Source organism: Zootoca vivipara, chromosome 4 (assembly GCF_965207765.1).
Source record: "Zootoca vivipara chromosome 4, rZooViv2.hap1.1, whole genome shotgun sequence".
NCBI classification, from domain to species: domain Eukaryota; kingdom Metazoa; phylum Chordata; class Lepidosauria; order Squamata; family Lacertidae; genus Zootoca; species Zootoca vivipara.
The window spans coordinates 93,202,241-93,274,329 of NC_142587.1; positions in this window are offsets into that span (position 1 = coordinate 93,202,241).

Sequence of the window (72,089 nt, forward strand, 5' to 3'; positions counted from 1 at the left end):
TCAGCTGTTAACTTAATTCGGAAGTACCTTCCAGGCCTGCTGGCGAAGAAGCCAATGTCATTGCAGGGGCTTTCAAGAAAGCGAGTGAGGTTTCCTTTGAGCAACAGATTATAGCCACATTAAGCAACAATTACTATAATGGAAATTATTGAAGCAGCAAGGTAGTAGGCAAGTGTTGTACTTCTGGACAGCTGGTGTGTTTCTATGGAGAGGGACTGGTGGAAAGAGTGCTGAGGCTGGATTTCACCCCTCCATGCCACGAAGATAGCAACTAATCCTATATAATAAAGTCCATGTGTCTCTGCGTCCAGTCCCTGTGTCCCTAGGTTTGCGCTACTGCGCATGTACTCCACGGACACAGGGATTGGACGCAGAGACTGGACACACACACACACACACACTCTCCCCACCCCCACCCCTCTGCCTCCCGTTCCCTGCGGCTGCCAACCGCCGCTCTCGGCCGGACAGTGCCTCACTGCGCTTGCGCTAAAGCGTGAGGAGGAGGCTGCTTTCTTTTCCTCCCCCCCCTACGCTCCCCCCCCGGCGACCAGCAGCAAGCGGCCATCGTGCACACACACACACACGCTCCCCCCGCCTACCATTTCCCTCGCGGTGCAATCGTGAGGCGGAGTGTCTGACTGACTTTGGTTGGCTACGGCGGCGGCCACGTAGTGCTGCGGCGGCCGCCACCGCCGAAAGTGGGACCAAACGACAGGGAGAGCGTCGGTGGGAGCAGCTGCTGGAGCGGCGGGGTCTAGGCCTGGTCCTGAGGCGGCGGACAAGGAGGGGGCTCGAGCCCAGGGGGAGGGCAGGAAGGAAAGAGGGTCCTGGCCGCCCCTACCTTCCCCCCTCCCCTGCCTAGGCATGGACCGCGGCAGCGGAGGAGGAGGGAGGAGGCGGAGCAGCGACGGAGGAGCAGCGACGGAGGCAGCCCAGGAGAGTCCCGGCGCGTGTGGGTGGAGAAAAGCAGGGAGGGGGAGAGAGAGAGCGGGAATGGGTGGGGGGAATCGCATGTTCTAGCACCCGTTAATTCAACGGGCTTCAAGATACTAGTTGTAATATAAGAGCCAGGGGGGGGGGAAGCTTGCCTGACTTCAGTCAAGCATCTCTTGTGATATCCAGAAAGTATTGAGGTAGCTCTGCATTTAAGGTGGGGGGAAAATCTATTTTGAAAAGGTGGGGGGGTTAGTTGTATGGATGTGTGGATTCTCTCTGGTTTACTCTGTGGATTTTTCACCATTCTGATTTACTGTGCCCCCCCCCGCCCCCCAAAGAACCCACCACCACCGCTTCTGAATCAACCACTTCCTGCCAAAAGGAAAAAAAGTTATTTACTTTTCACTACACTTGAGAGATTCTGTGTCAGATTATTGTACCTTGGAAAAAGCAACATTACACAATTAACTCTTGGGTCCTTTTCTTATGTACTTTGACGTGTGTGCGTTGCATTTGTATACTGCTTGAGGAAAATCATCATGCATTCTCCCTTATGCAAGATTTAAAATCCTCTGTGAAATTTAATTAGCTCCAACAATGGTTAGAACCGTTTGCAAACGCTAAATAATAGAGCTTAGTCAACATTTTTTCAATAGCTGCAAATAAACTACTCAAGAAATCCCAGTTTATTAGGGGGTGTTGTCTGGACTAAAGAAAATGGTGTGTTAAGTGAATTTTAGCGGTGCACATACTTGCTACTATTAAAAAATGACACAATGTTCTGATCCTCAGCATACCCAGAGGTAAGTCCTGGTAGCACACACAGTCCCAAGGGCAGCACTAGAGAGTATTCAGGCATTCCAGATGACCAAATACCAGTTGAGGTCCAATGCAATGAGCAAGGTCCAAAGTCAATCCGTATGGTCAGCTTCCCATCCCACCTCTGCGGAAGATAACACTTGGGGTCACAAGCCAGTAGCATTCCCAAAGCAGCCAAGCTGCAGTCCATCAACAGAGAAAGTTGAGCAGATACAGAGTCCCTGCCTTGCTTCCCTTTTATCATAGAATCTTAGAGTTGGAATGAACCCAAGGGTCATCTAGTCCAATCCCCTGCAATGCAAGAATCTCATCAAAAGGATCCATGACAGATGGCCACCCAACCTTCGCTTAAAAATCTCCAAGGGAGGAGAGTCCACCAGTGTGGTGTAGTGGTTAAGAGCGGTGGACTCGTAATCTGGTGAACCGGGTTCGCTTCCCCGCTCCTCCACATGCAGCTGCTGAGTGACCTTGGGCTAGTCACACTTCTCTGTGTGTCACCTCACAGAGTGTTTGTTGTGGGGGGAGGAAGGGAAAGGAGATTGTTAGCCGCTCTGAGACTCCTTAGGGTAGTGATAAAGTGGGATATCAGGTCCAAACTCTTCTTCTTCTACCTCTCGTGGGAGACTGTTCCCCTGTTGAACAGCTCTTACTGTCAGAAAGTTTTTTTTGAAAGTAACTTGAAGCCCAATCTCGATTGGGATTGAAACCCAATCTTGATTGATGCACCAGAGTTTGCTCCAGCTGAGCAGCTGTGCCTCTCCACTTGACAAAGCAAGTGGTCCTCATCAGCCCTGAGCTTAATCCAGCTGAGTGATCACAGCATCCTCCCAGACCTAAAGAGTTCCATGATCTCCAACCTGGTCCACTAATGAGCTGGGCTATGTTCCATTGCCTGCCTCAGTCTCCTGGAGTGCACTTCCTGCTGTTGCCGATGCTTCAGATCCCACCATGTCCATAGAGGTGGGGGCACCTCTGGTTCTTGTGATGTGTCTTTCCGCCCTGGCTCTTGTGAACTGACCTCTACCCCCTCGGCACCCTCCGATGCCCCATGAGTACCTCCTAAGTCCGCAGCCTCCTCTTCCCCATCTTCAGCTTGTCCAGGTGTGTACCAATCCCTTTGCAGGGATCCTTCTCCCCTTCTTTGCATAGCTGCCAAGTTTTCCCTTTTCTCGCGAGGAAGCCTATTCAGCATAAGGGGAAATCCCTGTAAAAAAGGGATAACTTGGCAGCTATGCTTCTTTGGTGTCTTCCCAACTCATGACACACATCGCTAGAACTATGCATTGGAAATAGATTTTTTAAAATTTTATTTTACTGAACTTACATATTATAAATTAAATCGGCAATGACAGCTACCAAATAAGTTTATTAAATGCTTGTTTACCAGTCACTGAAATGCAAAGTTTCAAGGTAATGTCTGTCCTTATCCTTTCTTCCTATATACATTAAAATGTAAGCTGTCGTCACACTCTGCAATTCACACCAACTGCAGTGTGAGGAATAGCATGCAGATCCAGGCGAACTGTATAATGGAGTGTGTGTGTGTGGGGGGGTGACCGCCACACAGCAGTTTAGCAATCTGCTCTGTTAAGCACCCCATCTCCTTTAAAAGGAGTTGGGTCAAGAGGAGATGGACTTTGGGTGAGTTGTGTGGATAGAGGGTATAAGAGGTGTACTGGGAGGCAGGTTGGTCAGCTGCTGGGGAAGGGCAAAGGGTAAGCAGTTTAACAGGTCATGGATTGTTTATTAGCCAATGGCCTAGGAGAAGAGAAATGGCCTTGAAACTGACCCAGCAGGTGCACAATGGTATGGCAAGACTCCTTATGGGGTCCTCGCCGCGGGATCACATTAGTCCAGTACTATACCAGCTGCCCTGGCTCCCGGTGGAGTACAGGGTCAGGTTTAAGGCTTTTCCCATGGCACATTGGGTAGCATGCTCATTGATCTAGGTGCATGTGTGATCACGCCCTAAAAAGCAGAATTTAGCTCCGTCTCTGCCATATTAGCTGTCACACGACTATATCCCGGCATTTGCTGAGTGCAAGCATTGTAACTCTTGGTGGCAGCCAATGCTTCATAAATCTAGGTAAGATTATTAAATTTAGACTGCCAATTAGCACTTCAGAGAATTCTGCAGGCTTTGCATGTGGATTGGATAATCATAGAAGCTTGTTTTTAATTAGCTGCAAGCCTTTACTGTTTATAGTGCATTACATCAAGGTCATTTCCACTTCGGTGTCTTGTGAAACATAAATCAGGTGTCCGTTGTTGTTGTTTCTAAAAGGAGAGAAGTTACAGCAGGGATTGCCAACTGACAGTCCACCTACGGGCAGAACTGAGCTCAGGAAAGACCCCCCAAATCACCCGAACAAGGGTATTATTGCTCTCACCATGGTGGCAATAATGGCAAAACCTTTAAGACCCCAGCTAAGAGATATAGTTAACTCTGGGTGGGAATAAAAGTGAAAGTAAGCAATATCAGGAAAGGGTCAACCACAGAAGGGTGTTCCCTTTCTTATGACCTGTCTATCCATTGATTGGGTATCAGTTGGCCCGCTGGCCAATCCAGCTGCCAACCAGGGGTCAATACAATTGAGGTCACTTTAAAATATCCCCTTGGCTTCTTTACTCATTAATTAAAAGGACACTTTCTGCTGAATGATACCACTAGACTTCGTTGCACAATGGTTCATTAAAGGCCAGATTTTATTACATATTACATGCTTTCTGCTTTTCACACAAACTTATTACAGCACTCCGAGAAGGTGATCTTTTAAAGCACATTAGACTAATGTTCCTGAAACTCCAGCTAATGTAAGTTTTATTGAATTGCGGTGACTTTTTTAAAAAATACATATTAAAAAGATCGCCTAATGATGTGCTTGTGCTCTGACAATGGTTTTGGTGAAAGGAAAACAAAATGAATGGCTTATTGGAAGGCATGCAAACCTGAGATGCATCTATAGATACTGAGATTGATTAAAATTTCCACAAGTAAAAATAAAAGAGATATATTTGGGACAAATATTGCTGCCCTTATTATTAAATGAAGGATTAATACGAGACAGCTTATAAGGGTATGGAATAGATCTGTTTATCTATGGCTGGTAGTATATGTGTTGTATCTAACTAAGCCATTCTCAGAGTAGACTTGATTTCAGTGGGTCTGTTCTGAGTTGGATTCAAGCTTACATCTTTATCTGTTCATCTGTCATCTGTCTGTCTGTCTATCTGTCTATCATCTATCTAAAAATAATTAATTGTACTTACATTGATATCTGAACTCACCTCCAAGCAGCTCAAGACGGTCAATGTAAGCCCACCCTCCCCATTTTATCCTCAAACCAACCCTGTGAAGTAGGTTAGACTGAGGAATGGGTATTGTCCAAAAGTCAGTTCTACAAATATAGTCCAGCAAGACTTTCCTGTGCTCATGCACCGAGGTCCAGCGCTGAGGGCCTTCTGGCGGTTCTCTCACTGTGAGAGGTGAGGTTACAGGGAACCAGGCAGAGGGCCTTCCCAGTATGTTTCCGAAGCACAATTCAAAGTGTTGGTGCTCACCTTGAAAGCCCTAAATGGCCTCGGCCCAGTAGATCTGAAGGAGTGACTCCACCCCCATCGTTCAGCACAGACACTGAGGTTCAGCTCTGAGGGCCTTCTGGCAGTTTCCTCCCCGCGGGAAACGAGGTTACAGAGAACCAGGCAGAGGGCCTTCTCGGTGGTGGCACCCGCCCTGTGGAACACTCTCCCATCAGATGTCAAGGAAATAAACAACTATCCGACTTTTAGAAGACATCTGAAGGCAGCCCTGTTTAGGGCAGTTTTTAATGTTTGAAGTTTTTTTCTGTTTTTAATGTTCTGTTTTAAGCTGCCCAGAGTAGCTGGGGAAACCCGCTCAGATGGGAAGGGTAGAAATAATAAATAAAATAATAAATAATTATTATTATTATTCACAATCTGGCATAATGATGGGAATTTTGCTAAAATGAAGAAATAGCCAATCATACGCATGGGTATTCGCTTGCCTCTCACCCAAGTGTCTCTATAGAAACATGTTAGCTTCCCCCGCAACAAGGACTACTTCAAAAAGCCATTTGCTAACCTGTTGCTTAAAATGCCGTTACAATGAAAAATACGCTGAACAAGTCCAGGTCGTGCCATTTCGTCATTTGATGAATGAAAGCGGAAGATCTTACAACATGGTTTTCCTTTTGTTTTGTATTAAGCTTGCCCTATCAATCAATGTGGCAGAGGAGGTCCACAGCTCAGTAGGAGAGAGCATGCTTTGTAACACTGAAGTACTCAGGTTTAATCTTCAGCGTCACCAGTTGAGGATATTGAGTAGCAGAGCTCTGAGTGAGCTTGGAGAGTTGCTATCAGTAGACTTGCTAATATGTGTAAGACTGAATCATATAAGTGTTGGAGATGCAATGAGACTGAGGGTACGTTCTATCATATGTGCTGGACCTGTAAAAGGGTAAAAGAGTATTGGGAAATAATTCATAATGAACTGAAAAAATTGTTTAAAAGTACTTTTCCATAAATCAACAACCAGGATTCTTTTTGTTGGGGATAATTCAGGTGGAAATTCCCAGGTGTCAAAAAAGGTTATTTATGTAGGCCACTACTGCGGCCTCTGTTTTGTTAGCCCAAAAATGGAAAACGAGCGAGGTCCCAACCAAAGAAGAATGGCAACTTAAACTGATGGAATATGCACAGCTTGCGGACGTAACACACAGAGTAAGAGAACAAGAAAAGCATATGTTTAAAGAAGATGAGAAAATGTTTATTGAATATATGGAGGAAAATTGTGATTATTTGAAAACGTGGGCAGCATTAAGATAAATTCAACAGTGTAAGTAAGTTTTGATGGATGTAATAATGGAATACTGAATGGTTTAGTTTATATAAAATATGCAGGGATTTCTGTTTTGCAAATGAACCATGGAAAGAGAAGAAGGGGGGTCATTGATATTTTAAGGTTATTTGAATGAATTTTCAAAAATGTAAAACAGGAAATTTAATAAAAAATTATAGGGGGGGGGAACCCCAAAGAGATAACAGTGGGTTAAATGGTCCTGGTGTCTCACACCAGTACAAAGCAGTTAAAGTGGTGGTCCTTTCGGCTTGCTGGAATCCGGACAATAATATTTCATAGAATCATAGAATCGTACAGTTGGAAGAGACCACAAGGGCCATCCAGTCCAACCCCCTGCCAAGCAGGAAACACCATCAAAGCATTCCTGACAGATGGCTGTCAAGCCTCTGCTTAAAGACCTCCAAAGAAGGAGACTCCACCACACTCCTTGGCAGCAAATTCCACTGTCGAACAGCTCTTACTGTCAGGAAGTTCTTCCTAATGTTTAGGTGGAATCTTCTTTCTTGTAGTTTAAAGCCATTGCTCCGTGTCTGCTTCTCTGAAGCAGCAGAAAACAACCTTTCTCCCTCCTCTATATGACATCCTTTTATATATTTGAACATGGCTATCATATCACCCCTTAACCTTCTCTTCTCCAGGCTAAACATGCCCAGCTCCCTAAGCCGTTCTTCATAAGGCATTGTTTCCAGGCCTTTGATCATTTTGGTTGCCCTCCTCTGGACACACTCCAGCTTGTCAGTATCCTTCTTGAACTGTGGTGCCCAGAACTGGACACAGTACTCCAGGTGAGGTCTGACCAGAGCAGAATACAGTGGTACTATTACTTCCCTTGATCTAGATGCTATACTCCTCTTGATGCAGCCCAGAATTGCATTGGTTTTTTTAGCTGCTGTATCACACTGTTGACTCATGTCAAGTTTGTGGTCTACCAAGACTCCTAGATCCTTTTCACGTGTACTGCTCTCAAGCCAGGTGTCACCCAACCTGTATTTGTGCCTTTCATTTTATTTTTTATTTTTTACCCAAGTGTAGTACTTTACATTTCTCCCTGTTAAAATTCATCTTGTTTACTTTGGCCCAGTTGTCTAATCTGTTAAGGTCATTTTGAAGTGTGATCCTGTTCTCTGGGGTATTAGCCACCCCTCCCAATTTGGTGTCATCTGCAAACTTGCTCAGGATGCCCTCAAGCCCATCATCCAAGTCATTGATGAAGATGTTGAATAAGTCTCTCCCCATATTTGTTTTATTGTTGTGTTTCTGCGTTTCTTAAATCTGTTTTCATTCATTATTTTATTTCTTCCATTAATATGCCACCTTTTTCTTCCAGTGTACATGGGTCTCACCTTCCCTAGCTAATCCACAGACCATCCCTGCGAGGTAGGCTAGGCTGAGAGACAGCGACTGCCCCAAGGTCACACAGTAAGCTTCATGACGAGCGAGGATCACCCACTGAAATGTTAAAGCCCTAAGTCCACCACCGGGAGAGTCTCCTGACATCTCTCAGCCCCTTTGACAAACTGCAGTCTCCAACATGCTTTGGGGGAAGCCAGGAGAGTTTAAAGGGGTATCATAACATTTTCATTGTATGCTGTGAATGTGGCCATAGACCTGGATAAAGGGCCTGCTTAGGTTTCACAATGGGAACAGCATCACATCCCCTTGGAGTCAGTTGGAGTCACTCTGCTGAGCAACAGCGCTTTAAATCTCCATTTCAGTGCAGTGAGAGACAATCTTTCACTGCCCTTCTGTGGGGGGAAAACAATAGCATACAATCCTGTCAGGTTTAGCAGTGTTTGCAAATGAATAATGCGGATCAGAATATTGCCTGCTATTATGTGCTCATAAAGTAGCTGGAAGTGGGCTTTCTCGCCCCCAGTTAAAGGTATTTAAGCCTTTTTAAGCAGCGGATAGGGTTGCCGTGTGGAGTGGTATTAAGGCGAAACACAGCTGGGATTAAATTCCACATAGTGCCAAATTCTTCTCTGCTTGCTCTTTAATATACCCATAATGGTCTTCTTGAATCTGCTTAAACCACATCTATAAAATACTTCATATTCTCTCTCCTTTGGTACTGTATGTTCAGAAATAGTAGGCTTTAAAAGAAGCTTATTTTTCTTTTGCATTTGCAAGGAACAGACACTGTGGCCTAGCCTCACGGGGAAATATTGCAAAGACGATTGGTACGGTAATGCAGATTGGAGCAATTGGGACCTATCCTGGCCCCTGGCACACTAAATATTGAAGGTTGCAGGCAGCAATGGTTCTGAATACCAGCTCTACCTATATTTGTAAAGACTGTGTACTATGTGGGCAACTATTTAAACAATGTTGCCCTTGCAGTTCGGAAAAGCCAGGCTTTTCTGGTAGAATAGCCACCCTGCTGAGGCTTAGCATGGGCATTTGGTTGGGCAGAGTGGCAACATCTGAAAAGTTTCATTGACTCACTGCTGCAGTTTAACATAGTAAAAACACATTCAGCTTCTGAATAACTTCACCTAGGGCATATGACCGCTGGGGGTCATATGAAATCAGGTGTGGGGCAGGTAACATCACACCTGTCAAGGAAATAACCAGGAGCCACAGAACACATTTCCAAGGGTTCCCTTTGAACACTTCCATTCAGCATCCTTTATTTTTGGTACCCAATGCCAGCTCTGCTAAGATTGGTTCTGCTAGGGAGCGCCATACTAGAAAGCAGGACTTTAAACTGCTAACTGCAAACCCAGCTTTTGGCTGGAATCTTCGTAGTCCTGGTTTAAATTAAAGTCAAGGCTGCAAATGAAGAAAGGATGAATTAGGACAGGCACCCCCAAACTTCGGCCCTCCAGATGTTTTGGACTACAATTCCCATCATCCCTGACCACTGGTCCTGTTAGCTAGGGATCATGGGAGTTGTAGCCCAAAACATCTGGAGGGCTGCAGTTTGGGGAGACCTGAATTAGGAGCATGCTGAGAACGTTCTCACTGGAGGAGGGGAGGGATGTGCCCCATGTTGTCAAGACAACCAAGTGATACTCTGTCTTCTGTACCATTGGGGCAGGCAATTAAAAAATCCAGTGGTAGCCAACATGGTCCCCTCCTGATGTTGTTGGCTTCCTACTCTCATCCGCCCTAGACAGCATGGCCAAGGGCAGGCATCCCCAAACTGCAACCCTCCAGATGTTTTGGCCTACAACTCCCATGGTCCCTAGCTAACGGGACCAGTGGTCGGGGAAGATGGGAATTGTAGTCCAAAACATCTGGAGGGCCGAAGTTTGGGGATGCCGGGCCAAGGGTCAAGGTATGATTTCAATGTAAGAAAACAGCACCACCAGGAGGCCTTAGCAAAGCAGAGGGATCAGTTTCTACACCATTTGGTTGTGCCTTCATATGAGTATTTGGATGCGTGCATCGAAATGTGCACACATCCGGCACTCCTCCCCACCCCCCATTGCAGTTATTTCTTTGCTTCCACGCAGTCTTCCTGAAAAGGGAGTGCTGTTCCTTTTGAGCCCACAGGGATCCATTTCATCTCTGCGTGTGAAACAAGTTCAACGCCCTTTGAAGACCTCCCCCTGGAAGAAGAAGAAGAAAATCACCAAAAATGAGGGCTACTTGTCAAAGCGTGGAAACATATTTGCAAATCTCAGCTCCTGATTTTGGATCATCTGTAGATTAAATCAAACTGCTAATTTCTCTTGGCCAGTAAGGTCACTTGGCCAGTCACAGTTCCCCCATTGCTTGCCCATTGAATAATCTCCCTTCCTTATGTCTTCTCTTTCTGCAGACTTCAGTGAATGGGATGCGAATGGACATTTCCATGACAGCCTGGTAAGTCACACATGGTTAGATGTTGGTTTATTCTCGCTGGATTGCTTTTTGACAAATTACGTGAAAACATCTCTAATTTGGACTGAATGGCTTGCTTTGCATATTGTCTTCTACTGAACACTCGGATTTTGGTAAAGGAGACGTATGTCTTGGTGGGATTTTGGAAAGCTCCGATTTCCTCTAAAGAAGGCCTGAGCAAATTGTCACTGACCAAACTGGGTTTAGCCCACCAGTTGTGTGTGGAGTTGTGTGTGGTGGTCCTATTCTGTTTTTTGAGTCTCAGGCAGTGGCTGCAGCAAGAGATTTCTCAAGAACCCAAGGGATGTTGTAGATTAGGGCTGGGGAACATTTGGCTCTCCACAGTGGCGTAGCTAGCTGCTCGGGTTCTCGATGTGGCTCAATTGTCCTGCAGCCAGGGGCGGGGCGAGCTGCCCATGGGGGCGGGGCGAGCTGCGTGGAGCCGCTCTGCTGCCTCTCCCCCAGCTGTAGGGTGGCTGAGGGAGAGGCTGTGGGCAGATGCAAGCCCCACGCTGCCGTTTCAGGTAGCGTGGAGCCTGCAGGCGCCCAAGCCACCACATCACTCCCAGGATAGACGCGTTGCTCTGGCACGCTGCAGGCCCCGCTGTAAGTGCCGTCCCCCGCAGTGTGGCGCCCAGTGCCAGCCGCGTTTCGTTACGTTTGTTGACTGAACTAAAAAGATCCATGAGCCCATTTTTTTTAAAAAAAAACCTCATACAGTGGTACCTCGACTTACGAAGACGATCCGTTCCACAGCCGTCTTCATAAGTCGACGTTTTCGGATGTCGAAGTGCAATTTTGTGCTTATGTGAATGTGCCGGGCGCGCGGGGCGAAAAGACTTCCAGGGTTGTCGACTTCAGAAGTCGAAACCTTCAAAAGCCGAAGCATTCGGATGTCGCAGTATGACTGTATTTTTGTCACCCTCCCCATTGATGACATCCGGGGCGGTCTGCACCCCCCTTCCTCCACCACTGGCTCTCCATATGTTACTGAACTACAACTCCCATCATCCTTGATCACTGGCCAATGATGACAGAGATTTGTGGATCCCAACTCCATCTGGAGGGCCACAGGTTCCCCACAACTGTTGTTGCTGGTGTTCAGCTTGATGTGTCTAGGTCTGCTCTAAAGATGTTCCATGATTATGTTGTATAGCTATCTCAAATGCCTTTGACTACTTGGTGAAGCTTATTCTTACTGTAAGGTACAATCTCATCACAGTACATCCAGAAGCCATTTGTGTATTAAACATGCACCACAGTTCAAGTGGCCCATCAGATACGCAATACACGATGGGTCAGTTGTGAAGAAGCGGTGTGCAGCTGAGCAATGGGGTTATGCGATCCCCACTAGAGCAGGGCATGTTTACAGGCTCCCTTGGTGTTGAGAGTGGCGACGTCATACTACGTACCTAATGGACGCCAGTTGGGCTTCCATATTTTTTCAAAGCAGCAAAGGGATTTTGAGGATGAGGACACTTGTAGGAAGTTTGCACTGGGCCCAGAGAAATGATGCTTGTGTACAGAGTCTTTAGATCAGTGGTGAGAAACCTCTGGCCTGCCAATAATTATTGGACTCCAGGTCCCATCAGCCCCAGCCGCTCTGTTAAATGATCAGAGATGATGGGAGTTGTAGTAGCATCTGAATGGTCACATGTTCTCTATCCCTGCTTTAGATATGAAGAATTTCCTGTCCTGTTTTAACAGTCATCCCTGGGGCAACTTTGGTGATGGTTATGCTACTGAGATTTTTATGCAGAATTTTTTTGAGGGATAATTCTTGATCCTTTGGTTGTCAGGTGGATGTAGTAATAGTTTTAATTGCAATTATTTGTGGAGTACATAAAACACACACTAGGTGCTGCATAAAATACATTAAAAACAGACTCTGTCCAAATGGGATTATATAATAATGATTTAATGTGATTATAATGATGGAATAAACATAAGTAATGGTACTTTTGTTTCTTCATGGATCAAAACTGCTTTGGAACAAGATATACACTGTGGGTGCCCCCCCCCCCCCCGGGAGGTTTTGATAATGATGGGAACTAATCAGGCTAACATTTTACTGTTGGACAGAGGGATGGGGATTTAAACCTTGAAAATACGTGATCTCCTGCAATGAAAAACTGTTCCCTGTTCTTTGTGGCTGTGAATCCCAGTTATAGGATTAAAGCAGCAAAATATTTAGAAGTGCTAAATCTTTATAAATATAGGCATGCTTTAACATTAGCTGGGTCCGGTGTTTTACTGTACTGCTACAAGGAAGATTTCACAGTACTGTATTCCTTTTGCTCCCTGTTTGCTTATATTCTGGTGGACCTGCAGAAGATGGGTCTGTCAAATTCAGTTTTTATTTTATTATCCGCCTTAAAAAAATTAGATTGAAATGTTTGATGGATTTAAGGAAATACCTGAATCTGTTAAATGGGAATTTAACAGGTGTCAGACTGAGACTTTTGGGGGAATAAAGTTACAAATGCAGTAAGAATAAGTTTGGATTTATTTAATAATGCTATTTTTCATTGCATGTCTGCTCATCTGTGGCCATAATAAAAAGCACAGAATTTCATCCACTAGATAGTGAACAAGGTATTACCAAAAAACCAGAGGAGGTGAAGCTTTTTTTAAAAAAGCCAACTTCTCAGCTAGCTAAAATAAGTGAAGTAGTGATGTGTGAAACCCTCCTGTCTCAGTTCAGAATAGCCTAGGGAATGAATTAATGAATTTATTATTTCAGTCACAGACCAGTTCCAGCCCACATACCATATAAAGGGAGTCATAAAACACGATAGGGATGCATTTGAATTTGCAATAAGGTATAACAGGGACAATACAGATATAGCAACAGTTAATATATATATATATATAAATTAAAACTTAGTCACGAACATATAACCTAAAATTATCATTTAAGGCCTTAATCATTATGATAGCACAGCTTGTTCCCTACGTTTTATGGCAATCACACAGAATTTTTGGCTACCCTTAACGTGATCTCAGGGTCCTTGTCCTCTACCAGGGATTTTAGACATTGAAGTTTGGATTCATTTGGAGATTTTTGCATAGCAGGGGTAATAAATACTGAGCGTATATCCCTGTAGAAAAAAAAAACACGGCAATGTGACAAGGCATGAGAGACAGTTTCTACCTTCCGCGTATGGTTTACCCTCGAATCTGCCCTGCAATAAGGCAGCTGACAGCACGTTGAATCTAGCGAGGGTAAATGACCGTCTGTATTTAGGTATTTGTAATTTTGACAAATAATTTGCTGGGGTAAATCCTTTCCCATTATCTTTTATTGCTTGGTGTTTATTCATCTCGCTCACGTGGCATTGCAGCCCTGGGGGAATTATTCCAAGGTCATCAACTCTTTGTTTTGTCACTTTTCTCTGACTTTCCTAAACTTGCAAAATGTGAAAGGTGGGGAGCAAAAAAACTTCAGCTGTGTGGGCTCAAAGGAGCCCAGATTTATCTCTTTCCAGTTTTTAGCTACTGACATTTGAAAGCTTCTGGGCATGCTCACACCCTGCATTCTCCAAGGAGATGATGGGAATTGTAGTTTTGCTATTGATGCAGAGTAGGTTTTGCGTTGACAGACAGGATTTTAGTCTGAGTCTTCTACTTACTATCAACAGGCATCCTTGAATGCAGCAGAAACAATAGGAATGCTCCTATTTCTGTCCCATCACTGCAAGCTTCCTCCTCCTTGAGTATTTGCATCAGTAGTCTCAGCCAACTGGGAACCCCATGGTGAATGTGATAATGTCACAACTTTAGATAGCCAATCGCCATACCTGCCAAGTTGCTGTCCGAGAAATAAGGGACCGGGCTGGAAGTAGCAGACCGGAAGTGGTGCTGCCGCCATTTTGGAACTGGGCGGAGCATTCTCAGAAGTGACTTTTGATGCTGCTTTGCCCAGTTCCAAAATGGCCACCGCACCAGAAGTTGCACTGCAGCCATTTTTGAACTGGGCAGAGCAGCATCAAAAGTCGCTTCTGAGCATGCTCTGCCCAGTTCCAAAATGGCTGCCGTGCCAGAATAAACCGTGGAAAAACAAAAAAAATCCATTTTTTCAGCTAAGAACAGCTGGGAAAACAGGGATTTCCCAGAGAATACGGGAGACTTGGCAGCTATACCAATCGCCTTGGTCTGGATGATAAGATCACTGGCAACAAATGTAGTTCCAAGCAAGGACGACGGGCCCTGGATACTTCCACCTCCTTTTAAATAACCAGTGAAAAATTAGAGGAAGGAATGGTGCTTTTCGCTGCTGTCGAACATGTTTACAAAAAGGTCTTGCTTTCATCTCAGTTCAAGTTAGAATGTACTAATTTCCTTTGTTAATTGGTTGTACTCATACTGACTGACAAATCTGATCTGAGCTATCAACGCCTGCTACCTCCCTCTCGTTCCTGTACCTGAATAACTGGGTCAGCCACAACATGTAAATAATTAAGAATCCAATCATTACACTGTTGGAAGGAACTGCTGGTGTGTGCTTTGTGCTTCACAAACAAAGCTGGTGGTTGTGTGTATAAAACAATGAAAACCCGAAGTATAAAAGATCCAAATGAGATGAGTTGCTGCTCTCAATATGAACAGCATCTGGAAAACAACAACAACGCAGTTTCATTGTAGCTATTCCTAGTTATCCACAAGTCTTGCATTTTCCAAAAGAGCTGGTCCTACTATGAGTAAGTATGGTGGGGTGGGGTGGGGATTACAATATTAAATGCAGCAGTATACCTCTTGCTAATACACCCTGGGAGAAGTCTCTAGTGGCAGATAGGTGGTTGGATCCTTGGATGGCAGAAGAGTTCTGGGAGTGCTAATTAAGAAGAAGGAGATTGTGGAGAAGGTGGCATATAATGGAGCTTTGCAAACTGAGTGGTTCCTTTCTCTATAGCCTGTGTTGACTTGCATACAGTGGTGTGCAATGCCATGCCCTTCAACACAACGTGGTCCAAATTCAGAACACCATCTTCCAGGTCTGCAATCTGTGTGAGATCACGGACCTGGAAAAAAACACTGCTTCTGGGCATGGCACCCATAAATGCATTTTTGGGGTGCTGCACCAGCTTGCAAACCCAGAATAGGTGTGTTTGGGGACACGGCACCCAAAGATGCACATTTTGGAGCACCATGTGAGACCATGAAACAAAAAGCCACCTTTTTTGGGGTGTGTGTCGAGATCTCAGTTTGAAATCACGAGAAAGCAAGGCACCCAAAATGTACTGTCCGTAGTCTCGCAGGGGGGCGGGGGGAATTGGATGTCCCTGTTTTCCCAGAACAGTTGACGGGCATGCCATGTCTTGGGCAACGTTGCTCACCTGGCTTTGCAACATGGAGGTCACTACTGGTGAAAGGGAGAGAGGAAGAATGGTGAAGCGTTGCCAATGCACTGTTCCTGCCATCGCACCCACACCATACTGGCCTTCTCGCCACCTGCCCCTTACCATATTCAATCACCAGAAGTGACCTCTGCATTGGGCAGCCAGGTGAAAAATGCTAGCTATCACTGTCTGCACAGGACAGAATTAGACTCAGTTTTTAGCACCAGGTGACTGAGGTGACTGCAGCAGCCAATTCAGTAACCTTCAAAAGTTCAGTCTGCTGAGTGGTGTGGCCTAGAAAGAATATCAAAGGCCAGATCGTGGGGACTGGTGACCCCAGCTGACCCTTGGGCCAATGGTTCCCCAGTTCTGTGTAACAAAGCATTCCTGGAGCATAGGAAGTATATTATATTGTAAATACAGTGGTACCTTGGTTTAGTACAGGCATCCCCAAACTGCGGCCCTCCAGATGTTTTGGCCTACAACTCCCATAATCCCTAGCTAGCAGGACCAGTGGTCGGGGAAGATAGGAATTGCAGTCCAAAACATCTGGAGGGCCCAAGTTTGGGGATGCCTGGTTAAGTTGTTGAAGAAATCAGCTTCCAAATGCTGTTCCGGTTTGCTCCTTCAGCCAATCACATGCCGCGCCTTGGTTTTCGAACAGTTTCTGGAGTCAAGCAGACTGCCGGAACGGATTACATTCGAGAACCAAGGTACCACTGTATAGTGAAGCTTCCCTGTAGCTGAATGTTGGAAGATTCAGGGCAGAGAAAAGAAAGTGCTTCTTCACACAGCACACAGGTAAACTATGGAACTCACTTCTGCAGGAGGCAGTGATTACCAACTTGGATGGCTTTAAAAGAGGATTAGACAAATTCGTGGAATTGATGTCTACTATTGATGGCTCTGCCTCCACATTTTGAAGCAGCGATGCTTCTGAATACCAGTTGCTGGAAACCGCAGGAGGGGAGGAAGGTATTTTGCTCGAATCCCACTTGCTGATTTCCCCCAGGAATCTGGATGGCCACTGTGAGAACAGGATGCAGAACTAGATAAGCCTTTGGCCTGATCCAGCAGGATCTCCTTCTGTTCTTAGTCTCTATGCCCACATGCTATTTATTTTGCCGCACCTCAGACCTGCCGCAGCCCGTAGCTACGCAGTCACTTTGATTGCATTAAGTTATGTGGTGTGTTAATGAAACGCAGGTCCAAATGAACTTCATTTTGTTTTGTTGCCAGGTATTTAAAACTGTGAGTTGTTTTGCTAGGTTGCAGGGAACACAGCACTTCCACCCCTCCCCCTGTCTTTTTCGCAAAAGGGATTGACAAACGAAGGCAAAACCTGCTGCAGTTGATTGAAAATAGCAGCACTAAATTGTGGGATAGTATGTTTAAAAAGCAGGATCGCGCCACAGACAAAATGTCTGAACTAGAGTTGCAAAAATCGAGGACCGGGAACGGATGAGGATGCTTGCTTGCTGTTGATGAAGGGCTTTCTACAACATGAACAAGTGACAAGTAAATCGAATGGAAGATGGAAGATGCCGTCAGGGACTCTGGGTTTTGAATCAAGAAATATGGGGCTCGAGGCTGAGACTTATCTCACTAACTTATGGTAGTTCATGGTTGTTGCAAAATTCACCAGCCCACCATTAGGTGGAAGATGGGCAGCGGGGGGTGGGATGGGGGTAGGGGGGGACAGGGAGGCATTTCAGAAATTGCAGGCATGGTGATATATATTGTTTTTGGAAGGGAGACTTTTCTTAAACTGTTTTGGCCAGCACTCCTCTACTACCGTAGAGGAGCTGGCATTGCCCCCACTCCCCACAAAATCCCCTAGGTACAGCAATGTTCTAAGTCAGGAGTGGGCAGCCATTGGACTTCTAGGATGTTCCTTGTTTTTCTCTTAAAACTCCAAGGTCCATCAAGCAGAGAGCCTAGTGCAAAAGAATTATTAACTGCAGGGATATGTTTTGAATTCGCAGCCCTTCCAAATGAAAAAGTCACTTCTAGGTATGCCTTCCCCCAGCTTTCTTCATTTTAGTAGGACGTGTATTTGTGGATGTATGGAGGACAGTCCTTTTGTTGTTGCTGTTGTTAAAGAATTGGGAGCCAGAAATCCTTCGTAACTACCAGTAGGGAGCCACAACTGAAAATGCCCTTTTTTCTTGTCACAACACTCCAAAACTCCCTCAGATGAGGAGACCTCAGATGAAGAATATTAGAGATTATTTGATATTTTTTATTTTTGTTGTTGTTGTTTAGTCATGTCCGACTCTTTGTGACCCCATGGACCAGAGCATGCCAGGCACTCCTGTCTTGCACTGCCTCCCGCAGTTTGGTCAAACTCATGTTGGTAGCTTCGAGAACACTGTCCAACCATCTCGTCCTCTGTCGTCCCCTTCTCCTAGTGCCTTCAATCTTTCCCAACATCAGGGTCTTTTCCAGGGAGTCTTCTCTTCTCATGAGGTGGCCAAAGTATTGGAGCCTCAGCTTCAGGATATGTCCTTCCAGTGAGCACTGAGGACTGATTTCCTTCAGAATGGATAGGTTTGATCTTCTTGCAGTCCATGGGACTCTCAAGAGTCTCCTCTTTATTTTATCACCTCAGTTATCGTAGACCACTAGCTTTCTCTCTTGTGCCATGTTCACCACGTATGGTGGACGTTTCATATATATAAATATGTTCTCATGCCTATCAGCCTGCAGGAGGTTCCACAAGCCTTGCTGTGAATGCCTGGCCCTGCTACTGTAAACCTCCTAGACCCCTTCCCTGAAATCCCAAAAGGTGCCCCTGCTTTTTATCCTGAACTTCAGAATATTTAAAACTACAGATTAAAATGAATAAAACACATTTTTTTAATTCAAAAGAGGGACAAATGTAAGGTTCTGCACTTAGGCAGGGATAATCAGGTACACAAACATAGGGTGCAGGACACCTGGCTTCATATCAGTACATGTGAAAGGGATCTATGAGTCCACAGTGTGATGCAGCAACAAAAAAAGCTAACAGAGTTCTAGGTTGTGTCAGTGGAAGTCTAGTGCCCAGATCAAGGGAAGTAATAGTTCCACTCTATTCTGTCTTGGCCAGACCACACCTGGAATACTGTGTCAGTTCTGGGCGCCGTAATTTAAGAAGGATGTTGACAAGCTGGAAGGTGTGCAAAGGAGGGCGACCAAGATGATCAAGGGTCTGGAAACTCAGCCTTATGAGGAATGGTTGAAGGAACTGGATATGTTCAGCCTGGAACAGAGGAGACTGAGAGATGATATATCCAAGCAGTATGCATTTATGCAGTATGCATTTTCCAAGTGACATCGGAAGATACGAGGACACATTGGTTGGGGAATGTGTAATACTGCCCAGGTGGAGTGGAGAATATGTATAATAACTGAGCATAATGTAGGGTTGCCATATTTCAAAAAGTGAAATCCAGACAAAAAGTTGTTGAGCCTTTTTGAAGTTGTTGAGCTATTTTAAACAAATTCACCAAAAACGAAACTCGTCTATATGCCCAGAGTTTTCCCAGACATTTTTACTGATTTCATGATATTCCACATGGATGCCATTTCCGATGGACGAATCCCAGCAATGTCCAGGAAATCCTGGGTGTATGGCAGCCCTAGCACAATGTATTTATGCTGCAAAGGTGTGCATACTCCTAAACATCATTTGAAGAAAATGCAGAATGGAAAAAAACCAAAGTTATTTTCCAAAATATATTCAGTGTTTCATCCCTTGGCTCCAGGTGTGCAAACTTCTAAATATGTATCACCAAGGCAATTTTATCCTTCACCCGCCAAGAAGACCCACCTTCTGAAACCAACAACTGCAAATATGATTAATCTCTCTTCTCTCTGAGTCATTTATTATAGATGGCTCATATCGGTCCTTCATAGGCTGGTATCCCAAAGAGGGGTGTGTGATAAAGTGAAGGGCTATACAAATTGGATTTTTGCTTGGCTGATGACCATCCCTATTACCCACCTGAAATTGCTTGAGTCCTGCAACTTGTAATGGGCTGAGAAACAATTGCAATATCTGGGAGGTAGAGGTGGGGTTGGCTGGTGAATGGGTGGGGGGGGGGAGAGAGCATGCAACCTGTATTTGCAAAATTATTTCTATAATGTTAGAAAATTTTGATTTCCAGCAGGTTCTGGGCTGTTCCAGAGGCTGCAAAGGATCTTTCTGCCATGACCATGTTGTTGTTTAGTCGTTTACTCATGTCCGATTCTTTGTGACCCCATGGACCAGAGCACACCAGGCACTCCTGTCTTGCACCGCCTCCCGCAGTTTGGTCAAACTCATGTTCGTAGCTTCAATAACACTGTCCAACCATCTCGTCCTCTGTTGTCTCCTTCTCCTTGTGCCCTCCATCTTTCCCAACATCAGGGTCTTTTCCAGGGAGTCTTCTCTTCTCATGAGGTGGCCAAAGTATTGGAGCCTCAGCTTCACGATCTGTCCTTCCAGTGAGCACTCAGGGCTGATTTCCTTCAGAATGGATAGGTTTGATCTTCTTGTAGTCCATGGGACTCTCGAGAGTCTCCTCCAGCACCATAATTCAAAAGCATCAATTCATAGATGAGAGCATTTATAGGTTGCTCCTATAAGTGCAGTGGTCCAGTCTGAAATCAGAACATAAATAGAGCTCTATTGGATCAGGCTAATAGCCCATCTAGTCCAGCATCCTGTTCTCATGATTGCCAACCAGATGCCCATGGAAAGCTTGCAAACAGAACCAGCATTCTCCACACTTATGATTTCTCACCACCTGTTTTTCAGGCACCTCCTGCAACTTCCATTTGAGTAGCTTCTGCTGAAGCAGGGGAATAATAGAATCATAGGCTGTAGAGTTGGAAGGGACCCTGAGGACCATCTCGTCCAACCCCCCTTGCAATGCAGGAACATGCAGCTGTCCCATATGGGGATCAAACCTGCAACCTTGGTGTTTATCAACACCACACTCTAACCAACTGAGCTATCCAGGTGATAGGGGAGTGGAGCCTTTTTCAATCTGTGGACCAAATTCCCTCCAGTGGTGGCATGCAGTGCTGGGTTTACGTATAACCTAAAAAAGCTATAGCTTAGGGCCCCACTCTCTGCCCCCCCCCCAAAAAAAAAAATCAAAGGAAAAAAACCTGGATGTACATTTCCAAAATATAAGACAAAAAACAAATAAAATAAAACCTACATACAGCGACAGTGTTTTGTGTTGTGCAGGCTCCTATGATGTAAGTCATAGCTATGATGTAAGTCATGCTAGCCTGCTCCCTAAAATATCACTGGTTTGCTCAGTTCTATATATAGGGCACCTACATTCTGCATGGATGGTTTAAGGGGGAAGGCTTATAGGGAACAACCCTATCTGGGAAGGTCGTCCTCTTCCACCGAGCGCACAGCTTCGGGAGGGACGCACATGGAGCGGTGAGGGAGGAAGGGGACACCCGCCTAGCCAGCCAGATCAGCCGAATCAACCCTGGCGATCAATGGGGTGACAGATGTCGCAGCCAGATCGCCTTCACATCCGCAGCCAGATCGCCCTCATGAGAGGGCCATGAGACTGAGGGCCGTCAGCTGAAGGACAATAGCGCCTCCTTTGTGAACATATAATTAAGATCTCATCTGTTTCATTTTAATTGTGTTATGCTGAATCCCAAGACAGCACATTTTATTGTTATATATAGCATTTTTCTTTTTTCTTTCCTTTTTACCAGGTTAGGTAATATGAATCCTTTGTTGCAATGGCCAGTAGGCCACACAAATAAATAAAGTTTTACTTACTTACCCCCCCCCCCCAATCAGGTCAAGTTCCTCCCCAAGCAGTAAGTCAAGCACAGGATCAGATTACAAGAGCCAGGAAACAGAAAGGGAGAGCCAAGACTCTGGCAGCATCAGACAGCCCTTGCTCCAAGGGAAGGGAGAAAGGGAAGGGGAAGAAGGGGCCGACAGTCAGTCGGTCGGAAGGCCATCCCCCCCCCCCACGCCAGAATTGAGGCGAACGGCTCCCCGTCGGAGAAAGGGGAGGCGCTTCACAGTTCCCAGGCTGTTACGTTGGGCGCGAAACAGAAAGCCAGCATTGCGAGATTCTGACTCAGACTGAGGCAGACATGTTTTGGGACGCTTTACACTGTAAATAATATGCACCAATAAAAACATCTGAAAGACAAGCAGATGTGGAGGGTCGTTACTCAAGAGTAGCCACAACATGGCAACATGTGCAAATGGCTTTAGATACCTATTAGGTCCATAAATTACCACGTAGCATATATTCAACACAAAAAACAGTAACAATTTGTTGTTGACAAAGGACAGCTGGACATATAAAGGGCCCCATTACCTTCAGTAGCTTAGGGCCTCATCAAACCTAAATCCGGCCCTGGTGGCATGATGCTGGTGGGCATGATCAGAGGCAAAAGCGGATGGAACAACAGATGCAACTTGTATCTTTATACAGTAGGCAATCCAGCGATGCAAAATCCAGAGACTCCTTCCCGTACACACACACCTCTCCATCCTCTATCCATGCAAGCAAGATACAGTGGTAGCTCGCAAGACGAAATTAATTCGTTGCACGAGTCGTTTCGTGTTGCGATAATTTCGTCTTGCGAAGCGCGGTGTCCCATTGGAATGCATTGAAATTTAATTAATGTGTTCCTATGGGCAAAAAAGGACCGTCCCTCGCTTCCTCTTCCCCCAGCTCGCCCTCCAGCCTTGCGTCCGGCGCGCTCGCTTCCCCTTCCCCCAGCTTGCCCTCCAGCCTCGCGTCCGGGCGTGCTCGCTTCCCCTTCCCCCAGCTCGCCCTCCAGCCTCCAATCCGGTGCTGACTCACCCACTGAGCCCAGGAGCAGCCACAGCAGTCACACGGCCACTCCAAAAAGTTTTAAGGCTCTGCCGAGCGCCTCCGCCTCTCGGCCCAAGCCTGGCCCAGACCCAGGCGGCTGTGCGGGCGGGGAGGGGGAAGCATGAGGAGGGCCAGGGAGAGGCTCCCTCCCTCCTTCCCCAGCAGCCGGACCCTCACGCCCAACCAGACAGCCAGCCTGCCTGCCCTCTATGCTACTTTGTCTTGCGAAGCACGGCCATAGAACAATTCGTCCTGTGAGTCTCCCAAAAATTTGCAAGACAGTTTCGTCTCCCGAGTTTTCCGTTGGACGAGGCATTCGTCTTGAGAGGTACCACTGTACATCATTACAGTTCAGGCAGCAGTGGTGGACTTGGGGCTTTAAAATTTCAGCCGTGCCCTGTGCAACGCCAAAATTTGGTGTCCTCCGCCTCCCACCTTCCATTTCTTATCACTGTTGCAGTGTCCCCTAACTGAACCACGCGTGCTCCCCTAAGTCCACCTCTGCAGCCAGACAAAATCATACAAGGAGGTTGAGGGACCCAGTCAGTGAGGGTTGTGGCCTGAGGGGCGGTAGTGTGGCCTGAGGGGGCTCTTGAGGGCCACATTCAAGCTGGAGGCTCCCCACCCCTATGCTAAAGATTTCTCAAGGCCGTGGGACAGAGGAGTAATCCCACAGGTATATGTACTTGCCACTTCCAGAGTTCATAGACTACGATCAAAGGGATGTTATTAGTGTGGAACAGCTGTAGTTTTAATTAAGATCAGCAGCCATCACCAGGGAAGCGTGCAGAGCATATCAGATGCGGAACGCTTTGCGCTTACTCTGAAATCTCAGAAAGTTTTTCCCTCGCCCCGCATGAAATGAAAGAGGATAAAAAATATCCCACTGATTCCCAAACTCGGCGGAAGTCTGAAATAGATGAGGTTTTCCCTCCACAACTCTGTTTTTAATTTTCTCCTCAGGAATCTACACTTCAAACGTATTAAAGAGTACACGATTTGAGGTGCCCAGCTGTGCTGCTCGCAAGTTGCCTCGCCATCCAAAGGAGTCGCCTTCCGCCTCCCTTATGGCACCAATTTCATTGCTAAAAGGAGCCCTCCCTTCCCCCCCATTTTTCTGCCGCCTCTTGTCTTCTACAGCTAGATAATCTTCCTTTTTCTTATCAGCTGACAAAGGACAGGCATGTTAGTCTCTTTCAGCAAGATCAACAAAGAGTTAGCAAGTAGCTGAAGGGCTACGATTGTATTGCAGTATGACCCAGAGTCCATTTCATCATGTGCATGAAGAATGGGCGAGGACCATGGTCCAATGGCAGAGCTTCTCAGAAGGTCTCAGGTTCAGTCCCCAATGACATCTTTAGGTAGGGCTGGGAGTATTCTCTGTCTGTAACCCTGAAGAGCCACTGCAGTCAGTGTTATGTGGCCGCCAAGACCACATAACACCGGCCTTGAAAGATCTACATTGGCTCCCAGTACAGTGGTACCTCTACTTACGAATGTTTCTACTTACGAATAGAGCTCCGTCCGCCATCTTGGATGCGGTTTAGATAGGATTTTTTCTACTTACGAATTTTTAGATAGGGTTGCTTCTACTTACGAATTTTTTCTCCCAATGCATTCCTATGGGATTCAACTTACAATTTTTTTCGACTTACAAATGTGCGTTCAGAACGCATTAAATTCGTAAGTAGAGGTACCACTGTATGTTTCCGAGCACAATTCAAAGTGTTGGTGCTGACCTTTAAAGCCCTAAATGGCCTCGGTCCAGTATACCTGAAGGAGCGTCTCCACCTCCATCATTCTGCCCGGACACTGAGGTCCAGCACCGAGGGCCTTCTGGCATTTCCCTCATTGCGAGAAGCCAAGTTGCAGGGAACTAGGCAGAGGGCCTTCTCGGTGGTGGCGCCCGCCCTTTGGAACGCCCTCCCAACAGATGTCAAAGAGGAAAACAACCACCAGACTTTTAGAAGACATCTGAAGGCAGCCCTGTTCAGGGAGGCTTTTAATGTTTAATAGATTTCTTTTCTGTTGGAAGCCGCCCAGAGTGGCTGGGGAAACCCAGCCAGATGGGCGGGGTATAAATAAATAAATAAATAAATAAATAGTTATTTATTTATATAAATAAATAAATAAATATTTATTTATTTATTGCATTCATATGCCATTTTCTCTCTCCAGGGGTGGCACATGTGGTCCTCCCATTCCTCATTCCACCCCCACAACAACCCTGTGAGGTAGGTTAGGCTGACAGGCAGTGATGTCCCCATGGTCACTCAGCGAGCTTCATGGCCAAGCAGGGATTCCTGTGTTCCCGAAGAGGGTGGATATTACAGTCGTACCTTGGAAGTTGAACGGAATCCATTCCAACAGTCCGTTCAACTTCCAAAACGTTTGGAAACCAAAGCGCAGCCAATCGGAAGCTGTGTTAGCCCCGTCAGACATTTAGCTTCCAAAAATAGCTTGCAAACTGGAACAGTGATTTCCGGGTTTGCGGTGTTCGGGAGCCAAAACGTTTGAGAACTAAGCTGTTTGAAAACCATGGTGATATTTACAAAGTTTAAGGCACATCCAGCCCTAATGAGACATTATATTAAATGTACACTTAGCTTCCTCCCCACCCCATTCCCCATGATGTCTAACAGGGGCAAATGAGGAATTTGTTCTGCGAATTCTGGTATGAATTGGCCTGATCCACATCAGATGCACATTTCTGGTGTTATGAGAGAGAGAAAAAATATTCTTTTGGTCAGTGGCTTTCCTGATGTTGCTGCCCATCAGCCCCAGCTGGCATGGCTAATGGCTAATGGACAGGGATGATGGTCCAGGAACATTTGGAGGGTCACAGCTTCCTCATCCCTGCCCTATGATTTCCCCTTTGAGAGCCAGTGTGGTGTAGTGTAAGAGCAGTAGACTCGTAATCTGGGGAACTGGGTTCACGTCTCCACATGCAGTTGCTGGGTGACCTTGGGCTAGTCACACTTCTCTGAAGTCTCTCAGCCCCACTCAACTCACAGAGTGTTTGTTGTGGGGGAGGAAGGGAAAGGAGAATGTTAGCCGCTTTGAGATTCCTTCGGGTAGTGATAAAGCGGGATGTCAAATCCAAACTCCCCCTCCCCTCCTCCTCCTCCTCCTCCTCCTCCTCCTCCTCCTCCTCCTCCTCCTCCTCCTCCTCCTCCTCCTCCTCCTCCTCCTTCTTCTTCTTCTTCTTCTTCTTCTTCTTCTTCTTCTTCTTCTTCTTCTTCTTCTTCTTCTTCTTTTGTCTTCATCCTCCAAGGAGCTGCTATAGATATGTCAAATAGCCTAGTGCAGGGGTCAGCAACCTTTTTCACCCATGGGCCAGTCCCTCAGAGCATGTGGTGGCCGGCCTTTTGGGGGGGGGTAGAATTGAACGAATTCCTATGCCCCGCAGACAACCCAGAGATGCATTTTAAATAAAAGCATACATTCTAGCCTACTCATGTAAAAACGCGCTGATTCCCTGACCGTCCGCGGGCTGGTTTGAGAAGGTGATTGGGCCACATCCAGCCCCGCGGCCTTAGTTTGCCTACCCCTGGCCTAGCGAGACAGATCCCCCCTCTTTCCCCCTTGAATATTAGTCAAATTTGCCAAGTCAGATGAAAATCCCTTCCATTTCTAAAATCCCCTTGGATTCTTCAAAGAAATTCTGCCATATGGCATATAGGAGACTGCCTTTCAAGGAATGCAAGCAGAAGGCCTCCTTGGGTTTGCAAAATGAGTTGGACAGTTATTTGGATACTGGACAAAGCTTTCTATTTATTTAAATAAAATATATTTAATAGCTTAAAGGAAAAGAAAAGAAATATCAGCCTCCTTTAAAATGCAAAATGTTCAAAGGCATTCACCCTAACACAACTGTTGCCTTCAAGGGTGAAAGCAACTGAGTTCATCAAATACTTTTCTCTCTCTCAATGTCATTAATCTTTTTCTCATGGGCGGCGAATGTCTAGAATTTTTGACCTGTTCGAAGGACCAAGCAGCCTCTCCCTTTGAAAAGGGTGGGACTAGTCATTGGAGAAAGACAGATGGCGAGAAAAGATTGAGGTTTCGTGTGTATGTATTTTAATATCCTGAAATATTCCAAGCCACCAGATGTCAGTACAGTTTAAGCAATAATACAAGGAGCTCTCTAATGTTAGAGATACAGTACTGGCAAGGGTGAAAACAGAAACAGAGGGGGAAATGTCACAAATCAGGAACAGGAGCCGAGGAAGCTGTATTATACCGAGTCAGATCTTTGGCCCACCTAGTTCAATATTGACTACCCTGGCTGGCAGTAGCTCTCCAGGATTTTTAGGCGAGGGTCTTTTGCAGATGCCAGAGATTGAACCCGAGACCTTCTGCATGAAATGCAGTTACTTTCCCACTAAACCATGGCCTTACATTAATATATTATTCTTTTTACACACCTCTTTGCCCTGGCTTTTCATGCTTGAGGTGTATATTTTTAGGATCTGCCTTATTTCTGTGATTGTAAGTTGTTTTAAACCGTTCTTAATATTGTGGGGCTGGCTGGCTGTGTTTCAGGCTGGGGGATGTCCTGAGTCCCTTCCAGTTCTTGGCCGGTCCTTTATTCAGTGAAGGTTGGAGCCGAACAGAGGAGGTTGCCGAACTAGTCGGACACATTTTGTTGTCATTGGTTTTATTTACACATATATACAACCTGAGTGTAATGATTTCCGGCAGGCAAGCAAGCCCTGATAAGAAGTAATGACTCTCCGGCAGTTTTATGTACGTTTATGTCAGGAGTCCAGGTTCCCAGCTTGATAACACAGTAAGCATAGGTAATTATTGCCAAAACAAACAGATACCTCCAGACGGCTCTAACAAAGCTTCTGGCATCATTACTCACAATGACTCTTCTGAAGACTCCTTCCAGTGTCTACAGAATATATTGAACTTTTGCACTTTACGTTTCTTGTTTTGCTTCCTGTCCACCAGCCCTCCCATTAGCCAACTGTGTGGACTTATTGGATCAACTCCAACCTCTCTTCCTTTTCAGAGAGGCTGTTGAGTTTGTTCACGCCGTTTTGTGCTTACTGTGAGCTTGGGCTGTGTTCTAGCCTGTCTCAGCTACTCCCTTATCAGCCTGCCCATCAAGGTCAGGAAGAACCGAAGTCTGCAGCTGCTGACTCTCCCCTGCCTGACTAACATCTAACCCCCTCTGTTCCTGGCTGCTATCTGCCATTGGCTGCAGACCTTCACTTGGAGCTGGCTCATTCCTGACAGGTTCTTTTTTAAAAAAAACAACAACAACAAACAACAACAACCCCCCCCCCACATCCAGAGCACAGCTTATCGCCTGCTCGCATTGACGAAAGTTGGTCAGTCTGAATCTTCAACCCCCCCCCCCAAGCAGGAAGGACGCCAAACTTTCACCTTTGCCCTCTTGCCCTTCCGTTGCCCTCTGAGCTTATCCAGTCTCCTAGAATGGGGACTGAGAGGCTGGACTCCGCCCTCCCCACTTCCACTTCATACAGTCTCAGACCTTTGCTTATCTGCTGATTGCCTAGCAACGCTCTGGCTGCCTTCCAACTCTTCCTCTCCTTGAGAGCTAACAGAGTCTTCCCCGGGAAGGGGTGTGTGTATTGAACTGCCCTTTCTCGACTCTGTCAGCCAGCTCTCATCTGCAGAGTCGGTCTCTCGTCCACTTAGCCCATTTTCTGAGTCTGAGTCTTCCTCTGCGCTCGGGGGGGGGGGGAGGCCACATTCCTGACACTGAGCATGTGGTGGAGGGGCCCACAGCATGAACACTCCAAAAGATCTTGTTTTCTCCTGCTCCAAAGGGTAAGACCCAAAACAATGACTTCAAGTTAGAAGAAAGGAGATTCTGACTCAACATCAGGAAGAAATTTCTGACAGTAAAGAGCTGTTCAACAGTGTAACAGTCTCCCTTGGGAGGTTGTGGACTCTCCTTCCTTGCTGGTTTTTAAGCAGAAGTTGGGTGGCCATCTGTCATGGATGCTTTAGCTGAGATTCCTGCATTGCAGGGGTTTGGACTAGATGATCCTTGGGTCCCTTCTAACTCTATAATTCTATGATTCTATTATTCATATTGGTGTTTTTTCTTCTTCTTCTTCTAAATGCAAGCTAGGTTCACTTGGATACTTTTATTGACCACCTTACTGAAGCTCAGGTATGACTACCTTTCTGTGACAATGGCTACATATAACAGACAACTAATCACAGAGAATGTTCCTTAGCTGAATGTCACTGGTAGTGAAGCAAAAAAGGAAATGGAGAACATTCTGAGCTATAATTTGGTGGCAATCTTGACTCACAATGCCTTGTTCCACCCAATGAGTCAACAGCTGTATCAACGAGTGTTTGAACTTGGCAGGCTCCTTTGATTACAAGGACACAGATGCTAACCGGGAAACCTTGGAACCTCTTTAACCAAAGAGTTATCAGGGGAGGAAAATCTGCTCTGATGCAGTGGTGGATAATCTTCCCTTGGCTTGATATAGAGTAGGCTCAGTGTTTATGAGCTTTCCCAGAGAACTCTTGGGGAAAACTCACCAGCAGTTGCTAGGGAGGGACAATGAAAGGGGCTGTTGCCTTCATTCCCTGCTTGTCAACTTCTTAGAGGCACCTGATTGGCCACTGTGAGAAGGAGGGTGCTGACTTGGATGATGGGCTTGAGGGAATCCTGAGTAAGTTTGCAGATGACACCAAGTTGGGAGGGGTGGCTAACACCCCAGAGGACAGGATCACACTTCAGAATGACCTTAACAGATTAGACAACTGGGCCAAAGCAAACAAGATGAATTTTAACAAGGAGAAATGTAAAGTACTACACTTGGGCAAAAAAAATGAAAGGCACGAAAACAGGATGGGAGACACCTGGCTTGAGAGCAGTACATGTGAAAAGGATCTAGGAGTTTTGGTTGACCACAAACTTGACATGAGTCAGCAGTGTGATGCAGCAGCTAAAAAAGCCAATGCAATTCTGGGCTGCATCAATAGGAGTATAGCATCTAGATCAAGGGAAGTAATAGTACCACTGTATTCTGCTCTGGTCAGACCTCACCTGGAGTATTGTGTCCAGTTCTGGGCACCACAGTTCAAGAAGGATACTGATAAGCTGGAACGTGTCCAGAAGAGGGCAACCAAAATGGTCAAAGGCCTGGAAACGATGCCTTATGAGGAACGGCTTAGGGAGCTGGGTATGTTTAGCCTGGAGAAGAGAAGGTTAAGGGGTGATATGATAACCATGTTCAAATATATAAAAGGATGTCATATAAAGGAGGGAGAAAGGTTGTTTTCTGCTGCTCCAGAGAAGCGGACACGGAGCAATGGATTCAAACTACAAGAAAGAAAATTCCACCTAAACATTAGGAAGAACTTCCTGACAGTAAGAGCTGTTCGGCAGTGGAATTTGCTGCCAAGGAGTGTGGTGGAGTCTCCTTCTTTGGAGGTCTTTAAGCAGAGGCTTGACAGCCATCTGTCAGGAATGCTTTGATGGTGTTTCCTGCTTGGCAGGGGGTTGGACTGGATGGCCCTTGTGGTCTCTTCCAACTCTATGATTCTATGATTCTATGATTCTATGAAGTAGGTGGATCTGAAGTAGGTGGATCCCATAAGGTTTCTTCATATTTCTGATGGTATAGTCTTCCTAGTTTAATTTCCATGTTTATCAGTTGTTATTTGCATGACCATGAAAGTGAAGTGGGTGAAGACAGCATTATAAGCTGGCAGGTATTAATTTCCCCCCACCCTGGAGTAAAACAAGCACGGGTTCTGTTGGATTGTGGTCTTTATGTACTGAATATCATCAGCAACAGCATCGTTGGTAGTACTAGTGGTATATTGGTAATAGTTTCATCATCGTTATGTATTGCATTTAGCCATCATTTCCTACAAAAGATGTCTCAAAGCAACTTGCATATGTATAAAATACCAACCAGCTTGTCAATCATTTAAACCAAAATACAGTGGTACCTCGGTTCTCGAACATCTCTGTTAACGAACATTTCAGAACCCGAATGCTGAAAACCCGATGGTAAATCCTTCTGTTTTTGAACACACCTTGGAAGTCGACCGGCTTCCACTGCATGTTTTTCCATTTTCTCAGTTGAATTTGCAGACAGCCCTTTGGGCCTCGGTTTTCAAACATTTTGGAACTTGTACGGTCTTCCAGAATGGATTATGTTTGGGAACTGAGGTGCCACTGTACATGGAAGAAAATAAATAGGACAAAAAAAATTCCAAAGGTGTTCATCCAACAACATGAATGAAAAGGATGACTCTTACCCCACAAAAGGATGAACACCACAAATAGACCCTAAATCAAGCAGCATTATTGTCAGGGAGAGAAGTGCACGGAAATGCCGTTAACCTTCCTGCTGGAGCGGTACCTATTTATCTACTTGCACTTTGACATGCTTTTGAACTGCTAGGTTGGCAGGAGCTGGGACTGAACAATGGGAGCTCACCCCGTCGCAGGGATTCGAACCGCTGACCTTCTGATTGGCAAGCCCAAGGCTCAGTGGTTTTCACCACAGCACCACCCACATCCCCAGCCCAGACTCTATGTCAAATTTATTATTATTATTTATTTATTAATTAACTTCATATATTGCTCTTCATTTGAAGATCACCAAGCACTTTGCATCAGAGCAGCTCCCAAACTGTGGTCTGAAGTACGTGTTACATCCATCTGCTGAAGCCAAGCAGGTCTAGGGTCTTACCCAGAATGCCTCTTTGTGCCACACTTCTAGGCACATGTCTGGGATATAAAGCTCTGTGTCTGAGCATTTGTATTTCTGTTTTGGCGCTTTCCTGGGGGGAAACCCGTGTTTCACCACCGGATCAAAGAAAACAGCCACTGGATTTTCTGCAGATTGCTGTTTGTTCTGATTCGGCAGTAACACGTAGATTTTTGCTGGTGAAAACACCAGGACAAAACAAGCAAACAAAAAATGCAGAATTGAGCACAGAGCTTTAAAATACAGATCCGTGCAACAGATGAGCCTGGTCAGTGCCTGGTCAAATCTATGCAGTTATTCTTATTTATTAAGTCTGTGTACCACTCTATGTCTACATATCTCAAGGCGGTTCTCAACATGAAATCACAATATGAAAACACAAAATACATAATAAAAGCAAGAACAACCCAATAACCCCTCACCATCCCCAACATACGTTTAAAGGGGCATTGGATGTCAATTAGCCAAAAGCTTGTTTGAAGAGGAACGTTTTTGCCTGGTACCTAAATGTGTATAATGAAGTTCCCCAGGAACTTTATCTACACAATCTTGAATTCAGTCATGGTAGATAGGGGAGAGATAAATATACAGCAATTGCTGAAAAAGCAATGGCCTTCTTAAATGAATGACCTTTTAAAAAACACAAAAACACTCACTTCACAGAACATTTGTATAGTTTTGGATGTTGTTCAGTACATCTTTGTTCCGTGGACTGCTTCTGCTTTTTCACTGCCATTTCCCTGCTCCTCTTCCTCTCCTTACAGGAGAAATGTTTCTGGCTGAAAACCAAAGGAAGAATAAGAAAGCCTTTATCTTCTGGGCCCAGGAATGATGCCTGCAATTTACACAACCTCCTTGGTGCCACCATGACTCCCCCCCCAATACCTCTGAGAACATCTCCCCATGTCCACAGAAAAGCAAATAGCTGAGGATGCTTAGAAGACCCTGGGCAACTGGAAAACCCGATAAGATGGGTTTCTCCTCAGTGTTGCAGACATTGCAAGGTGCATTCACCAGAATGCACGTAAAAGCCTCTTTTGGACCACAGTGCTCAACATGCATTGGCATGATGGGAGCCCATGTATGTGGATATATTGGAGGCATGCCTTGTATGCCCCCTTAAACTCCTGATTCTGTATGCAATGGTCCCCATGGGCTCAGATGAATGCCTGAGGAGCCTTTCAGTATTGCACATGTGTGCTTGCTGCCTTGTGAGCATATCAGCCTAGGAACTCTGCTGGATCAGGCAAAATGCACATCTGGTCCTAAGAACGTAATATTGCACATATTAATGTTGTGCCGTTTGAAGTGACTGGATACACAAAAAAACTGACTCCTTTTGAAATGAAGCTTTACCCAGACCTATTAGATATCATTCAGAATTTTACTTGCAGAACTTTCTTCAAAACAGAACAGAAACATCAAATGACACATCCAAACAGTTTCCATAAGACCTATGCCATTCCAAGGCATAGGTTCAGCATCTTACAAAATATGGAATAATTCCAAAAGACCTAGAAGGAAAGGTGTCTCTCGTTACAGCATCCATTCTGCTCAGAGCTGTTTTCCTGGAGAGCTTCATTTATATCCTTGCTCTCGCAGAGCCTGAGAACAAAAGACTCCAGCCAGCACCTTTCCAAGATGGCGAATTTTCAATTCAATACACCCCTTCATGTGATCTAAGGTTAAAACACCATGTCAGAGCTACCTGAGAATAATAACGGTTAATTATTACTATTTTTTTTAAAGACCATTTATTAAATTTTCCAATTAAACACATTTAAACAAAAACAAAACATACAACCACAACCACAACAACACATAATAAACATAATAAACACAAAATTTTTCTTCTTTATTATAAAGAAGAAATTATTATTATAATTTTCTTTGCTCTGCCGAGCTTTGACTTCCCCCCAATCGGTTTTCTTATCCATTCCTATCTCACAGTTTCTTTATTCCTTCTACTTAAATTCAATTCGTAGGATTTATTTCAACCCTGCAAGTGTCTTTAAACTTCTACAGTTCTTTTCCATATAGTCCACAAACTTACTCCAATCCTTTTGGAACTTTGACTCTCCCTGGTTTCGGATCCTGCAAGTCAGTCTTGATAATTCCGCATAGTCCATCATTTTTGTCTGCCACTCTTCAATCGTTGGTAACTCCTGAGTTTTCCATTTTGGGGCTAACAAAGTCCTAGCCACAGTTGTCGCATACATAAATAATACTTAATAACGGTTAATTATCAACCCATCAAGGCAGCTCAGAGAGGCCTTTTTGCTCTTAGTTTAGCATGGGTGGAATCTTCCAGTTAAGCCCAATTGACACAGGCATTCCCATTTCAATGTGAATTAAACCAATTATACTTAACACATAAGAAGTCCAGCATCCTGTTCTCACAAGCAGAGTGCATCAGTCCTCTTCCCACTGGTGATTCCCAGCAACTGGTATTCAGAGGCACACTGCCTCAGAAAGTAGGGGAAGAACACAGCCATCCTGGCTTGTAGCCATTAACGCATCACAGACTGCTCCCTTTCTCAAAAAAGCAAAGCAAAGCAAAGCAAACTAAACTGGCCTTGCTCTACTCTCCATTGCCCAGCAGCTAGATTTGACCGTGACTCTGTGATGAGGATTGGTTACACGAGAGGAAACAAACCTGAAGGAGCATTTCCACCCCCATCACTCAGCCCAGACACTGAGGTCCACTTCCGAGGGCCTTCTGGCAGTTCCCTCACTGTGAGAACTGAGGTTACAGGGAACCAGGCAGAAGGGCCTTCTTGGTAGTGGCACCCTCCCTGTGGAACACCCTCCCATCGGATGTCAAGGAGATAAAGAACTACACAGCTTTTAGAAGATATCTGAAGGCAGCCCTGTTCAGCAAAGCTTTTAATGTTTGACATTTTATTATTTTTTATATTTCGCTGGAAGCCACCCCAGGAAATCCTCAAGCAGGGCCTGATCATAATAACTCTCTCTCCGTTTTTGATTCCTAGCATCTGGTAGTCTGAGGCATATTGCCTCTGAGAGCCAGAACACTGGTCACGAACCCTCCTCCGTGTTAAGGCACAGTGTCCTCTTCAGAACTCTTGCTGCCAGTCGCAAAGTACTTTATTTGAAGACAAAGGCACTACGAACCCCTCAGCATGTTCTTATTTCCCTGATAATGTGGTTGAACTAATGGTGGGTACCTCTTAGTCTCTGACCTTGCACACACAGAAAGAATGTAATGGATTTTAATAAAACATAGAGTGATACAGAGGCCAAATTTATAGTTCCGTCTACTCTTCGGTTAATCCCTTGTTAGGGTGTATTAACTTGTAAGTGGTGTATGCTAGGAATTGGTTATTAAGGTTATACTAAATGGGTCAATATTGCATCAATAATTCAAGGTGTAATTTAGCAGTATAATTATACAATATTACATTAGTGCTGTCCTCTGTTTTGAGCAAGGCTAAACGCCCATGCAAGGATGTTCCAGGCATGCTTTTACATCCATGTTGAAAACGTTTCCATTAGTGAGGGGTGTGAGTGGAGGTAGGGCTTTGTTTATGCATTTTTGCAAATGCGCTTCTGACAGTTTTAAGACTTAAGCTTTAAGCCTTATGCTGTGGTGCATCAGGCTACCCAATGTAGGGTTGCCCCATGTCAGCCGTCGGAGACAGTGTCTGGGCGGAAATCGCGAAAAACAGCTCAACAACTTTGCCAAAGAAATCTCAACAACTTTTCCACCTGAGTTTTCACTTGTTGGAATATGCCAACCCTATCAAACGGAACTTAGAATGCCAGGATCTCTTATGTTTCCAGAAGTTCATTTGCAGAATGAGACATAAATTTAAAGCAGCCTTGGACCACTTTAAACAATCATGGCTTCCTCCACAAAGATTCATGGGAACTGTGATTTGTTAAGGGTGCTGAAAGTTGTGAGGAGGTTTGCCTGACACCTTCATTATATATATTTAGGTGCCAGGCAAAAACATATGTCTTCTCCCAGGCTTTGGCTAATTAAGCAATGTAGCCTTTTAATGTCACGAAGAGTCGGACACGACTAAACGACTGAACAACAACAACAGCCTTTTAAAGTGTGTGTGTGTGTGTGTGTGTGTGTATGTATGTGTTTGTTTTGTTTGTTACTGTGTTATGTATTTTTGTGTTTTTATATTTTGTGTTTTAGACAACTGAGCCAACACAAACAAGATGAATTTTAACAAGGAGAAATGTAAAGTACTACACTTGGGCAAAAAAATTGAAAGGCACAAATACAGGATGGGAGACACCTGCCTTGAGAGCAGTACATGTGAAAAGGATCTAGGAGTGTGATGCAGCAGCTAAAACAGTGTGATGCAGCAGCTAAAAAAAGCCAATGCAATTCTGGGCTGCATCAATAGGAGTATAGCATCTAGATCAAGGGAAGTAATAGTACCACTGTATTCTGCTCTGGTCAGACCTCACCTGGAGTACTGTGTCCAGTTCTGGGCACTACAGTTCAAGAAGGATACTGACAAGCTGGAACGTGTCCAGAAGAGGGCAACCAAAATGGTCAAAGGACTGGAAACGATGCCTTATGAGGAACGGCTTAGGGAGCTGGGTATGTTTAGCCTGGAGAAGAGAAGGTTAAGGGGGGATATGATAGCCATGTTCAAATATATGAAAGGATGTCATATGGAGGGGGGAGAAAGATTGTTTTCTGCTGCTCCAGAGAAGCGGACACGGAGCAATGGATTTAAACTACAAGAAAGAAGATTCCACCGAAACATTAGGAAGAACCTCCTGACAGTAAGAGCTGTTTGACAGTGGAATTTGTTGCCAAGGAGTGTGGTGGAGTCTCCTTCTTTGGAGGTCTTTAAGCAGAGGCTTGACAGGCATATGTCAAGAATGCTTTGATGGCGTTTCCTGCTTGGCAGGGGGTTGGACTGGATGGCCCTTGTGGTCTCTTCCAAGTCTATGATTCTATGATTCTATATTTTAAACCACCCTCTGATCCTTGGATGCAGGGTGTTATAGAAATTTAATAAACAAACAAATAAACATACAATCAATATACTTGAATTTAGAGACCCCTGGTCCCTTCACAGCGCAGCAGTTTCCAGATTTCCCTGAGAAGAGGGATTGATGGTTAAACCACTTTGGAATTTATGGCCTGGGAAGTAGTACAGTAGGCTATTTTCTACAGTTGGCAGGTTTCTACTACCTATGCAATAAGAGAAATGTGGCCACAATAAGGGGTTGTGCAGATCCTCCAAGTGTCCCTATTTTCCAGGGACTTTCCTGATTTAGAGAATCCATCCAGATTTCTGATTTGTTCCAAGAAATTCCAGCTTTTCCTTAGGACATCCCTATTTTCATTGGAGAAATGTTGGAGGGTATAGAGTTTTCTGACCCCTGAGCCTCTTTTTTTATTAAAAAAAGTTTAATGTTTTATTATGTTTTTATATATGTTGGAAGCCGGAACCCAGATTGGCTGGGGCAACCCAGTAAGATGTGTGGGGTATAAATAGTAAAATTATTATTGTGGAATGGGATGCCCCTATTTTCATCAGAGAAATGTTGGAGGATATGGGTGTGGTTAGTGAAGGGATGTGGTCTGGAGAAAGTGCAGATAGAGAGGTTTGGAGGACCGACCCCCACCAGGTGTGATTTTGCTCTAGCAAACCAGGTGTGATTTTGCTCTAACAAACTGCAAGGATTGTTGTATAAAGCGTCACATGTATGATATGTTCTTTGGAATTGTTCTTCCAAATGAATTTTTATAAGAGCTGGTATTTGACCATAATAAAGTATTCGTAACTGCAAGGAGACCCTTCAAACCAGCAAAATAATCTGAACTGCAATAGGCCAGCCACGATCAGCTGACATTCCTTGAGACTTACTAATGCTTTGGGAATGAGCTTGATCACCTGGTAGGTTAATAATGAGAAGTTTCTGCTCTTTCTGGTGCCTGTCCTGAGCTACAACCTTACCCTACACCCTGCTTGAGCTGCAGAAAAGCCAGATTGTATGAAATACTTATCAATTTGATAAATGCAATCCTGGATTTATTTCCCCCCCAACATAATCCTGTAAAGCTAGCAGCACTTCTAATGGTTAATGTGCAGGGGATCTTAATTAGGAGAATATACGTTTCATATTTCACATTATGAAACTGTGCTTTCAGATTATTTTTTAAGTCGTCATGAAAATTCACCAGCATTTCACTGCAAATTTATATGCATACTTTACCCTAGTATATGCATTTTTGTATACATTATTTGGCTAGAAAACTACACTGAAAAATGTGGAAGAAAAATAAAAAAAATTCCTTCAGTAGCACCTTAAAGACCAACTAAGTTTTTATTTTGGTATGAGCTTTCGTGTGCATGCACACTTCGTCAGATACACTGAAACAGAATCCACCAGACCCTTATGTATATTCAGAGGGTGGGGGTGATGGGAATGGGTGATGGGCTGATGGGAGTGGTAAACCTGTAGATGGCTGTTAACGACTGTTGATGACTGCAATTGGTCCGGGGGGGGGGGGGAGAGCACGGGCTGAGGTGCTAAAGAATTTTTTTTTATTTTGCTTCGACTCAGACCAACACGGCTACCTACCTGTAACTAAAATGTGGATGAGTGTGACTTTCAAAGGATCACTGTGTTCCAAGTGAACGGAATAATCCCTCCATGAATATCTCACAACATATTAATCTATGACATTTGCTGATCATGTGTTGAAGTCGGTCAGTTTTCTTTATCCTTTCAAACCAGAAATCAACACAAGGGGTGTTGGAAGAAATTTATCTATAAGACAGAGGTGGTTAAGAACCAGCTGTTCAAAGATGGACAACAAATGGGGGCATATTCAGATTGCAGTAAAATGTAACGAAATCCTGAGTGATAATTATATTAAATGCTTTTTGCGACAGCAAACGGTAATTGATTGTTTCCATTTGTATGAAAGCAAACAAAGATTCTCTCCAGTTAAAGTGCTGCTCAGGAAGCAGAAGGCAAATCTTATCTCTGTCCATCAATCGGAACTCTTCAGGATATCTTTCAAAGCTGCATCCAAGGTTGCCCGAGCGGAAATCCTCTCCTGTAGTCTTGGGCGCAGTCTAGGGATGGAAGGTTATGTCAATTCCAGTTCTCTCATTTCCCTATCTTTCCCCAGTCTAAACTTCAGTTCTCCACATTTTGCAGCAATTTGATTTTTTTTCTTTAAAAAAAATGGTCTTGATGAAAATTCATCAGTATTTTAGTATGAAATTCTGCTAATTAAAAATGTATGCAATTTTGACTAAGGAACACATTTTTGCACAAACAATTTATATTGTGAACAACAATTTATATTGTGAACAACATTTCTCTGTTTACAGGTAGGTAGCCGTGTTGGTCTGACGTAGTCAAAACAAAATTTAAAAAATCCTACCAGTAGCACCTTAGAGACCAACTAAGTTTGTCATTGGTATGAGCTTCCGTGTGCATGCACACTTCTTCAGATACACTGAAACAGAAGTCAGCAGATGCTCCCCACCCTCCCACTATATATAAGCATCTGGCGACTTCTGTTTCAGTGTATCTGAAGAAGTGTGCATGCACACGGAAGCTCATAGCAATGACAAACTTAGTTGGTCTCTAAGGTGCTGCTGGAAGGATTTTTTTTTTAATTTTGTTTCAACATTTCTCTATGCTGCTTTCATTAAGATACTCATTTTTGGCACTCTTGAACCTAGAATATGCATTTTTGTAAACACCGTTTGGTTGGAGAACTGCATTGCAAAATTCAGATAAGTGTGAAATTCAAAGGACAGCTGTGTTCATGTATTGTTTCTGGAAGTGTGGATTTGATAGATTCAGCTTTGAATGTGTATTGCATGGAATTTCTCATTCATGCCCAGCTACAACCCCTGAGTTGGTTTGCTTTGACAAAAATGGACACAATCAACTACCATCTACAGTGTGAAGAGACCATTTAATACACTTATCACTCTGAATTTCATTGCAGTTTACTTTAATCTGAACATGTCCCTGCTGTTGTTGCTCATCTTTGAGAACCTGGTTCTTAACTTCCTCTGTCATAGAAATAAATAATTTGGGGAGCAATGATTTCTGGGAGATGAGAGGAGGGAATTCTCCTCAGCTAGAACATCTACTCTGAAGCACTACCCACAATCCCATGGGGCACGAGATTGTTGTGTGAGTAGAATGCAACATTGGATAAAACTCCCTGTCACTGGGGATATCATGGGAATGATAAAATATAGCATTAGTTTCCTCCACCACCAACCAGACTTCCATTGAGTATCTACTGAATATTCCAGGATGACAATCTTCTTGACTGTCACTTCTCAGATGGAACTATGTAACTCTGCTGTACCCCTCCTGTCCTTCATGTTTGCCCTCAGAATATATACAGAAATGAATGAAATGTAAATTTTAAAAGAATGTTGACATTCAAGAGGGTTGTCATCGCCATGGGAGCAATCGGGATGTTTGATGGGTTTGTTTGACATATTCAGAGCTTGCTAGGATGCTGAAATGTCATTCACCCATTGCTGAAAATCAACAAGCACCCACAGTGGTTCATATGGAGCTGTCTGCTGTGACTAAATGCACAGAAGAAATTGGATGGGGCTTTTAACTACGTGATTGGCTTTTTCCTAGGTAGGCAAAGCATTTTTAGAAGATGAATTCTGGGGAGGAGGCATTGACACATTTGAAACCTGCTTATATCTCCCCCCCTCCATGCATTTTTGTGCTTGCATAACATGTCCCCCCCCCCCAACTCCATCATTACCTATTGTATAGTGTGAGAATTTTTTTGGGGGGGAATGACTTTACAGCAGAACAGTTGTCAAGAGATTTACTTTGGGGAAGGGGGGTCCACAAGCTGTAGAACACAACCATCATGTCTAGTAACCATTGTTAGCCTTATGAATTTCGCTACTCTTCTTTTAAAGCCATCCAAATTGTTGGTGGTGGGAGGAGGAGGAGGAGGAGGAGGAGGAGGAGGAGGCGGAGGAGGAGGAGGAGGTGGTTATGTGTTTGTGTTATAAAGTTAGACTGAAAGTTCAAGTAATGCAGGAGACAACAGGAGTGACAGGATGTTTTCAGAGCCCAAATGAATACAAAATCAAGTCAAATGAATAAAATATCCCATCAGTGTGTGGGGTGTGTGTCTGTGTGTGTCACTCTCCTGACTGGTGGCCACTGATAATGATGAATGGGTATAGCACAATCAATAATGTAAATAAAAACTGAAAGTGATAAACTAGCCACTCCCAGGTTTGTTGGGATTAAGTTCCACGGTGTCAAGTTTGCTAATTAATTCCAATTCAGTTTCATGGTGGCATCTCTCGTTGAAACTTATAGGTTGGAATACAGCATCTTTGAGGTGGACTTCTGTATTTCAAGAATATCCCACTGCTTCTGAATGTAACCCAATTTGTGCACAATTTGTGTTCATTGAAACTCTTGTGTAGAGACTGACCTCTTTGGCTTCTGATGGAGAACCTCAGGGCTGGAGTTCAATGGCAGACCTCCAGACTTTTGTGTCTGGTCCTTGAAACTCTCTCCAAGCAAACACACCTCTTTAGCCACATCTCTTCTTCCCAGGCCACACCCTACTTCGTATCCTCCTGGCTCATTTTTTCCCCCTTGTCTGGAATGTGTCCTTGAATTCCCATAATGCCTCTCAGTTGACTGGATGGGGAATAGAGGGGTGTGCATTGGTTTGTGTTGAAACTAGCATACTACACAAGCATTTTCATTTGTTGCTCTGGCCATATTTGCCTGTCACCTTACTCATTGCTGGCATGTGGTTTCACAGAAGGGGATTGTGGCCTTCAGTCTAAGAAGGTTTTTCATCCCTTGCCTTTGTAAATGGCAGAAAAGCTTTGCTGGGAGTTGATCAAGGTTGGCTCGTCACATTAGAAGATGTACAAATGGATATCTTGAAGGTGTGGTCAATGGTGTAGTTTGTTCCCATGATAGCACTGCCAGAGTAAATATAAGAAAAAGGCATAGAGTTTGATTTGTGTGGACTTGAGGTATGAAGCCCACAAGTTTGAGTCGGCTCTCCCTGCCAATTTCCCAGTCCCACACAAGGCCAGTCTGTGGACAGGCTGAAAAGCTTCCTACTCAGGCTCCGAGGTGTCTGGAAGAATCATTCCCTGCAACTATGAGTGGGTTAGGTGCATGCCAGAGAAACCAGAGGTTTGCGGAAGTGCGCACACATGTTGCAGCATCAACTCATCTTACCTCTATCCTGATACTGCCACAAATGGCTCTCCCTGAGCGCTGGTTGGAGGAGCAGCATTCTCTAATCTCCAGAGAAAGGGTCGCAGAAAAGATGGCAGAAAACAGAGCGTACACTTGCTCTGATGTCGCTGCCTATATGTGATTTCCGAAGAGAAGATTGCAAACAGCTTCTCCCATGATTATCCTTGTTGTAATTATTTTAAATCTCTTTGACCCGTGGCATCCGAACACAAATGACAATGAGCAGACAAGTCATTGTGGGGGAACTTAAGACCCGTTGCCTTTCTTTGAATGAGCTGCTGGTTTTTGGCATTCCGGATGAGCCTACCATTGTCTATCAAATGCTGAAGATGATCATCCAAATGTCAAGGACCAAATGGAGCAAGCACCATGCAGACCTAGTGGTGGGACGAAAATATCCTTAAATAAGAGACATGGGGGAATGATCAGTGGTCTTCAATGTCTGTATACTAATGCACAGAGCATGGGAAATAAACAAGATGAACTTGAGCTCTTGGTACAGCAAACTAAATATGACATAATAGGCATCACTGAAACCTGGTGGGATGAGTCTCATGACTGGAATGTAGTAATAGAGGGATACAATCTATTTAAGAGAAATAGACCAAACAGGAAAGGAGGAGGAGTAGCTTTATATGTTAGGGATATGTATACCTGTGAAGAGATCCAGGATTTAAAACTTCAAAGCCAAATTGAGAGTATCTGGGTCAAAATTAAGGGAGAGAAAAACAACAGTGACCTCATTGTGGGAGTTTACTATAGATCCCCAAGCCAAACTGAGGACACAGATGATGCCTTCCTGGAACAGATGGCCAAGCATTCCAAAGGAAGTGAGATAGTAGTAATGGGGGATTTCAACTATCCTGATATTTGTTGGATGTCAAACTCAGCCAAGAGCATAAGGTCGAACAGATTCCTCACTGGCCTTGCAGACAACTTCATTGTCCAGAAAGTGGGAGAAGCAACAAGAGGATCAGCCATTTTAGATCTGGTCCTAACCAATAGTGATGACTTGGTTAGTGGGGTAGAAGTGGCAGGATCATTAGGTGGGAGTGACCATGCTCTTCTGGAGTTTATTATCCAGCGGAAAGGAGCAACCAAGCATACTAAGGTCCAAATTCTAGACTTTAAGAAAGCCGACTTCAGAAAACTTAGGGAAACGCTGGGTGAAATCCCATGGACAGTAATACTAAAAGGGAAGGGAGTTCATGATGGTTGGGAGTTTGTTAAAAGGGAGATATTAAAAGCACAACTTCAGGCAATACCAATGAGACGGAAACATGGAAGGTGCCTAAAGAAGCCAGGCTGGCTATCTAAAGAACTTTTGACTGAGTTAAGATTTAAAAGGGATATGTACAAAAAATGGAAAAGGGGGGAAATCTCCAGAGAGGAATTCAAACATATAGCCAGCACGTGTAGAGACAAGGTCAGAAAAGCTAAAGCACAGAATGAACTCAGGCTCGCCAGAGAGGTTAAAAGCAACAAAAAGGGCTTTTATGGGTATGTCCGTAGCAAAAGGAAAAACAAGGAAACAGTGGGGTCACTCAGAGGAGAAGATGGTGAAATGCAAACAGGGGACAGAGAAAGGGCAGAACTCCTCAATGCCTTCTTTGCCTCAGTCTTCTCCAAGAAAGAAAACAACGCCCGACCTGAAGAATATGGAGCAGATGATTCAGCAGGGGAAACACAGCCCAGAATAAGTAAGGAGGTAGTACAAGAATACTTGGCTAGTTTAGATGTATTCAAGTCTCCAGGGCCAGATGAACTACATCCAAGAGTATTAAAAGAACTGGCAGAGGTGATTTCAGAACCACTGGCAATAATCTTTGAAAATTCCTGGAGAACAGGCGAAGTTCCAGCAGACTGGAGGAGGGCAAATGTTGTCCCTATTTTCAAAAAGGGGAAAAGAGAGGACCCAAACAATTACCGCCCAGTCAGCCTGACATCAATACCAGGAAAGATTCTAGAGCAGATCATTAAGCAAACAGTCTGTGAGCACCTAGAAAGAAACTCTGTGATCACTAAAAGTCAGCATGGGTTCCTGAAAAATAAGTCATGTCAGACTAATCTGATCTCATTTTTTGACAGAATTACAAGCCTGGTAGATGAAGGGAACGCTGTGGATGTAGCCTATCTTGATTTCAGCAAGGCCTTTGACAAGGTGCCCCATGATATTCTTGTAAAGAAGCTGGTAAAATGTGGGCTAGACAATGCTACCATTCAGTGGATTTGTAGCTGGCTTACTGACCGAACCCAAAGGGTGCTCATCAATGGCTCCTTCTCATCCTGGAGAGTAGTGACTAGTGGGGTGCCACAGGGTTCTGTCTTGGGCCCAGTCTTGTTCAACATCTTTATCAATGACTTGGATGATGGGCTTGAGGGAATCCTGAGCAAGTTTGCAGATGACACCAAGTTGGGAGGGGTGGCTAACACCCCAGAGGACAGGATCACACTTCAGAATGACCTTAACAGATTAGACAACTGGGCCAAAGCAAACAAGATGAATTTTAACAAGGAGAAATGTAAAGTACTACACTTGGGCAAAAAAAATGAAAGGCACAGATACAGGATGGGAGACACCTGGCTTGAGAGCAGTACATGTGAAAAGGATCTAGGAGTTTTGGTTGACCACAAACTTGACATGAGTCAGCAGTGTGATGCAGCAGCTAAAAAAGCCAATGCAATTCTGGGCTGCATCAATAGGAGTATAGCATCTAGATCAAGGGAAGTAATAGTACCACTGTATTCTGCTCTGGTCAGACCTCACCTGGAGTATTGTGTCCAGTTCTGGGCACCACAGTTCAAGAAGGATACTGATAAGCTGGAACGTGTCCAGAAGAGGGCAACCAAAATGGTCAAAGGCCTGGAAACGATGCCTTATGAGGAACGGCTTAGGGAGCTGGGTATGTTTAGCCTGGAGAAGAGAAGGTTAAGGGGTGATATGATAACCATGTTCAAATATATAAAAGGATGTCATATAAAGGAGGGAGAAAGGTTGTTTTCTGCTGCTCCAGAGAAGCGGACACGGAGCAACGGATTCAAACTACAAGAAAGAAAATTCCACCTAAACATTAGGAAGAACTTCCTGACAGTAAGAGCTGTTCGGCAGTGGAATTTGCTGCCAAGGAGTGTGGTGGAGTCTCCTTCTTTGGAGGTCTTTAAGCAGAGGCTTGACAGCCATCTGTCAGGAATGCTTTGATGGTGTTTCCTGCTTGGCAGGGGGTTGGACTGGATGGCCCTTGTGGTCTCTTCCAACTCTATGATTCTATGATTCTATGATTCTATGATTCTACCACGGCAGTTCACAATCCCGGCGCCTTGTGCTGAGATTGCTAGCCACATTCAGGGAGCTAATCCCCTTGTTTGTTTACAAATGGCGAGGCACCTTCTTATGATGAATTATTAATTGCACACGGAAAGTGTCTTCGATGCAAATGTGTAATTAATGGCCCGTACGACCACAGGCAACATTGGAATTAAGGATTCTCACGGATCAAGGATGTGGAACATATGGGACACATTTGCAAATAATAGGATAGGGTCTAAGTGGTGTTATTTATAATCTGTGTCGGAGTTGTAACAGAAACCTCCGTCAAGGATCAGTGTCTCATTGTCGCACTGCCAGCACAGAAACAACAACACAAGGAGGCAAATGCTGGGTTGGAACCCTGCTTTTCCTCACGACAGCAGAGAGCAGACCATCATGGGGGCCATCAAGATGAAGGTAGATGTCATCGTCACAAACAATTTGAAAAGGCCAAGACTCTTGAAACAGAGGCAGAGGAAACTGCTGGATGCAGAACACTAGAACTCATAATCATCCAATGAAGCTAAATGTTGGAAGCATAGCTGCCAAGTCTCCCGTATTCCCCGGGAAATCCCCATTTTTCCAGCTGTTCCTAGCTGAAAAAATGGATTCCCCCCCTGGATTATTCTGGCGTGGTGGCCATTTTGGAACTGGGCGGAGCATGCTCAGAAGCGACTTTTGATGCTGCTCTGCCCAGTTCCAAAATGGCTGCAGTGCGACTTCTGGCGTGGCGGCCATTTTGGAACTGGGCAAAGCAGTATCAAAAGTCGCTTCTGAGCATGCTCCGCCCAGTTCCAAAATGGCGGCAGCGCTACTTCCGGTCTGCTACTTCCGGCCCGGTCCCTTATTTCTCCGACAGCAACTTGGCAGGTATGGTTGGAAGATCAAGACAGATGAAAGGAAGAAGCACACAGCAGGACATAACTAAACTGAGGAACTCAATCCCACAGTGATGACCACCAACTTGGATATCTTTAAAAGAGGATTGAACAAATTCAAGGAGGTTGTTGTTGTTGTTGTTGTTGTTGTTAGACTTTATATACTGCCCTATACCCGGAGGTTTCAGGGTGGTTCACAGAAAAGATCACAGCATATATAATCAGAATAAAAACAACAACCCCATACCACCACCACCCCCTGGAAAGAGCCACATTTTAAAAGGGTATAGGATGTGAAACAGATCAACCAAATGCCTGGTTAAAAAGGAACATTTTTGCAAACATCCCTGGGGAGAGCATTCCACAGATGGGGAGCCGCTGCAGAGAAGGCCCATTCTCATGTTGCCACCCTCTGCAACTCTCGAGGAGAAGCCACACGAAGGAGGGCCTCAGAAGATGATCTCAGGGTCTGGGTAGGTTCATATGGAAAGAGGAGCTTCTTGAGGTATTGCGGTCCTGAGCCGCTTAAGGCTATTGGTAGCCATGATGCTTTTGAATTATGGCGCTGGGGGAGACTCTTGAGAGTCCCATGGACTGCAAGAAGATCAAACCTATCCATTCTGAAGGAAATCAGCCCTGAGTGCTCACTGGAAGGACAGATCGTGAAGCTGAGGCTCCAATACTTTGGCCACCTCATGAGAAGAGAAGGCTCCCTGGAAAAGACCCTGATGTTGGGAAAGATGGAGGGCACAAGGAGAAGGGGACAACAGAGGACGAGATGGTTGGACAGTGTTCTCGAAGCCACCAACATGAGTTTGACCAAACTGCGGGAGGCAGTGGAAGACAGGAGTGCCTGGCGTGCTATGGTCCATGGGGTCACAAAGAGTCGGACGTGACTAAACGACTAAACAAAAACAACCCATGATGGCTATGCTCTGCCTCCATCGTTGGACGGCAGTAATATTTCCAAATATCAGTTGCTGGGAATCTGCAGGTGGGCTGCGGTGCTCAGCTCCTGCTTGCAGAGTTCCCACAGGCATCTAGTTGGCCATTGTGAGGCTGGATGGGCTACATGGGCCATTGGCCTGACCGCCACAGGCTCTTCTAAGATGGCCCAGTCTTCCTCAGAATACCAAGGGAAAGCTCCAGTGGTCTTCCCACCCACTAGAGATCAAGGCCAAGGTCAATCTGAAGCTTCTGTGCTAGACCTCTGCCATCTCTAACCTTCCACTTGCTTCAGGCAGGTAGCCGTGTTGGTCTGATGCAGTCGAAATCCAAAATAAAATAAAATAAAATAAAAATTGTCCAGTAGCACCTTAGAGACCAACTAAGTTTGTTCTGGGTATAAATTTTCATGTCCATGCACACTTCTTCAGATACCACTTGCTCTCCTCCTTCGCCCTATTCCCAAAGATTCCCCCAAAGTCTACATTTTGTACCAACACTTGGAAGCTAAAAATGGGCCACTGACTGCCCCAAATGTTTTTGACTGCCATCCTTCCCCTTCCCTGTCCCCAATTCCACAGATGATTTTGGGAAAGGAGCTGTAAAAGAGGAATTGGCGTGACAACTTGACTTCCGACAGAGCCAGATTTCAAAGGGGAGTTTGGCTCAGCTCACGCAGTAATTGGGACACTTTACCAAAGGGTAGAGGGCATTGTTCTTCCTCCACCGCTCATTCCAAATTGCTGTTTCTAATTTTAATTCTGGGACCTGTTCCTTAGGAAGTTAAAAAAGAAAAAAAGGCACCTCTCTGCCAAACTTATTGAAAATCGTGGAAAATATCCAGTTCCATCAATACTGCTGTAAGAATTCGTGTGTTGAGTTCAGGAGCCCTCATCTATGGAAACCAGATGCTGCTTTGGGTATTATTATGCAGAACGTGAAAGGTGTATGAAACTGTCAGCTATTGGCATTTGTACTGCCTGGTGTCACAGTACGGACAAAACCCACTTCCTGTTTCGATGAGAGGCATTCTGTTTGCATTATTCATACCGCCTCGGGTTAAGAGCCACACTGTCCATGGTCTATGACAGCTGTTCACAAATGTTTTCTCCATCAAAGGAACACAGGACGCTGCCATATGCCAAGTCAAACCATCGGCTCATCTGGCCCAGTAATGTCAGCACTGGCTGACAGCAGCTCTCTGGGGTTTCAGGCAAGCCCTATCTGGAGATGTCGGGGATTGAACTAGAGACCTTCTGCCTGCAAAACAGGTGCTCTGAGCTACCCTCGTGGCCCTAACACCCACAAAGAAGTCTCATGAGGCAAAGCATTGGGGTGGGGGGGAGGTTTATATTTATTAATATAAGAACTTGGAGGAACTGGAAACCAGGTAAGGATGAAGGGGAAGGAATTACTTCTTCCATGCTAAGTGAGCTTTGGGTATGAAGCTGACATATACACCCAGGCCCTACTATTCAGCATTCACTCCAAATCCGCATACCAGGCCTAAAGGTCACCGATCTAATTAATCCCAGTGTAAGCAAAATAGTAGGGTCTCTAAGACCAATCAAGGAATACCCCACCACCAAAAAAGAAAAGAAACAGAAAATCCCTCTCAATCCCACTAAACTGGTGACTGGAAGAACATTTCTCCTATGAAAATAGGGACATCCTATTCCATAATAATAATTTTCCCCAGCCACTCTGGGCAGCTTCCATCATATATAAAAACATAATAAAACATTAAGCATTAGAAAACTCCCCTATACAGGGCTGCCTTCAGATGTCTGCTAAAGGTTGTATAGTTACACATCCCCTTGGCTCGGGGGGATCACATAACTCCATACCCTCCAACATTTCTCCAATAAAAATATGGATGTTCTACCATACCTTCCCGCATTTCTCTGATGAAAATAGGGACGTCCTAAGGAAAAGTGGGACATTCCAGGATCAAATCGGAAACCAGGATGGCTTCTGTAAATCCGGGACTGTCCCTGGAAAATAGGGACACTTGGAGGTGCTGGAAGAAGCGCACATAGAGGCTACAGCCCTTTAGATCTGCACCATTCTCTGGGCCACTGGACTGAGAGCATAAAATCATAAAATCTTAGAGCTGGAAGGGACCCCAAGGGTCATCTAGTCCAACCCCCCGCAATGCAGGAATCTCGGCTAAAGCATCCATGACTGATGGCCACACATAGGGAAGGTGCTGTAAACATCACAAGGAGACAAAATTGTGCTCCAACCCTCTCCCCACTGGCCAATAGCCAAGATGTGACCCCCCCACTCAGCCCACCTCCCTTCAAGAGCAAACTCCTGAGTCCTCTTTGCAAAAGAGGAAAAAGTGAGTGTAAACATGCCTGTGCTGTACAAGCAGGAAAGATACGCCAGAAATAATTGCGATGCAGAAATATAGAAATACTCACCTTCTTACTGTCCTGTTGTACCAACAGGAAACATATGACACTGAAGAATTGGATGTGCCCCACTTTTTAAAATCTATCACCTTTGCATCTTTCCCTTCTACTAAGGTGCTTAAGGTCCTGGAATTATCCCAGTCTCAGAACCTGACCTGGAAGCACAGAACACCTGCAAATTGTGACATCCTGATGTTTTCAGCTTTAATTTAAAAGGGGGGGGGGAACACAAGTTTCTTCCCCTCATGGTGGCAAAGCTATGCAGGCAGCTCCTACTACAATCTCATCTATCCAGCAGAGCGGTTGTCCCCTGTGACTCGGCTCACCAGAATAAATTGTTCATTACTACCTCTTGTTTTCATCATGGCAACTCTGAACTTCCTTCATTCGCTATTCCGTTATTTCTATGAGCCCCGTCTTAACAATCTCCGACAGCGTGCCCAAGAGAAATGGGCTTGGGGAGGGAGGGGGAGGCATTAAATGCTCTGTCTGCTTCTGCAGCCACACAGGCATGATGGCAAGCATTCCTTTAGGACCTTCTCTTCATTTTAACCTCTACAGCTGCCGAACAAGCCTGTTGCTTCCCTCCCAGGTAAGGAAGAGTGACAGCCCAGGTGTTAATCAGGACTGTGTCTTTGAGCGGAATAATGCTTGGCTCAGCTGTGACAGCCTGACAGCTGAAGGAATTTCTTGGGGACCCAACAGAGCTGTGCGCTGCCAAGGTGGCATTCTCATGCCATTTACCTGCCAGTCTGTTGGGGAACCGGTGCTTGGGGTTTCCAGAAAGCAGGAGAAAGCATAGGGCAATCTCCAATTGCAGCAGTCGGTTTGCATGAAGAGCTGGTCTGTGAATGGGAGCCCCTTTCTATGTATAGCACAGCGGAACATTCTTACACAACCAGAGTCTGATGGATCGGGCCCATGGCCCATCTAATCCAACATCCTGCTCTCACAGTGGCCAAACAGATGCCTGTGGAAAACCCACAAGCAGGATCTGAGCACAGGAGAACACTCCCCTCCTGTGGCTCTATCTTTTGCACCACTGCTTCTGCAACATTGTCTCTTGAGTAGAGGCATAGCAAGGTCAGGTGGTACCCGGCACAATTTTTTTTGTCACCATTGCAATTTTTGGGAATGTTGCCCAGAGTTGCTGAGCTTTTAAAGGGAGGATCCCCCAAAGTTGTTGAGTTTCTTTTCGCACTCAGCCACCTGCCAATCGCATAAAACTGCGTGCCGGGGATGCGAACGCCGCCCGCCAGGGGGTGCCAGGCTGATTGCCGGCTGTATTTGCACAACCAGTGGGCAGATTTTCATGGCAACGATCACGACGATCTTGAAAATCTGATGCCCGGGGATGCGAGCACCACCACTCTGATCTGCCCGGGGGGATTTTGTCACACACACCCCAGGCAGGACACCTGGGACGGCCCACACACCCCGCACCCCCCTTGTGGCGGCCCTGCTCTTAAGCTCCTTCACTGACGTTACTTTGGATCTCACTGATTCCTCACCAGGAATTAAAGTATGGATCCTCCGCTATTGCTAGAACACAGTTTGGGGGCTATCAGCCGCATCAGGCCCATGGTTCAAAATGTGGCCCTTCAGACCTCTCTACCTGACCTTCAGGACTCTCCCCAGGTCACACCCCACCCCAAGCCATACCCTTTCCTGACCCAACAGGTGGAACATGTTCTTAAACTGTGAACCCTCATGCTTGCCTAAATGAAGAATGGTGGTATTTATGCACGCAAACACACATGTGCAAAGGGGAAGTGGGTAGGTTAGAAGCCTCAGGCTCTTACCCTGCTGGGAAATAACCTAGCGCCCTGACCTCTGCCTCTGGCCACCCTCACCACTGACATGTGGCCCCTGGAAGTTGGCCCAAAGAGAAAATGTGGCCCTCGGGACTGAGATCAGGAGCTCCAGTAACCTGACGCCACATGGTTTCCTCCTTATAGGTGCCTCACTCTTTATTATTATCATCATCATTTCCAAATTTCCAAGGCTCACAAGGTGGTTTACAATAAAAGGACAGAAAAATACAAGTGGGGAGCCACCACAGAAAAGACCCATTCTCATGTTACTGCCCTCTGGACCTCGCATGGGGGAGGCAGGCAAAGAAGGAGCTCAGGTGATTGCAGGGTCCAGGTTGGTTCATATGGGGAAAGGCATATGTGATAGCTTGTGATAGATTGATAGACCGGCCTCACTTGGCTTTCGATGCCACCAGTGCAATGGTTATTACCTAAACGGCCTCGGTCCAGTATACCTGAGGAGCGTCTCCACCCCCATCGTTCTGCCCGGACACTGAGGTCCAGCGCCGAGGGCCTTCTGCCGGTTCCCTCGCTACGAGAAGCCAAGTTACAGGGAACCAGGCAGAGGGCCTTCTCGGTAGTGGCACCCACCCTGTGGAATGCCCTCCCACTAGAGGTCAAAGAGAACAACAATTACCAGACCTTTAGAAGGCATCTCAAGGCAGCCCTGTTTAGGGAAGCTTTTAATGTTTGATGGATTTCTGTATTTTAGTGTTTTGTTGGAAGCCACCCAGAGTGGCCGGGGGATAAATAATAAATCTGGCGGGGTATAAATAATAAATTATTATTATTATTATTATTATTATTATTATTATTTTATTTCATTTCTAGGGGGTTTAATTCAGCCTCTCTGACTTGGAATCAAATGATTAACAATGGATTTGCTTGGGGCGTGCAAGATGCACCTGCTAAATTAATCCATAGCAACATTTCTGTTCAAAATCAGCACCTCCACCATTCATTTCAGGGTGGGGGACCTGTGGACCCCCCCCCCTAATACCTTGTTGACTCCATTTCCCAGTAACCCTAGCAAGCATGGCCAATGGTTGGGAGAAGATAGGAATTGTAGTTCAACAACACCTCGATGTGCCACAGGTTCTGCATCCCTGATGAAGGGCAACAACAAGATACAACAGGGAGGCAGGCAGAGAGCGCAGGACAGTTGCTGGCTGTGAGGTAGGTACAATCTCAGCCTCTCCAGCCTCCTCTGCTGTTGCAGAACAGCAGCCTATTGGAGAAGTCAGACTTTTTGGCCAGCTATCCCCACCTGTGAAAACTAAGGAGTTTGGCAGAGCTGTGGCTAGTTTTCAGGGGGGGAAGCATACATAGGTTGTTTTCTGCTGCTCCAGAGAAGCGGACACGGAGCAAAGAAGATTCCACCTAAACATTAGGAAGAATTTCCTGACAGTAAGAGCTGTTCGACAGTGGAATTTGCTGTCAGTGAGTGTGGTGGAGTCCCCTTCTTTGGAGGTCTTTAAGCAGAGGCTTGACGGCCATATGTCAGGAATGCTTGGATGGTGTTTTCTGCTTGGCAGACTGGATGGCCTTTGTGGTCTTTTCCAGCTCTATGATTCTATGATTCTATGATATAGTTCAAGGACAAACCCCAGTCATGTAAAAGAACTGGAGAGGGTGGGGCCTGGGGAGAGCCCTAAGGACCACACCAGGCACCCCCCAAACTTGGCCCTCCAGATGTTTTGGGACTGCAATTTCCACCATCCCTGACCACTGGTCCTGTTAGCTAGGGATGATGGGAGCTGTAGTCCCAAAACAGCTGGAGGGCTGAGTTTGGGGATGCCTGGGCCAGATAGAGACCTGGAGGACCACATTTGGCCTCGAAGTCTGAGCTTCCCCACCCCTGCCCTAGGTGAAGTCCTCTTCCTATTTCCAAGCAAACCCTATACTTCAGCCCTGAACCCCCTTAGTATCTCTGTTCATCCCCACAAGCAATTCCCAAAGTCTACACGAGGCATCCCCAAACTTCGGTCCTCCAGATGTTTTGGACTACAATTCCCATCATCTCTGACCACTGGTCCTGTTAGCTAGGGATCATGGGAGTTGTAGGCCAAAACATCTGGAGGGCCGCAGTTTGGGGATGCCTGGTCTACACCCTCACCTAAGAGAAGTCTCACCCTCACCCTCACCCTCACCCTCACCTAAGAGAAGTCGTATCTGAGCATTCAAAGGCCCCATGGGGTGTGTGTGGAAGTCATCCAGAGTGGCTGGGGCAGCCCAATCAGATGGTTGGGGAATAATAATAATAATAATAATAATAATAATAATAATAAGTGCAATGTAAATGCTAATGTTTAATATTAAAAGAAGTCTGTCCTTCTCGTAGGTTTACAGACTCAGGGATAATTTATAAATACCTAACAAGAAGGTCACTGGGCCAAATTTAATTGCAGCAGTTTCACATTTGCTTTCCCAAACAGTTACTGCGCCTCTCCTGCTGCCCATCAAAAGTGGTTTGCAACTCTATTTTTGTTATCAGGAATGTGGCTGGTGAGTAAGGAAGAACCAGTGACAGCTGTCTCAGGAAATTAGAAGGCCTTGACAACAGTGTCCCTATTTATTTATTGCAACTGTGACACAGTTCAGAGAAGATTAAGTCTGATAATGTAACTTCAGAAATATGACAACTTTGTTAAGGCTACTCCACAGCTAGGGATGTGCTGAATGTTTGCCCATGTTCAAGTTTCAGTAGTACTTTCAGGATTAACCCAAAGCAGGGCTTGTGTCAGCACCCAAAACCTTCAGGTAGTTTCTAGGGCTCCAGTATCCCACCAGGACCCAATCACAGATGCTTGTTCTAGGGCCCTCTCTAATGAGCACTGAGCAGCTTGGAGCCACAGTTTAAATTTCCCATAATGCTTTGGAACAACTGTACATGAGCTGAGTATGTTTAGCCTGGAAAAGAGGAGGTTGAGAGGAGATATGATAGTCATTTTCAAATATCTCAAGGGTTGTCACATGGAAGATGGAGCAAGATTGTCTTCTGCTCTGGAGGGTAGGACCTGAACCAATGACTTCAAGTTCCAAGGAAGGAGATTTCGACTAAACATCAGGAAGAACTTTGTGACACTAAGAGCTTTTCAACAGTGGGACGGTCTCGCTCAGGAGGTGGTGGACTCTCATTCCTTGGAGGTTTCTAAGCAGAGGTTGGGTGGCCATCTGTCATGGATGCTTTAGATAAGATTCCTGCATTGCAGGGGGTTGGAGTAGATGACCCTTGGGGTCTCTTCCAACTCTACAATTCTATGAGGGTTGAACCAGGGCATGGTAGAATACACAAATGGCTGCTCCAAACTGACCAGCACTAATTAATTCCTGTCACCAGGTAAGCCCACCAGGTAAGTGTATAGTGAGGAGGGAGGGACCCCCAGAGAACAGTATATTTAAGGACCACACAAACATGCCCCAAATACTGCCCTGCAAGCCGTGCTATTTTCCTTTATGTTGTAAGATGTCATTTCTCCTAACTGCTGCTGCTTTGGTGCTATCTGAAAACAGGCAAAGATTGCAATGGGCTCCCCTTTGGAGGGCATCCCATGACCGGTAGACATCATCCCAAAAGGCCCTGTCACCACCTGCCAATCTTCAGCCAATGGCAGGACACACAGCAAGTCGTCTGATGTTGACAGAAGTGCGTAGGTAGCTACATATGGAAGGAGGCAGACCGTAAAGCATGGGTGAAAGATTCACTGCTGTATTTCTTGATCTACGTCTGTGACGGTGACAGGAACTCGTTCTCTTTGGGGCAAGACTGCAAGGGTCACATTGCTGCTGGTGGGTGGGGCCAGAGCAATAGAGGGTGGAACAATCAATGTGCAATAGGCTGGTTTCTATACACACTTACAGACCCCTTGAGGACCAAAAAGAGACCCGTTTGACCCCAAGACCTGAAGTGCCTCCAACTGGGATGACCTCAAAAAGGCTCATCTTTATTTCATATACAGCCCAACAAGACAATGACCTAACCTTCCCAACAGCATATGAATCGATATTATTATTATTATTATTATTAATTTATACCCCACCTATCTGGCTGGGTTTCCCCGACCACTCTGGGCAGCTTCCAACAAATACCAAAATACATTAAAATATCACAGATTAAAAACTTCCCTAAACAGGGCTGCCTTTAGGTGTTTTCTAAATGTCAGGTAGTTGTTTATCTCCTTGACCTCCGATGGGAGGGCATTCCACAGGGCGGGTGCCACTACCGAGAAGGCCCTCTGCCTGGTTCCCTGTAGCTTTGCTTCTCGCAGTGAGGGAACCGCCAGAAGGCCCTCGGTGCTGGATCTCAGTGTCCGGGCTGAGCAACGCGGGTGGAGACGCTCCTTCAGGTATATAGGACCGAGATATGGATAATTTCACCCCAATAACCCCACCGCACCCCCTCTCTCACCCAGACAAAAACTCACTGCAAGCAACCCAAGGCAACCAACTGGGCTCTGGGCTCCACAGCCTCTCGCACCGCCAACAAAAATGAATATATAAACAAATAAAGAACCTCTCCACATGACGATGACACCAAAACTCTGCACATACACTATGCAAAAGAATGAAAGATCATCATCTCTTCCCTGTCTCCCCCTCTTCTCTCTCACCCCCCCCCCCAACCTCACAATGCATACGACTGCAATGTCTTACATTCTATGTAACTGACATGTATAAAGGACTCTATGAACTGGAAACAGAGACATTATATGCACCTTTGTTACCCGTGGAATTTTTTTATTTAATTTTTTTTTAAAAAAAAAAGAAGATTACACAAATTCCTGGAGAAGGAGAGGGTTATCAACGGCTATTATGGCCACAATGGCTATGCTCTGCCTGCCCATCGGAGGCAGCAATGCCTCTGAAGACCATTTGCTGGAAACCACAGGAGGGGAGAGGGCTCTTGTGTTCAAATCCTGCTTGTTGGTTTCCTGTAGGCACCTGGTTGGCCGGGGTAAGAACAGGATGCTGGACTAGATGGGCCATTGGCCTGATCTAACAGGCTCTTCTTCTATGAAGTTCTCAACCCCTGTGTAGCACGATCCCATATTTAACCAGGAACCTTCTGCATGCAAAGCATTGTGTGCTCTGCCATTGACTTTGGGCCCCTCTTCCATGACAGTTGTTTAGTCAGGAGAACTTCACCGGGGTCCGAACGGAAATCAAAGACTCCAGTCCCGAATATTCCGGTCCTGCAATTTTCGCATCGCTCCCACCGGTTTGTCTCGGCTGCTCTCTGTCACTTCCCTTTGACGTCCTCACTTATCACAGCCATTGGCTTTTGGCAGGTTCTTGCTGCTGCCAAACCATCTGCGAGAGCCACTGTGAAGTGTGGCGCCGATGCCTCTTTGAGAGAGCGTTTGGGAGGGTGATTGATGTGAGGCAGTGGGTCCCTGTTAAGTCAGTGTCAAGCCTTGCCTTATCTCCGTGGCTCGGCTGAGGACAGCTGCAAATGGAAGAGGGGAAAACGAAAAGACAAAAAGACAAGGCTAAGGGGGAATTGAGGGTTTCTCCATCAGAGCAGTTTATATAGTTAGGGAGTGACAGTTAAATCATGTATATAAACAGCAGCCCTGGGGGAATTGACTTCCATGCAAATGTCCCTCCCATAGTCCCCTCCTTCCACCCTGGATAAATTTATTATGTTGAGAGCAGTTAAGTATTGCATAGCATTGACTATCCAAAAAAAATACGTTGTTGGAACACAGAAATCAGTCTTGACAATAAACACACAAATCTTTATTCGTGTATTCAGTGTGATCATTTTCACTGAAAGCTTTTCGGTTTACAAAAATAACAATAAAATAAATAAATACTTGGTCTCCCATTTTTTCACCCTGTATTTTGAGGAAGAATCATAGAATCATAGAGTTGGAAGAGACCACAAGGGCCATCCAGTCCAACTCCCTGCCAAGCAGGAAACACCATCAAAGCATTCCTGACAGATGGCTGTCAAGCCTCTGCTTAAAGACCTCCAAAGAAGGAGACTCCACCACACTCCTTGGTAGCAAATTCCACTGCCGAACAGCTCTTACTGTCAGGAAGTTCTTCCTAATGTTTAGGTGGAATCTTCTTTCTTGAAGTTTGAATCCATTGCTCCGTGTCCGCTTCTCTGGAGCAGCAGAAAACAATCTTTCTCCCTCCTCCATATGACATCCTTTCATATATTTGAACATGGCTATCATATCACCCCTTAACCTTCTCTTCTCCAGGCTAAACATACCCAGCTCCCTAAGCCGTTCCTCATAAGGCATCGTTTCCAGGCCTTTGACCATTTTGGTTGCCCTCTTCTGGACACGTTCCAGCTTGTCAGTATCCTTCTTGAGCTGTGGTGACCAGAACTGGACACAGTACTCCAGGTGAGGTCTGACCAGAGCAGAATACAGTGGTACTATTACTTCCCTGTATTCTTAAAATGAGATTAAAATGAGGAGGGAGAGAACAACGGAAACCACCTTTAGCTCTTCAGATAAAAGCTGGGAAAGAGAGAGAGAAAGGGGGAGAGAAAATAGTGTTGGTGTCCCTCTCTCCCTACTTTAGTGCTCAGCCAGAGCAAACGTCAATCTGGGCTTTCTTTGGATTCCCGTTTGCTTCATGCCTGGAAAGAGCGAAGGACAGGTGTGTGGCGAAGCCCTAAGTCATCTTCCTATGTTCCTATTGTCTGACGTAGCTCCACAGACCACCAGTATTCAAACCTAGCTGAGCTTCGACGCAGCAAGAGAAGCTTCACAGCAAACTCACAGGTGTTTCTAATCCGTCTAACACTCATCCTGAAGATGATTGTGGTTTCCCCCCTCCTTATTCAGGTTGACTTTTGCAAAACTAATAAAAAGTTGTGTGCTGAAGTCATACAATTCCACAGCTCTCGAGAATACATTTTTATACATATAAAAAAATCTCTCCTCTTCCCCTCCCAACAGCTGAGCTGACTGCTTCTAAGTCAAGACAATAACTGAGAGATTTCATCAGATATACATTTTTTTTTAGGCAATAAGGTTTTTTAAAAGTTTTTGTTACAAACAAGAAAAGGACCTTAGGATGAATGCATTGCCAAAGAGACCAAACTGAAGAAAGAAGGATTTAGCCTTGTTGATAACAGCAAAGGAGACTGAGATGTAAGATAAAATGCTATCTGTGCGGCCGTGAATTCACAAAGAGCTTTAAGACCTGCGGAAATGTATTATGTAAGGAAGAGAGAAAAGATTTGTCCCAAAGAGACATCTTGAGGAGTGGGAGTTTCACTTTGAATATTCAAGATAATAATATACACATCTTCCCAGAGCTGGCACAGAACAAAAAGTCTTACCCCACATGTGCCGACTCAATCACTTCAAACTGCAGAACTTATACTTCCACAAGTGCCACACAAAGTTTGCTCCATGTTTATATGGAGCCATTCCTTCAGTATGGAACACTATGGAACTCCCAGACACATGATTTGGTTATAGCTGCTCTTAAATTTGCTTCAGTTCATAGAATCGTAGAGTTGGAAGAGACCACAAGGGCCATCCAGTCCAACCCCCTGCCGAGCAGGAAACACCATCAAAGCATTCTTGACATATGCCTGTCAAGCCTCTGCTTAAAGACCTCCAAAGAAGGAGACTCCACCACACTCCTTGGCAGAAAATTCCACTGTCAAACAGCTCTTACTGTCAGGAAGTTCTTCCTAATGTTCAGGTGGAATCTTCTTTCTTGTAGTTTGAATCCATTGCTCCATGTCCGCTTCTCTGGAGCAGCAGAAAACAACCTTTCACCCTCCTCTATATGACATCCTTTTATATATTTGAACATGGCTATCATATCACCCCTTAACCTTCTCCAGGCTAAAAATACCCAGCTCCCTAAGCCGTTCCTCATAAGGCATCGTTTCCAGGCTTTTGACTATTGTCTTATGGCGCTTTTGGAACAGAAGAAGAGCCTGCTGGATCAGGCCAATGACCCAACTGGCGCAGCATCCTGTTCTCACAGTGGCCAACAAGATGCGTGTCAGAAACCCTCAAGTAGGATTTGAGCGGATATTCCAATGCAAGTGATGGCATGAGTTCATTGAAGATCTCTGTATGGCTTGGCCTGCAGTCATCTGCATGTTGGTTTCATGTATTAGCTATGTTGTTATGGCCACACAATGGAAGTAGCAGAGAATGTGATACAAATAAAAGAAGCACCTTCCTAAATAATGCCTTTTCATGTAGCTTTGTGCTGTGGGCTCGGCACTGCTCAGCATTACAGAAGATCCAGGTTTCAAACTCATGATACTTCATGGTAATGTTATGAAATATACCCTGAAGAGCTGCTACCAGTCACTGCATGCAATAATGAGATAGAATCATAGAATTGTAGTGTTGGAAGGGACCAGAGGGTCATCTAGTCCAACCCCCTGCAATCCAGGAATCTTTTGCCCAACCTGGGTCTTGAACCCACCATCCTGAGATTAAGAGTCTCGTGCTCTATCGACTGAGCTACAAGGCAACAAGTGATAAGAACCTGACAAGTCCTGCTAGATCAGAACAAAGGCCTCTCTAGTTCAGCCTTTACAGGATCCGCAAACATTGGTCCATTGGCCCAGCTAGACGAACCAATGTTCTACTTTGGTACAACTCAGCATCAAACCTCAAAACTCTAATCAAAAACACCATTAAATTTTCTGGCAGCCCTATGGACTTGTTATGATCGCAACTCCTCTTCCACATCTACATATTATTACCAACATATTACATATTATTACCAACAATATTACATATTATTACCAACATGGACAGCACTTTCTGGGCAGAAAACACATGAAATATGTGGTGGTTCTTGAACCAAACATTGTGCTATCAATTAATTATTGCTGGAGAAGCACCTACACCTTGAAAAGCAAACAGTGATTAGTTATATTTAGTAGAATGTCTAATTAGCTGAGAGAGAGAGAGAGAGAGGAGGAATTTAAGTTGTTTATTGCAGATCAAAGTACATGTTAATTAATGTGAAAAATGCAATATGTCATAACGGATCCAACCAAGATGGGCAACATCTTGAAGTTCCCCATTAGTTCCCCACCAAAAGCCACTGGAGTCATCTTCCAATAGAGAACACATCTGGTCTGCAGTTCCCCTTCTTAAATTAATAAATCAGCTATCACATAATTTTGACTGCTACCTGAATGACAGCTCAAATTAATTTCATGCAGGTTCTCAGTGCAGAGGTGAGGTCAAGGTATCGTTGGCTCCATTCCTATATTTAAACGCCAGAAGGCATCACCCATCTGGTTAAAAGCAATCAATATTCGCAATTTATCATAATTTGCTCCACGGGTCCCGCGTCTGCTGTTTAATCAAGCATCCTGAGTGAACAGCAGTTCCCCGTGATGTCTCAAAGTAGGTACTACTGCAAACCAAAATGGCCATGATACACACACACACACACACACACACACACACACACACACACACCCCTCTCCCTTTCATCAGACTCCCTAACAAAGTCACCATCAAGCCATCAAGTTACCAACCACACTGGCACCCATCAAATCATTCTACTGTATTGTGACACCCCTCACACCTATCGTACCCCTCTGCCATGCTGTTTATCCCAAACCATCTTTCGCTGCCCTGTACCACTGCAGCACTTGCATTTGTTTGATTGTAAACTTGTTGGCTGTTGTGTGATTGTAACAAGAAAGATTGATGGATTGATAGTTTTACTGATATGTTCAAATCAGGGCCGGATTTAGGTTTGATGAGGCCCTAAGCTATTACTACTACTACTACTAATAATAATAATAATTTATTATTTATACCCTGCCCATCTGGCTGGATTTCCCCAGCCACTCTGGGTGGCTTCCAACCGAATATTAAAAACAGCACAGCATCAAACATTAAAAACTTTCCTAAACAGGGCCGCCTTCAGTTGTCTTCTAAAAGTAAAATAGTTGCTTATTGCCTTGACATCTGCTGGGAGGGCGTTCCACAGGGAAGGCGCCACTACCAAGAAGGCCCTCTGCCTGGTTCCCTGTAACCTCACTTCTCACAATGAGGAAACCGACAGATGGCCCTCGGCGCTGGATCTCAGTGTCCGGGCTGAACGGTGGGGGTGGAGATGCTCCTTCAGGTATACAGGACCGAGGCCATTTAGGGCTTTGAAGGTCAGTACCAACACTTTGAATTGTGCTTGGAAACGTACTGGGAGCCAGTGTAGATCTCTCAGGACCGGTGTTATGTTACTGAAGGTAACGGGGCCCTTTATATGTCCAGCTGTCCTTTGTCAACAACAAATTGTCGCTGTTTTTTTGTGTTGAATATGGTATATTTGTGTTGCTATATGGTAATTTATGGACCTCATAGGTATCTAAAGCCATTTGCAGATGTTGCCGTGCAAACCAGTCCATGCAGAATGTAGGCACCCTATATATAGAAATGAGCAAAACAGAGATATTTTAGGGAGCAGGCTAGCAGGCGGGGCCCATTACTTACATCATAGGGACCTACACAACACAAAACACTGTTGCTGTATGTAGGTTTTATTGAATTTGTTTTTTTATCTTATATTTTGGAAGTGTACATCCTATTTTTCCCCCTTTAATTTTTTCGGGGGCCCCAAGAGAGTGGGGCACTAAGCTATAGCTTGTTTAGCTTATATGTAAATCCGGCACTGATTCAAATGTATGTTCACATTACCTTAACATGCACATTTTTAAACACATTATTTGGTTAACACATTAACTGCATCACAAACATTAGAGGATTTCACATTTCCAAAGGGTCGATGTGTTCTGGTTCTGATAATTTGTAGGAAAGGGCAAATTAGGTAAGTTCATGTTAAAATGTGTGAACTGAACTGAGTTTCTGTCCCATCCTAAATTGTAGTAGATGGGTCAGTGGGTGGAAGGTGTTTCTTTCTTTTTGTACACTCTTGACACCTGGTGTGTGTGTGTGTGTGTATGTTTGTGTGTGTGTGTGCAAGAAGGACATAATTAGACTCAGAATGAATCAACCAATTGTCTGAGTTTTAGGAACTGGAATGATTTTTCTCAGCTCAGTTTCTGAGACTGAATAGAGATGCTTGCCTCCTCATTGATTGCGTGACAAAGCTCCCAGAAATCCCAAAATAACTCACAACTGACATGATATTTTAGGTTTGGGTTTTTGGCATTATTTTGGCCACAACTTTATTCAAAGTACATTTTAATTCTGAGTGTTGGCTTAGGCTTAATCCATCTGACCACTCTAAGGGACAGGACCATTTCCATCTGCCCGGGTTGGGCAGGACCAATTCCATCTGACCCATTTGGGTCAGGACCAGCTCCGACTTACCTAATGGTAGGTAAGTCAAGTAAACACCCCAAGGGATTGGAGGTACTGTTCACAGGCACTCTCCTCCCCTAAGGAATGTTCCCCAAGGCTCGGCTCTGTAATGGCCGCACCATCCTTGCCTATGGCAGGATGAATGGACTAGAGTCCCTGAGCCCCAGGATTCCTTTAACGGAATACTTCTATAAGGAGCAAATAAGGGGGGGGTAGGCATTTTTATGCCATGCCCCTCCTATACCAATTTTTAACCAAAGCCTAACGGCCAACCTACCAAGTTGTGACAAGTTGCTTGTCAGTAGGCAAAAACCAAATGGCAACAGCCAATCAGCCAAGTGGCAAAATTCCTACTGGGCCCCTGAATACAGGCGACCCCCACGAACGGGCAAGCAGTGTCGACTAAAGCCTAAAGAAGCAGCGGCGGGCAGGTGGGAAATTCAAAGGCTTGCCGAGAGTGAGGTAAAACGAAGGTACGGTAACATGGGCATTAAGTAAAAGGCTGCTGTCAATCAAAGTCAGTGGCACGCCCCATGACTCAGCCTAACTACAGCCCACCCCCTCCCAGATTTCTTTTGAGCTCGTCCGCAACCCCCACTACACTTTATGAGTGTAATGGATTTTACGGCTTCACCAACCTGGCTCCCTCCCGATATTTTGGACTACAACTCCCATCTACCCAGCCCAGTGACACACTGTTGCCCATTACTGTCTGGTGCTATTGGGAGCTGTGATCCAAAGCAATCTGGAGAGCAATAGGTTGAGGAAGGCTGGTGTAATGAGAGCTAAAGAAAGTCGAGGCAGAAAAATGGAAGCCTGTTTCACAGAGGAGGAAAACTTCCAGGAAACCGGAGGGCAGATTTCAGCACAGTGCTCAGATCGACACAATAATCAGGCCCCAAGGAGTTAACGTTGGCTTTTAGAAATAAGTGTTTTCATGATGATCACGTTCATGAGAATTTTGCCGTGGATGCAAATGGACTTCAGAGAGCTTAAAAATTCTGAGGAAACCCTTGATGATATCTACCACCAGATGTTCCTTTAGCTCTCCCCCCCCCTTTTCATCTTCCCCCCTGAAGGCGTGGGTTGTGTGTCCCTCTTGCCAGAAATCAAAATAATATATTTTAAGGGCTTTTTTTTAAAGAGAGAGGTAAATTTGGCCTTGCAGATAAGTATGAAGCATTTACTTACCATCCCCCCCCCAAAGAACTTGCCTGTGTTGATAGTGGTTTGAGCTGGAGAGGGCGATGGCACATGAAGGGAGATTTAAATTTAGTTTTAAAAATGATTTCAGAAGCTGGTAGAAGACAGGAAGCCATCTAACAGCAGTTCAGAGTCTAGCCCAGTACTGGTAGCTCTGACTGGCAGCAGTTCTCCAGAGTATCCATTACTGGCCACCTGAGACTTTTAACTGGAGATACCAAGAATCAAACCCGCAACCTCCTTCATGTAAGGCGTGGCACTCAGAACATAAGTACCACAATAACATGTTAAGCATAGTTGTTTAATTGACACTGAAATGGATAATTATGCCTGTGTGAATTGCTGAAAGGGTTGAACTGGAAGGTTTCATTGAAGCTAAAGTAGTGTAAGAAGAGTTCTCTGAGCTCTGTTATTCTCTGCTAGCTAACATGCGAGTGTTTAACATTAGATCACATGGGAGGCTATTGAACTGCAAATTCACCATCTTGAAAGGATGGTGGCTGAGTCTTTGTTCTCAGGCTCTGTTTGAACAATACTTTTATGGGCTTGGACAATGAATCATTTCCAAAAGGAGTCAGTTCTTACGCTTCCAGTCGTTTCAAAGTGCACAATATTAATATCTGCAACAAACAGTGAGTTGGTATTCTTCCCACCACTGTTATTCTATGTCTTCATAGAATCATCCAGAGGATTTCCCCCCGGTCTTCACCTCTAAGGCCACACCTGTACCTTACATTTAAAGCAGTATCATACATGGTTTTCCCCCAAAGAATCCTGGGAACTGTACTTTGTTTATTATTTATTTATAAATATATATTTTTTAATTTATTTGATTTATATACTGCCCTTCATCATAAGATTTCAGGGTGGTTAAGGGTGCTGGGAGCTGTTGGGAGACCCCTACTCTCTTCAGAGAGCCACAATTCCAAGAAGGATAATCACTCTGAGTTGTTGTTTAGTCGTTTAGTCGTGTCTGACTCTTTGTGACCCCATAGACCAGAGCACGCCATGGGCCAGGCACTCCTGTCTTCCACTGCCTCCCGCAGTTTCGTCAGACTCATGTTCGTAGCTTCGAGAACACTGTCCAACCATCTCATCCTCTGTCGTCCCCTTCTCCTAGTGCCCTCAATCTTTCCCAACATCAGGGTCTTTTCCAGGGAGTCTTCTCTTCTCATGAGGTGGCCAAAGTATTGGCGCCTCAGCTTCACGATCTGTCCTTCCAGTGAGCACTCAGGGCTGATTTCCTTCAGAATGGATAGGTTTGATCTTCTAGCAGTCCATGGGACTCTCAAGAGTCTCCTCCAGCACCATAATTCAAAAGCATCAATTCTTCGGTGATCAGCCTTCTTTATGGTCCAGCTCTCACTCCAATCCTTTTCTCTGGAAATCAAAATGTTGTTGTTTTTGTTTAGTCGTTTAGTCGTGTCTGACTCTTTGTGACCCCATGGATCAGAGCACGCCAGGCGCTCCTGTCTTCCACTGCCTCCCGCAGTTTGGTCAGACTCATGTTCGTAGCTTCGAGAACACTGTCCAAGAACACTGTCACTCTGAGTAGTATGCTTCACATGGAAGGTGCAGGTGTGGCTTCAGTTTCACTCCGAGAAAAAGTTGGTGGCTCTTCTCATTTTGCCACATCAGAATGGAGCTGCGCGCAAGAAATTCCCAGCTGAGTTGAGATGCTGCCTTTTCAAAAAGGTGTCATTTCAAAATTACTGACAAATAGCGCTGACCGAGTTGTGGCCAGGAAACCTTCTCCTGAACTTCCAACGACTTTGTAGCAGGACAGTGCGGGGCTCATGAATAAACAAAGGTGATACATTCTGAATTCAGAAGCCTCAGAAATGAAATTTAAAGGCAAGATAAGTGCAAAGTGGCTCCCTGACACCACTGCCAGGCTTAATGCATTCAGCTAGAAGGATGTGAGCATAGTTTTCATTGAATGTGAAATCTGAGTTGCATTTTGCCCCTTAATAGAGGTTACAAAAAGGTCAGCTGGAACCGATATATACATTTGCTGTGGTGCAGGAAAGGTGTTTATTTGGCCATACCGGCACAAAATACCCTGTAAAATGAAAAATCCTATTCTGCAAAATGCCCCCCAGTTTCAGCCAATGGCGTGGCTCTCCCCATGTATTGGCTCCTTCAGGAAAGAGATAATTCCTATTATTTGTGGCATATCATTTCTACAAAATGCTTGGGGTCAAGTGAGTTCAGAGGCAAATGGTGTGGAGCAGGGCAGGCACAGATTAAATCCAAAGGCAGCAATCGAGAGTCCAAAGGCAACTAAAACAGGTGATGAATGGATTCTGGGGTAGGCAAGCAAAGATTAGAAAGGACAGAGGAAGGTGACATGGTGAAAAATAGGCCGAGGTTCAGATCCTGGAAGGCAGGTGGAGCAAGGTGAGCAACATAGCTGCCAAGTACCCCGTTTTCTCTGGGAAAACCCCGATTTTACTTACCTTTCCCCGGTGGTCCCCCGTATCACTTCATCTCCCGTTTTTCTCCGTTATTTTCTCCTGCTGGCGGCCATTTTTTTTCTTTCCGATTTGCCCTTCTATGGGCACAAAAAATGGCCGCCGGCGGCTTCAAAAGTCGCATCTACGCATGTCCGGAAGTGCATAGACGCGACTTCCGGTGTCAGCGGCGGCCATTTTTGGTGCCCATAGATGGGCGGAGCAACACCGGAAGTTGCGTCGACGCACTTCCTGACATGCGTACAAGCGACTCTCGAAGCCAGCGACGGCCATTTTTGGTGCCCATAGAAGGGCAAAGCGGCACCGGAAGTTACGTCGATGCAACTTCCGGTGTCACTCGGCTGCCGGTCCCGGATTCTGCAGTCTGGGACTTGGAAGGTAAGGGGGGTGAGCAATGGATTGTTCCAACTGAGGAACCAAGCCTTGGAGCAGGAGCAAGGAACCTACAGATCTCTGGTTGTTGATGGACTCCAACTCCCATCAGCTCTAAGCAGAATGACCAATGGACATGGGTGATGGAATTTACAGTCCAGCAACATTTGGAAGGCCACAGTTCCCCAATCCCTGCATCTGAGTTCAAAAGAGCAAGCCATGATTTGTGTGAATTTCAGATGACAAGCCGAAGACGGATGTCTCAGAAGGATTTGGGGCTTCTGTGAGACAAGATGCAGGCAAAAGTTGAAGCAGAGACCCCTGGGAGTGTTGTGGCCCCATCAATCCAGACATTTTCTTTTCAAAAGCTGCGGACAAGTGTCTTTCAAAAGCAAAACTATGGGAGCTATTCAGCTATGTTTTACTCAGAGTAGAACTGCTAACATTCATGAACATGACTAAATTGTTTTCAGTGGCTCTACTCTAAATAAATTTAGTTGAATATTGACACCTGTTTAACCATTAAGGTCAAGATGCAAAATCAAAACTCATAAAACTCTTGTACATTTTAATAAATGAAAAATTAAAATTAAATGAATACGTTTCTGTGATGCAGGTGGGAACTCAATTTATTGTAGTTTCTCATTTTTCCAATGTAATGATCAGTTCTCCACATTTCCAAATCAGTCTTCACAAAAATTTGGCAGCATTTTAGTGCAAAATCTCCTAATAATCGTTTTTCTTTTTTTCCATTTTCCCTAACATCCACATTTTTGCAATGCAATTTTCCTTTATATAATGTATCCTTTGCATGCTCTCTTCACTAATAGATGCATTTTATTAACACTTTACTCTAGGATGCATTTTTCTGCACATTACTTTGCTGGAGAGTTACATTGCGAAATCATTCATTCATTCATTAAATTTCTATACCACCCTTCATCTGAATGATGTACTCATTTAATTTCCCCCTCTTGTAGAGAACGCTCAAATATGGACACCTTTATCCATACACTGAAGTGGCAAAAGTCCATTCTGCCACCTCAGTATTCTACCCACTCATTTGTGCCATTTGGGCGGACCAGTTGTTAGATGTATTATAAGATAAGGAGAAAGCATTCTGCTGTTATAACTTTCTGTACCATTTGATGGAACGGTACAGCCCGTTCTACAGCCTCAGGACTTTGATCACCTCTTGCCCACCTCTTTCAGCGGCCTGCACAGATCAGGCCCTTTTCTCACCTGAGCAGAAATAGAATGAGGTCCACAAAAGGTCGCTGCATCAATCAGACAGAAAATCACAACCTTACCAAAGTACAGAACCTCGGCTGCCGCTGCTCTAGGCGCAGTTTTGATCCTCTCCGCGGTGCAGCCTAGAGGGAGGCATTGTAAATAAACTTGTCTATTACGCTGTGTATTGAGAACACACAAGGAAACAGATTGCGGAGGGCTGCTTGCCACATTGCTACCATCATAGATTTTGCGACTGGTCTTTGGAGGATACAAAAGTCAAAACAAGCTTGCCTTCTCTGAAAAGCAGGCGCTTTTGCTAAAACATAATGCCCTTTCCTTTCCTTTATGACAGCTCTTCTGAATGGTCCCTTTTTGTACCTGAAAATGCCCTGAAGGATGAAACTAGCGGAAAGCTATTGAGTGACAATTGATAGAAATTTAGAGTGCAGATGGGCTTTCTTAACCTTCCTGTAGATGAATGCCCCCCCCCCCCCAAAAAATCTCCACAATGTTAGCTGAGGAAACAAATCTTGCTTAAGGAATGACACATCCGAGGCCCCATTTGTACTATGCATTCAATGCAACATTATGCCGCTTTGTTCTTGAGAGCTGTGGTTTGTTAAAGGTGCTGAGAGTGGTTAGGGGATACCCACCCTGTTCCCCGTTTCAGAGCGACTGTTTTCAGATGGAGCCATCAATCCCTGTTCCCAGGCAATGTTGGGAACTGTAGCTGTGTAAAGGGAATATTGTTTGTTTGTTTATTTACAGCAACTGCATGTCGCTTTTCAGGCAGACCTCACTAAGCGTTTTGCATAGGCATCACTTTTTTCTTTTCGTTTTTCTTCCTGAAAAAGCTATAACAGAATGGATAAGACAACTTGTTTGTTTAGGGAGGAAATGCTGTTTCTGCTTCTTCTCCATTCCCCTCAGGGCAAGAGGGTCCTTTAGTCACCCCTGCTTTGGCAGCTGCGGGGAGTGAGAGGCCACAATGTTAGAGGGGGGGTCTCCACAGCAGGTAGCGCTGTGGTCTAAACCACTGAGCCTCTTGGGCTTGCCAATCAGAAGGTTGGCAGTTCGAATCCCTGTGATGGAATGAGCTCCCGTTGCTCTGTCCCAGCTTCTGCCACCCTAGCAGTTCAAAAGCATACTAGCGCAAGTAGATAAATAGATACCACTGTGGCGGGATGGTAAATGGTGTTTCTGTGCTCTCTGGTTTCTGTCATGGTGTTCCATTGCACCAGAAGCAGTTTAGTCGTGCTGGCCACATGACCTGGAAAGCTGTCTGTGGACAAACATCAGCTCCCTCGGCCTGAAAGCAAGATGAGCGCCGCAACCCCATAGTTGCCTTTGGCTGGACTTAACCGTCCAGGGGTCCTTTACCTTTACCTTTACTGTGGTGGTCAAGGTGAGAGGCAAAAGTGGGCACAGCAATGAATGTGTACAGTAGGATGATGATGAAGATGAAGATGATGATGATGATAGTCCCCCTTTTACCAGTAGGTCTCAAGATGGGTTACAACAATTTAAAATTCAGAATAAAAAAACAAATAAAACTAATTACAGTCACAGGAATTGTGTGGGTCCTGAAAACATACATCTCAGGTGTCTGAGGTCAAGGTAAAAGCTTATTTCTACACACCCTCTAAGACACTTCTCTATATCCTCCTTCCAGGTAGGTAAGAAGCATTATCAGATTTCATGGACATAATCCAACCAGGCAAAAACATTCCAGGAGGCTACAAAGCCATGATGATGAGGTATGTAGCTAGGGAAAGTATGCCTTCTGGGGAGAGACCCAGGTGCCAGATAGAGAACTCTGGAGGGCCACATTTCACTCCCAAGCCAGAGGTTCCCTGTCTTTGATCTAAGAAAGTATGATGGACTCCGTAAGAGTTTTGACTACCATGATTTCTTGGGAGGACATCCCTAAATATAATCCAAAGTAGAACCCATCAGTGGTATTTAGACTGCAACTTAAAACAACAACAACAAAACAACAACAACAACTAGTTGTTGCTTTTTCATAGCCAGCACAGGAAATGATGGCTTATATTTTGGGTAGGAGAAATGCTGTGTAGTTAAGAGGCATTTCCGGTTGGCTAGGACATAATAGACCAATGCAGGAAAGCTAAATGACTATTGCTTTGGTGACTCCAGAGAACAAGCTGGCCTTTCGCAGGGTGGAGAAGGAGAAGGAGAGGAGGAGGAAGAAGAGGAAGAGGAAGAGGAAGAGGAAGAGGAAGAAGAAGAAGAAGAAGAAGAAGAAGAAGAAGAAGAAGAAGAAGAAGAAGAAGAAGACACAGAAATCTTTGGCCTCCTGAAACAGCCAGAATGGCAATGTGAAATAGCATGGAAATTGCTCTTCAAAACATTGTCTTGCCTATGGTGCTGCAATCTGCAAAAAGGCCAATTGCTTCAAACTGTGTGTGCCTTCAGGTTGGTGAGCAGAAAAATCTCTTTCATTAGAATCAGCAGGACTGGCTTTGCCGTTGGACAGCGCTGAAATGCCTTCAAGCAGGAGCCCGCAGTCCGCGAGTGAGTCAGTTTTTGGCACACAATTATGTGGCATTAAAAGAAAGGTGTGATTTGGGGGGGGGGGGAGGGAAGAGAGAGGTTGATTCATCCTGGACGACTCAGAGAGCAGAGGAAAGGTCCTTTGATGGGAACAATGCCACAATACCTAACCAGCTTAACTACGGAACTGAGACTTGAGATTAGTCACCTACCTCTAAACAAAAAATTAATTGATTTCAGTTAAGTGCATTTGCTGATTACCATCATGCTAACAATGTAGAGTGTGTGTTCACATGCCACCTCCCTGCATTTGTTTAATTATCATTCTTTTCAAAAATGCACATTGACTTCCTTATGTTTTTGTGAGTCTTACATTCCTTCATGATTCCTGATCGTTTTCATTTTCAAACTCTTTGTCTCTTTGTGTTCTGCAGTCATACCTCATGTTATGTCCGCTGCAGGTTACGTCTTTTCAGCACAACTTCAGGCAATACCAATGAGACGGAAACATGGAAGGTGCCTAAAGTAGCCAGGGTGGCTATCTAAAGAACTTTAAACTGAGTTAAGATTTAAAAGGGATATGTACCAAAAATGGAAAAAGGGGGAAATCACCAGAGAGGAATTCAAACAAATAGCCAGCACGTGTAGAGACAAAGTCAGAAAAGCTAAAGCACAGAATGAACTCAGGCTTGCTAGAGAGGTTAAAAGCAACAAAAAGGGCTTTTATGGGTATGTCCGTAGCAAAAGGAAGAACAAGGAAACAGTGGGGTCACTTAGAGGAGAAGATGGTGAAATGCAAACAGGGGATAGAGAAAGGGCAGAACTCCTCAATGCCTTCTTTGCCTCAGTCTTCTCCAAAAAAGAAAACAATGCCTGACCTGAAGAATATGGAGCAGATGATTCAGCAGGGGAAACACAGCCCAGAATAAGTAAGGAGGTAGTACAAGAATACTTGGCTAGTTTAGATGTATTCAAGTCTCCAGGGCCAGATGAACTACATCCAAGAGTATTAAAAGGACTGGCAGAGGTGATTTCAGAACCACTGGCAATAATCTTTGAGAATTCCTGGAGAACAGGCGAAGTTCCAGCAGACTGGAGAAGGGCAAATGTCCCTATTTTCAAAAAGGGGGAAAGAGAGGACCCAAACAATTACCGCCCAGTCAGCCTGACATCAATACCAGGAAAGATTCTAGAGCAGATCATTAAGCACACAGTTTGTGAGCACCTAGAAAGAAACTCTGTGATCACTAAAAGTAAGCATGGGTTTCTGAAAAATAGGTCATGTCAGACTAATCTGATCTCATTTTTTGACAGAATTACAAGCCTGGTAGATAAAGGGAACACTGTGGATGTAGCCTATCTTGATTTCAGTAAGGCCTTTGACAAGGTGCCCCATGATATTCTTGTAAAGAAGCTGGTAAAATGTGGGCTAGACAATGCTACCATTCAGTGGATTTGTAACTGGCTTACTGACCGAACCCAAAGGGTGCTCATCAATGGCTCCTCCTCATCCTGGAGAGTAGTGACTAGTGGGGTGCCACAGGGTTCTGTCTTGGGCCCAGTCTTATTCAACATCTTTATCAATGACTTGGATGATGGGCTTGAGGGCATCCTGAGCAAGTTTGCAGACGACACCAAATTGGGAGGGGTGGCTAATACCCCAGAGGACAGGATCACACTTCAAAATGACCTTAACAGATTAGACAACTGGGCCAAAGCAAATAAGATGAATTTTAACAGGGAGAAATGTAAAGTACTACACTTGGGCAAAAAATAATGATGAAAGGCACAAATACAGGATGGGAGACACCTGGCTTGAGAGCAGTACATGTGAAAAGGATCTATGAGTCTTGGTAGACCACAAACTTGACATGAGTCAGCAGTGTGATGCAGCAGCTAAAAAAGCCAATGCAATTCTGGGCTGCATCAATAGGAGTATAGCATCTAGATCAAGGGAAGTAAATAGTACCACTGTATTCTGCTCTGGTCAGACCTTACCTGGAGTACTGTGTCCAGTTCTGGGCACC